Source organism: Mesocricetus auratus, unplaced genomic scaffold (assembly GCF_017639785.1).
Source record: "Mesocricetus auratus isolate SY011 unplaced genomic scaffold, BCM_Maur_2.0 Super-Scaffold_100028, whole genome shotgun sequence".
NCBI lineage: Eukaryota > Metazoa > Chordata > Mammalia > Rodentia > Cricetidae > Mesocricetus > Mesocricetus auratus.
This window is the reverse complement of record NW_024429209.1, coordinates 10,611,526-10,683,360: the sequence shown is the minus strand read 5'-3', so window position 1 is coordinate 10,683,360 and position 71,835 is coordinate 10,611,526. Positions and strand designations below refer to the sequence as shown.

The 71,835-nt window shown below is 40.9% G+C and overlaps 3 protein-coding genes and 2 long non-coding RNA genes across 5 annotated transcripts; 4 read left to right on the top strand and 1 right to left on the bottom strand.

Moving 5' to 3' along the window:
• Positions 1-1,836: 1,836 nt before the first annotated feature.
• On the top strand, positions 1,837-4,142 carry LOC121134510 (antileukoproteinase-like). Its single transcript, XM_040732937.1, has 4 exons — positions 1,837-2,067; positions 2,665-2,826; positions 3,238-3,387; positions 3,920-4,142. Exons 1-3 carry the CDS (start codon positions 1,884-1,886, stop codon positions 3,384-3,386), a joined length of 495 nt encoding a protein of 164 aa, XP_040588871.1. The 5' UTR covers positions 1,837-1,883; the 3' UTR covers position 3,387; positions 3,920-4,142.
• A 17,961-nt stretch (positions 4,143-22,103) lies between these two features.
• On the top strand, positions 22,104-23,586 carry LOC121134491. The gene is made up of 2 exons (XR_005871584.1): positions 22,104-22,755; positions 23,286-23,586. It is a non-coding gene; the product is annotated as an uncharacterized LOC121134491 (long non-coding RNA).
• Positions 23,587-24,604: 1,018 nt separating this feature from the next.
• On the top strand, positions 24,605-27,533 carry LOC121134556. Its single transcript, XR_005871647.1, has 2 exons — positions 24,605-25,635; positions 26,665-27,533. It is a non-coding gene; the product is annotated as an uncharacterized LOC121134556 (long non-coding RNA).
• Positions 27,534-38,498: 10,965 nt separating this feature from the next.
• Positions 38,499-38,760, bottom strand: LOC101836159 (60S ribosomal protein L39-like; the record flags this gene model as incomplete). Its single annotated transcript, XM_040733116.1, has 1 exon — positions 38,499-38,760. A coding segment is annotated over one exon (225 nt), but the record flags the coding sequence as incomplete, so codon positions are not given.
• Positions 38,761-46,236: 7,476 nt separating this feature from the next.
• Positions 46,237-51,288, top strand: LOC121134530 (antileukoproteinase-like). Its single transcript, XM_040733012.1, has 4 exons — positions 46,237-48,935; positions 49,535-49,696; positions 50,135-50,284; positions 51,075-51,288. The coding sequence occupies exons 1-4, from the start codon at positions 48,752-48,754 to the stop codon at positions 51,077-51,079; spliced, it is 501 nt and encodes a 166-aa protein (XP_040588946.1). The 5' UTR covers positions 46,237-48,751; the 3' UTR covers positions 51,080-51,288.
• The last annotated feature ends 20,547 nt before the right edge of the window (positions 51,289-71,835 follow it).

Genomic DNA, 71,835 nt, shown 5'->3' with positions numbered 1-71,835 from the left:
GTCCTCTAGATAGCTTCAGAGTTTTTTTTAAAAACATAAAGTTGTATTATTTAAAGGTTTAAAATTCATTATGTTGAAAATAAGAATTGTCATGCATCATGCAAGAACAAACCCCCAACCAGCTGTAAGAGTGTCCACTGCTGGAAGTCAGGTCTTCCATTTCTCTCTTACAGTCTTTCCAATTTCCTAGTTAGGAGTTAACTCATTACTGTAGTTACTCAGTGCATGGTAACTTTCTCCTCTTTTCTTTGGCACCAAACTTTAACCCACTAGATAATTTCTGCATAAAAGGATCTGCTAACAGTTGACTCCTGGATTAGAGAATATTTTGTGGAACCCAGCACTTCATGTACAGCCTTTTCATGTTTCTTTGATTTTCTACAAACTTCCTTGGAAAATGAATTGGAAAACTCCAGGGACCATGAAATATGAAGAGTATGGCTGCCTAAATAAGGCCGGAACAATGAAAATACCAGTTGACATGCCACTGTGGAAGGGGGAAAATCTTACAGGGATCCTATCCAGATGATGAGATACAGGCAATTAATGGGAGATGAAGTCGTCCTCATGCGTGAGCCACCTAATTGGCTATCCAATATCAAGCAGTTACCCATAAAATGTGTGCACATGAACAATACTAAATGTACTTGGCAGGTTGTGTTAATATATCTATTCATATACACACAGAACACTAATAATTACATAAAAGAGGCCAATACCAGATATTGGTTGTACACAACCTAGCACTCAAGAAGCAGAGGCAGACAGATCTCTGGGCGTTCAAGGCCAGCCTGGTTTACAGAGTGAGTTCCAGGACAGCTGGAGCTAGCTGTTTTGATCCCCTACTTCTATATAGAAAAAGAGAACAAGTTTGAGAGGGAGTTCAGGGTAGGGGAAATATTGGAGGAAATTGAGGGAGGAGGTAAACTATGTATATCAAACCAACATGCATGACATTTAAAAAGAACTTTGCAGGTAGGGAAGTTTGGGTTGAATTGTAGGGAGAATGATGACTCTCTTAATAATTAGAAGCAATTTGTACACACTGGGCATTACACACAATGGGCTGAACACACAATAGCCATAGTTTTTGCTGAAATTTGATGCCCATAGAGGATTTAGAGGTAGAAAGAATTCCTTTAACAACTGAAATGATACTGTAACTCAGTGCTGATTACAGTGACAAGTGAGAGATTTTATCCCTTTATTCCAATCCATCTCAGTGGTCACTTGTAGCCAGGGATGCAGTTCATTAATTATTTTAAGGGTGATTTCAAACTCTTAATCTCAGGACCAGTCCAAAGTCATTTCATGCCTAGGAAACTGATCTTCAAAGAGATTTGCTGAAGGCAATGTCCTTCCACCTCCAACTTTCATTTATTTAGGGATTGTGTTCCATGTTTCAGTCATGAAATAGGCACTGGGAAAACAGCGGTGCAAATAATTTGGCAGAGATAAACGTCAGCTGGCTGAGCCATGTGTCATCTGTATTTTGAGAAGAAATTTGCATTGAGCAATAGCTTAGAATTTCAAAATCCCAGAAAGTCCAGGAACTTGAGAAATAGAGGTGCATTGCACAGTCTCAGCTGAGAGTCCACGTCCTGTGTTTCAGCATCAGGTCCTGGTGGCCCTTTTGTGACTGACCCTTTCTGCTCTTCTCTACCAGTAAGGGCAACAGGCTTTCAGATTTCACAATGCTCAGGACTCAGGTGGTCACCTGGACTGTCCCTCTGAGGACAATGTCCCAAACTACTTTCCTTTTCAGCTCTCTAACAGTTGCTCTCCTGGCCTCAAGGTCCCATCTGAAACAGAAAGTCTACCGTCTACCTCTGTAGTATCAAGACTTCTGTTCTCTGGCTAAAACTTCCTGACTATGCAATAGCATGTGGGAGGGGCAAATACACTCCACTGCAGCCACACCCTCTGGTAAAGATACAAATAGTGATGCTTGGGACTGGTCTTCAGAGCACTCTGCCTTCACCATGAAGTCCAGCGGCTTCTTCCCTTTCATGGTGCTCCTTGCTCTGGGGATCCTGGCATTCTGGACTGTGGAAGGAGGCAAAAATGGTGAGTGGGAGTTACTTTGGTCTACAGTGTCAGAGGTGAGGGCTCCTGGTGGCTTTGGGAGTGTTCCTTTCTCTAGGCTGTTCCCCAGCTTACTCTGAACCTCCTGAAGGCATCCATGTCTTGCTGGGGACTGAGGTTCAATGAGGCTTCAAGGCATGGAAAAATGTTTCCTTTATTACTAAATCACCCTGTCAACTCAGGTCTCACTCTATCTCTGTTCCTGTCCTTTCTGTTTCTGCCTCTGGCTTTAGTTCTCAACATCTCACATGTTTGTTGCCTTCCTATTTATTTCTCTTGGTCTCCATTATTCCTACTCTCCCCTTCTGTCTTTGTGCAATCTAGCTTAGCCCTGAGGTGGAAAAACTTGACTGGGAACCCTGTGTCTTTTGTCCTTAGTCTGTGATTGTTTTCCTGTTTACCTGTTTTGCTTGACCAAACCTGTCATATTTGTTTGCTTTTTTCTCCTGGGGCCAGCAGGTAATTCCCTTTGAAGTTGTGGACTACTGGGATGAGGATCTATACTCTGGAAAGTGGTCCTTTGTCTAGGAATTATGATAGATGTTCCATATTCTCCTAACATCTTCACATTCTCTTTAGATTCTATCAAAATTGGAGCCTGTCCTTCCAGAAAACCTGGCAATTGTCTTAGAAAGGAGAAACAAGAGTGCAATTCTGACTGGCAATGCCCGGGAAATCTGAGGTGTTGCCAGAGTCATTGTGGTAACAGATGCGTTTCTCCTATTCCCATCAGCAGACGAGGTGAGCCAGCAGAGGAACCAGGAGAGGAATGAACTGAAGGGGAAGGGTTGAGTGAAGGGGTCCTCCTAGGAATGCTTACTTCTAAGGGCTGTTGAATCCAACATGTCAGTGAGGCAAGGCATCATGCTGTCATCAGCAAGAAGATCCTCTTGTCTGAGGAGCCACTCTGTAATGGTTTTGAAAATAATCATCTGGGTGTTCAGACAGCTTGATGGAAGCCATCAACCTTTTCATTGTCTGGAGGCCAGATGTTAGAGAGGAACCAGGTGCTGTTTCAGGGGACAGATCTGGGAGTAGGTGAGGGGTAAATGGGGTGATTTTCCTTGCTCAGGCTGGAGAGGGTGGGTTAAAGAAGCAGCGATGTGGTGCCTGACCTTTAAGCCACCTGACCTGTGATTCTTCTGTCTCCAGCCAGGAGGAAGCCTGGCAAGTGCCCAGTGGTTAAAGGACAATGTATGATGCTGAATCCCCCCAACAAGTGCGACAGGGATTCCCAGTGTGAAGGCAACTATAAGTGTTGTCTGGGCATGTGTGGGAAACTCTGCGTTCTCCCACAGTAAGGTAAGGAGTGGGCTGGGGTGGACAGACCTCATCGCTTTTCAGACCTTTTCAACTTCAAGTCTCTGGGGATCAGGGCTTATGGCAGGGAGACTGTAACCAAGAGCCTCTGTCTGGCTTGTCCTTTAAGGGCACTGTCCCCTTTTTCTTAGGGCAAAGACATAGGATTGTCGGTGGCTTTGAATCTACAGCAGTGTGTCTGGGTAAGGGCTATGGGTGAATGACTTTCTGAGTCTCTCTATTTACAGAATGGAAATGCTGAAGTTGAAAGTGATTTTCAAGGCACTGTATGCATTATTTGCTATCCAAGTTATTTGCTTCATGGTGTCTAGGGTCAAAGCACAAAGGATAGATATAGTTAGAACATCTAGTTCAATAAGACTTGAACTTATTCTCCTGAAATCCAAATACTCCCATCTACAACACCACTTTGTTGCTTGATCTCTCTCTCTCAACTGACCTCCAGATGGAGGACCAGATGGAAATGATTTGTTTGGCTCCAATGTTAAAGGTTTTATCTTATTTTCTCTTGTAGCCTGATTCCTGACATTTGAAGATGGCTCTGAACTCGTGCTCTGTGTGGTCTGGAAGCTTCTTCTTTGCTCCCAGGTCCCCAACTCCCAGGCTAGGATCCAGTGGAGAGGGCTTGCTTCTGCCACCAACAGCTCCTTTGGTACATGCTAAGCTTTCAGGAGGCTTTAAGGAAATACCATTGGAGAGCAAAAAATAAAAATAAAAAATACTGTTTATTTCTCTGAGCACACCCTGCCTCTGTGAATCACTGAGGGGAAGGTTGTGGCAAGGATCACCAATAAGGGAAATCTTGGGCATGAGCCTTCCTTCTACACTCATAGAGGAGAAGGGCGAGGATTCCAGATTTGGGAAGTCTTGAATTTACACCATGAATCTAACATTATTGACTCTAAGACATTTGGAAAAGTGATTTTACCTTCTAAATATCATGTTTTTGTTTTTTGTTTTTGTTTTTCAAGGCAGGGTTTCTCTCTACTGTTTTGGAGGCTGTCCTGGAACTCACTCTGTAGACCAGGCTGGCCTTGAACTCACAGAGATCACTTGCCTCTGCCTCCCAAGTGCTGGGATTAAAGGTGTGCGCCACCAACGCCCAGCCAATATCATGTTTTTAATCTGTGAAGTGGCAACACAAACCACTTACTTATAATGTATAGGACATCAGACGGTGCATTGGGGTGTAAAGTGTGTGTAATATGCAGAGTGTGCAGAGAGGTGCGATGTGTGCAGAGGGTGCAATGTGTGAGTAATTAGCATCAGTTCTTGACCAGAATACATTTACACATCACAGTCACTTGTTGACTCCTGGTGTTATTAATATTATAATGTGGTAATGTGTGTGTACATGTGTGCAGGTGTGCTCACCTGTGTGTGCATTTGGAGGACAGAGTAGTTCACCTGGTGTCTTCCTCTGTCACTTTTTGCTAATCACCTTTATCAGAATCTCCCTTTTTCTGTCTAAATGAAAAGGAAGGTTTTATTTTTGACATAGTAAAATCATATATAATAAAACAGTTATCAAGCAAAAACTATAATTAACAATGTTTAGTCCACTAACATTTGGCAAAATTTACAGAAAATATTTTATCATCTATCCTATCTTTGTGAGTCTGAAGTTTTATGTGTAACTTATCTTTTACCATAACTATAACTGTTACTGTCTTCAACTCCATCAAAGATCCCAGAAGGATAGTATATAAACTCTAGAATTTACAGAGACATGTTGATGCCTGGACAGTTACTCAAAGTTCTTCTGTAACATTTGGGGCATCCATCTTCAGCCTATAGACCCAGCATGCCTGGCAGACTTTTTGATGAAGCAGGGACCTTGAAGGACCATCCTGACCCTTGGCAAGTTCAGCAGTCCTTTTTCTTTGTAACCTGTGTATGCAGTTTGGACAGGATGCTGTCAAGTAGTTCAGGGAAGAGCAATTTCTTGTCCCTGCCATGTTGAAAGCAAACTCAATAACACATTTCTTTGATGCCCATCTTCCTTTCTGACGTAATTGGTGTTGCCAGGAGCAGTTGTGTCTCATTGTCATGAAAAACCCTAATAAACCATTGTAAATGCCATATTCTGTAGGCCTTTGAAAGGTTTTGAAGAGTACTTTTCCATTTGAAATATATCTCTGTATATCTAGAAAGCCTAACTAATAGAACTATAAGTTTTGACCATTATAGATGACTATCTAAATTTTGTTTTAAATTGTACATTACACTTTAAAAGAGCTGTATAAACACAATACCTAAAGAAGAACAGAAATACGCACAGAACATTGACCTTAAATTTGTATCAAAAAACCAAAATCCATACCAAATGCAAAGTATTCACTTCTATATCATATTCCTCCTTTTCTTTAGAAAGAGATAGACTGTGATTATTAACCATTTATAACCAACCCCATTTAAATGAAAACAAAATCTATAAACAATATTTGGGAATGTGGGCAGAGTTCCCTCCAAACCACTCCTGCTGTTTGGGGGTGCTGTCAATCCCATAGGGATCCTGAGAAAACCCAGAACCCTGGCCAAGTTATGACTATAGTGGTCTGTGAGGCTGCCTGGTCTCAGTTGTTTTGGATGTTGGATCACCTGTGCCACAGCTTTTCATCTTCTGTGTAAACAAAATCAGAACCTGTAGGCATATGGACAGATCGGATAAGACAGGTATTCTGGCATTTTGGAGTCACAGAATACTGAGTGTTACACAGCTCAGATGGAAAGGTATCATGGAGCCAAGGACTACCACAGGCCACAGTAAGCATAGCAGCTTACAGCCCTGCCTCAGGGAAAGGCTTCCCCAGTGTATCCACTCTGCTCCAGCAGGAGAAGTTCTTCTAGCTAGGGATGTTTGTCCAGTGTAGCAGTTTTGCTTTGGAAGGAGAGGGTTTTCCTGGCAATGTTGCTACAGTTCTGCTTTGTTCCCAGGAGAGTGGAGAGCCGAGTGTAACAACTCTGCTCTGCTAGGGGAAGGTTTCCCTAGCAAAAGTGTTACAGCCCTGCTCGCTCTGTCCTAGAATTAGAGCCAAAAGGATACACTGGAGAAGCCTTTCCCGGGAATCCCCCCTGTATAAACCCTGTGTTTGTTCAGCTTGTGGCTTCCAGGGTGGGGATTGGTCAGATTTAATGCTGAGCTCACATTGGCTAGAGCTCCTGCTCGAGGATTGGTTAGTTTTCTGCACAGGGTTAGGGTCAGATTTGGCTCTAGAATTCTCTATGAGGAACAGGTTAGCCTAAAACTCATACATGATCCTGACTTGTGGGGTTCAGACCCAAAGGCAGCACCAGGGTAATAAAGAGAAATCCTTAGAGTCTTTGGGAAGATTGTTCTCTGAGGATTACTAGATTTTTCTATCTGAGGTGAAAAATAAATGAGCACACTTTTTCTGCTGGTAACCTAAGGAAAAAGGAACAAGCACACATTTTCCTAATGGGGACCTTCTCTTTTACTTCAACGTAAATGGTCTGTCTAGCTCAACAGACCCAGTTACATATTTCTGTGTTCAGTTGCAGCTACATACAGTTCTCTATGTCACACCAGCTCTCTCATACAGCTCTCTATCTCACATCTCACACATCTCTAGATCATTCATTCATTCTTTGCTCACTCACTCTCATTCATTCTCTCACACTTCTCTCACTCTTCTTCATCTCTCATGCTTCTCTCTCACACAGCTGGCCTCTCTCAATGCCTCTGCTCCTCCTCTGCTGCCTCCCCTTGTCTGTCTGCCTACATTACTGCAGCCTGGGCTGCCTCTGCTTCTCCCTCTGCTCTCTGCTTCCTCCCCTCTGCCTCTCTCTGCTTCTCTCACCTCTCACAGCCAAACTTCCGGACAATAATCAGCTATTTTTCAGGGCAAGAAAAGTCACATAGGTTCTCTCAGGCTAGGAATGTCATAACGACCAGCCAGTTAGCAAGTGCCCTTGCATATAGCTCTAAGTTGCAGGGGTTTCCTTGGCAGCAATCAATTGGCAGACCTTGAGGTTGGGAAGTATGTGCGGACTAAGGTTCCTTCAAACTGTGGCCTTGAATTCAGCAAAACACTTGTGAAAATGACCTTGTGTATTTGTCTCTAGGGGCAACCAGATATCATCTCCAGGGGCAACCAGCCTGCTTTGAATTTGCTCTGAAGTCTAAAGTTAGATCGTTTTTCTGAAAGGCTGTCTTTGCGACTAAGAATCTCATGTCAGTCTGAGCAAGGTAAAGCATCCTAGTATTATTCATGTTAATCAATATTATACAACTTAAGCAGAAAAACATCTTCTGGCCATCCACAATTATATTTGTGTCCAACAGATGTAAAACACACTGCCAAAGGCTGCTGAAAGACCCTCACAGCTATTATTATCAGGGAGGCATAACAGTGGTACCAAAGAAAGTTACAGACAGAAAACAACCAGTCACATACAGTCAATAACCCCATGGCTTTGTCTAGTGAGGGTCCCCAATAATGTCTGGTGAGTGGCTTTACCAAGTAGGACTCTCCAACAATGTCTAGTGGGTTGATTTCTCAAATACCAGTTGTCACTGCTGTACAGTCCCATGGTCTTCTGCACATAGAGATGTATATGTCTTTGCCTTCCAAGTGCTGGAATTTAAGGGATGTTCAACCATACCTTGCTTTTTATTTATCTTTGACTTTTGGAGAACCCTTTACACAATTTTCCAAAATTGTGGGAACACCAGACCTTGAGCAGAGACCCACTTCCCCTTCTGCCTGGGAGTAGGCAGCTGTAAGACAATGTTTAGTAAAAACATGTTTACTAAAAATGATACAATAAGTTCCTGGGAAAGGCCTTCCCACGGAAACCGCCCTGACCTCGACCTTGTCCAGAGACTAACCGCACCTTCAAAAACCCACACACATCCACCTCTGGTGTCAGAGCAGAACCAGCCAGGGTAGAGGAGAGAGCAGAAGCTTCTCTGGTGGGAGCCTTTCTTAGGAAGTTTTTCTTGAACCTTTTTGGAGCCTGTTTAAAATTCTCTTTATATCATTGAACGAGTCTCTGTGTTGTGAGTCCCCGACACCCTCCGCACGTTCTCGGACACAGGCCGCGCAGCAGACGTGACAATTAATAATGTCCCCAGCCCCCACATGACTCATCAAATAATACACTCCTCATTTTAAAATTTTATAATGTAAATGCCAGTAAGCTTCAAACAGATTCTAACATGATGGAACTTGAGCAACCATTGCTCAGGTCAAATGGAGACATCCATACACTAGACAGTGGAGAAGACCCTAATTTGGGGTCGAGGGCATGTTTGTGTTTTCTTGCAGGAAAAGAATAAAGCTTTAGCAGCTGTCAGACCATTTAGTGAGATACATAGAGCAAAAAAAAAAACTGGACCTGATACCATGGGAGCCTACCTAAGCCAGTTTGAGTGAGATCTCCTAAATCAGTGTTCCTGACCCTTGATGTCATCGAATCTACAGCCCAAGAAAGAAAAAAAACAGTTGGTTCGAGATTTCCAGTTTCTCAACAGACCTACTGCATCAACCTTCCAGACCCATGAGTTTTCATCGTGAAGCCAACAGAGAAAAAAGAACCCATTTAAAGCATTTGGACATTGGTATGGACTATGAGTGGCAAAAGCCTCTTTTCAGTATTTAAACAGGACATGGTCACTTATAATATCAAACTTGGTAGTTCCTGTTTCTGAAATCGCGCCTAGGCCAGTGTATTTTTCTGGAGAAATGCAACTTGTCCTAATGTGACAACTATTGTTCATATTTTTCATAATGCTACATGTATAACATCAATGATTGTGCCCAATGTATCTGTGCAAGTGCACTTTCTAAATGCTTTCCTGAGCAGATCTTAAAACGATTGAAAACTTTATCAAATTGTAAATGTAAATCACATGCGGGTTACCCTTGTAACAGACGAAGGCTGGTAGAATGTTATGGCCCAGATCTGGTGATGGGTATGGTAATGGAGAGGCGCTATGTCAATGGGGGTCCTGGAAATGGTGGCAGTGGCGGTAGGCATTCTGGCTTTATGCCAAGCTCAAACGTGCCTTGTTCCAGAGACAAGAGATCCGTAACCAAGTATTGCTTAGCTTAGCCCATGACAATCCCGATAGCCATGAAGGTTGGTTACAGATGATTTAAGGTTGGGGTATCTCCGATGACGGGCAACCTGTGGGGAAGACCCCTCCCACCTAAAACAGGGGTTCAAGGTCCCCCAAAGACGGGAAAGGGAGGGTGACCCTACTTGACCTAAGCCAGGAGTGCCTCATTTAAAAATAAAAAGGGGTAAATTGTGGGAACACCAGACCTTGAGCAGAGACCCACTTCCCCTTCTGCCTGGGAGTAGGCAGCTGTAAGACAATGTTTAGTAAAAACATGTTTACTAAAAATGATACAATAAGTTCCTGGGAAAGGCCTTCCCACGGAAACCGCCCTGACCTCGACCTTGTCCAGAGACTAACCGCACCTTCAAAAACCCACACACATCCACCTCTGGTGTCAGAGCAGAACCAGCCAGGGTAGAGGAGAGAGCAGAAGCTTCTCTGGTGGGAGCCTTTCTTAGGAAGTTTTTCTTGAACCTTTTTGGAGCCTGTTTAAAGTTCTCTTTATATCATTGAACGAGTCTCTGTGTTGTCAGTCCCCGACACCCTCCGCACGTTCTCGGACACAGGCCGCGCAGCAGACGTGACACAAAATGACTGTAGTAATTGACATCTTTGCCAGGACTATGCACATGGATGCTCCATTTTCTATATCCTTACCGATGCTTGATTCATCCCTTAGCTAGTAGTCACACCATTGGACATGCAGTGGGATTTGTATTTTATTTCGCATTTTTATAATCGTTAGTGATGGGGGTACTTTCTTCATATATCTGTTGACCATTCATATATAATTCTTGGAGGAGCACATAATCAGATATTTTGCTTATCTTTAATGTTTTGAGGGAGGGGAGCAAAAGTTTGCATTTTTGTTTTGTTTTTTGATCTACATGTCCTGGCTCACAGTCCATCACTAAGGGAAGACAGGATAGAAACTCAAGGTAGTAACACTGGATCTCAGAGGCCATGAGGGACTGCAGCTTGCCAGCTTGCTCTCAATGACTTGCTCAGCTTGTCTTCTTCTACAACCGAGGACCACTTGCCTAGGAGTGGCAACTCCCACAGAGTGCTGGGCCGTCCCACATCAATCATTAATCATGAAAATACCCCACAGACTTGCCAGTATGAAACAGGTGCGGCGCCAGCACCACAAGCAACTCCAAGGTATCAGGGCCACAAGCAACTCCAGGGTATCAGGAAAAGAGAGACCAGACGTCCAGCTGTTTGTACTAAGAGAACGCATGTGTAGCCTTTATTACCAGGAGAGAGACAGAGTGTAAGTCTTCATTGCAAGTGCCAAGAGGTCTCTCCCTTGTAGGAGGGAGGAGCTTTTTATACAAGTTTACAGCACAGTGGAAAAAACCCCAGGTAGAAGAGATCGTTGTTTTCCTCCTGTTGGATGTTGATGTCAGAGGGTCAAGGCCAGGGCAGTAAGCCAGGACTAGAAAACAGAAAGCACTTGGACTGGAAAACAAGTTGCCCTCGTAGGCTGACCAGCAACTCACAGAGACCCCATGGGGCTGGGGCCCAACATCAGGCATCCTCACAACTCAAGTTCCCTCTCCCCATGTAACTCTATGTTGTATAAAGTTAATAAAAAATGAATCCTTGTCAACTTGATGTGTAAATACATCGCTATTAAACCATAACCTTTCCTTTCTTGTTTATGCCCAAGCTCTCATGTTAATAGTATTATTACATTGTAAATTGTTAAATATAGTCCCAAATCAGCATTTTCCTTGCTGTTGAGTCATTTAAATTGCTTATGTGATTGAGCATCATCCTGTCATTACATATATGGCTTACCAATATCTTCTCCTTGTTGCTGAACATGTCAAAGATCACAAATTTAAGTGTGGCCAGCAGAGGTCTCCAGTGTGCAAAGAAGGAACAGTCCTAGTGTGAAGAAGGCTCTGGTAAAATTCAGACTCTTGCCCTGTACAAACTCAGCAACCTCCCAGAAGGAATTTTCTTTTTATGATATGTTTTTAACTGAACTAGAATTGTATTACTTCCTTTCCCTTTACTTGAACCCTTCCCATGCTGTCCACTTTCAAACTGATAGTTTCTTTATCTTTGATTATGTTTCTTGCACACACACATGTATATGCACAAATATTTAAGTCAGGTGGTCATTCATGGATTCCAGTCAAATCAGGAATTGTGCTGAGCCATTTTTGTTGTTGTTGTTTATTGCATGCATATGGCTTCAGGCTGACCACTCTGTGTTGGACAAAAATTAAGAGGGCTTTCCCCTTGGAGATGCTAATTCTTCTTTCTCAGCAGACACTAGTTGCTTGTAGTTCTTTCTTTAGGGATGGACTCCACAAAATGTTTCTCCTACTACATTAACATGTCTACTGATATTGCTGTTGTTCTGCTCTTGTTTATGCAGCCAATTTCTAGGAGAGACTATATCATTGCAGAATTCCTGGTGTTGTGGCTCTTAACAATTTTTGCACTCTTCCTTCCTGGTATTCCATGAACTGTAGATGGAGGGATATATCTGTTGGGGCTGAATTCCCAGATCTGTAGATCTCTGCTTTGTGCCCAGTTGTGGTTTTCTGTGATGGTCTCTATTTCTTGTAGAAAGAAATTCCTTTGGTGAGGAGTGGTAGCTACAGTTGAAGGGGTTGGTGTTGGCTCAGGACACCCAAGAACAAGTTCTCAGTACAAAGACAATTTATTTGTCCAAGGGACAGAGGGCAGGGAATAATTGACAAAGAGGTTGGGTCTCTGGATGTCTTCAAGTGTTTGTCCAACTCAAAGCTTCAAAAGGAAATAAGTCTCTGGCCAAAGTTAGACACAGCACAGTAGAACTGCAATTCAACATAGAGTTAGTTGTTCAGTGTCGTAGATGAGCTGCCATCACAACCATTTAGAGAGATTTAGCAGATAAGCCACAGCAGGAGATGTCCAGTCATTTGTGGGTCTCCATTCTGTAAGTACTGCTCTTCTTCCTGGGCTAGGATACAGCTCCAGGAGTCACAGCAGCTCATACAGTAGCCAGTTTTCTCAAAGGAAGATGGCACAGGCCCTGTAGCACTTGTGTTTGTTACTGGCTGTATTGATGCAAGTGCAATTCATTTTTCCCAAGGAGCCAGAACAGCAACCACCTTTGTATCTCCTGTCCACCTCACTTCATAGCACACAAACCACTCAGCTTCCATTTCTCCACCACCCATTGGCTCACTTCTGATGGGGGAAATCCTTCAGTGTATATGTTGTCCTATTAGTTGATAAATAAAGCACTGTTGGTCAATATAGAAGTAAGATAGATGGGACTAGGAATTGAGGAGGAGTCTGGGAAATGTAGTCAAGAGTAGAGAGTCACCATGTGATCCCGGAGAGGACACATGAGGTTGCATCCTCAGTAAGATAAGACCTTATAAAAATATATATTAGTAATTATGGGTTAATAATTAAGTCAGAGCTAGCCATTAGGAAACCATAGCAAACGGCTAACAGCTTTATAGTTAATATAGTGTCTTGTGTGTCATTTGGGGGAAGAGACAGTGGTGGGACGCAGGCAGCTGGTGGGAAGAGTACGTGTTACACACTTCCTTCTCTTCCATCACGCCGCCATGTACTTACTCATTTCCCACTGTACCCAATGGAGCACAGGACCACAGTGTCCTGGTCAGGCTGTGGCTCTTCCCAGCATCCATGACCTGTTCCTTTTTTTTTTTTTTTAAAGTTTTTTCCCTTTTTAAAAATTTCATTTTATATTCCAACCACAGTTCTCCCTCCCCCCTCCTCCCAATCCCCTTTGCCTCTTCCCACCCCTACATCTCCCCCCTATCTAGCTCATGTAGCAGGATTATATTGTGGTCCTACTATGACTGAGCATGGCATCTTACACTAAGCAATGGGCTTCAACAAGCTAGCTCATGTACCAGTTTTGTATCATGATTCTACTGCCAGAGGCCCCTCTGATAGTCAAAGCTTCACAAACTATCTCCCACATTTGGAGGGCCTAGTTTGGTCCCCTGGAGTCTCCACAGTTGCAGGTTTAGAGTTTATGAGTTTCTACGACCTTGATTCAGCTGTCTCTGTAAATTTCTCCATCATGATCTTGACCTCTCTTGCTCATATGTTCCCTCCTCCCTCTCTTTGCCTGAATTCCCAGTGCTTGGTCTGGTTCTTCGTTGTTGATCTCTGTGTCTGGTTCCATCAGTTACTGGATGAAGCCTCTATGATGATAATTGGGGTATTCATCCTTCTGACTACAGGGGTTCAGGAATCCTTCCTACTATTGCTAGGAGTCTTAGTTGTGGTCCTCCTTGTGGATTCCTGTGAGTTACCCTAGCACCAGGTTTCTCCCTAAGCACATAGTGGCTCCCTCTATTAAGACAACTTTTTCATTGCTCTTCCACTGCATCCCTGTCCACCTAGGCCATCTCATTCCCTCCTGTTCTCATCTCCCCTCCCCTCCCCTTGCCACCCCCTGCTACCACTTTGCCCTGTAGATGTCATCTAATTTTTGTTCCCAGGGTGATCCCTCTAAAGGGCTGAGAAAGAAATCAGAGAAACATCACCCTTCACAATAGCCACAAATATAAAATATCTTGGGGTAACACTCACCAAAGAAGTGAAAGATCTGTACAACAAGAACTTTAAGTTCCTAAAGAAAGAAATTGAAGAGCATATCAGAAAATGGAAAGATTCCCCATGTTCTTGGATAGCTAGGATCAACATAGTAAAACAGCAATCCTACGTAAAGCAATCTAAAGATTCAGTGCAATCACCATCAAAATACCAACACAATTCCTCAAAGAGCTTGAAAAAAGAATATTCAAGTTCATATGGGAAAACAAAACCAAGAATAGCTAAAACAATCCTGTACAATAAAGGAACTTCTAGAGGCATCACCATCCCTGACTTCAAAATCTACTATAGAGCTATATAATAAAAACAGCCTGGCATTGGTATAAACACAGAAAGGTGGAATCCAGTGTAAGACCCTGATACTAATCCATATACCTATAAACAACTGATTTTTGACAAAGAAGCCAAAATGGTACAATGGAAAAAGGAAAACCTCTTTAATAAATGGTGCTGGCATAACTGGATATTAACATGCAGAAGATTACAAAAAGACCCATATCTATCACCATGCATAAAACTCAAATCCAAGTGGATTAAGGACCTCGACACGAATCCATTTTCACTGAACCTGATAGAAGAGAAAGTGGGAAGTAGCCTGGAACACATAAGCACAGGAGACTACTTCCTAAATATAGCATCAGTAGCACAGATACTGAAAGCAGCAATCAATAAATGGGACCTCCTGAAACTGAAACTCTTCTGTAAGGCAAAGGACACTGTCAATAAGACAACACATCAGCCTATAGAATGGGAAAAGATCTTCACCAACCCTACATGTGACAGAGGGCTGATCTCCAAAATATATAAAGAATTCAAAATACAAAATAATCCAATTGAAAAATGGGGTACTGAGATAAACAGAGATTTCTTACCAGAACAACCTCAAATGGCCAAAAGACATTTAAGGAAGTGCTCAACATCATTAATCATCAGGGAATTACAAATCAAAATGACTCTGAGATACCATCTTACACCTGCCAGAATGGCTAAGATGAAAAATACTGAGGACAGTTTATGTTGGAGAGGATGTGGAGTCAGGGAGACACTCCTTCACTGCTGGTGAGAGTGCAGACTTGTACAGACATTTTGGAAACCAGTATGGCGGTTTATAAGAAAATTCTCAGTCAGTCTACCTCAAGACCCAATGATACCACTTTTGGGCATTTATCCAAAGGATGCTCAATCATACCACAAGGACATTTTCTGAACAATACTCATACTAGCACTATTTGTAATAGCCAGAACCTGGAAACAACCTAGATGCCCCTCAGCTGAAGACTGGATAAGGAAAATGTGGTACATTTATGCAAGCAAGTACTAATTAGTGGTTAAAAAATGATGACTGTTGCACCCTTCCTCCATGGGGGTTCTGCTGACTGCTTGTACTAGGGGCTTTTAGCTAAACATTTCTCATCCCCTCCTCCCAGTAAGGCCTGCAGCAAGTTCCTGTTTTCTGTCCATCCTTTGTCTAAATGCTGATTCCTGTTTTTGGCCCACCCTTTACTGGAGGGCCCTGGGAACATAGGCTTCTACCTTGGGGATTTTCCACCATGCCTGCCTTTGGTATTTAAGGCTCTACCCTTGTAATAACAAACGCCATTCTCCTTGTAAGAATGAGCCGCTGTCTTTGTCTTCATTTTACATCCTTAGCCCTGAGCCTCAGATCATTGTAAAGTGTGGTAGCCACACCGGCGGCTCGCTACAGATGACTTTGTGAAATTTTCAGTCAAATGGATGGAACTAGAAAAAAAATCATCCTGAGTGAGGTAACACAGACTCAGAAAGACAAATACAGCATGTATTCACTCATAAGTGGATATTACATGACTTGTTTCTTGATGATGCCAGTTATGGTGCTTGCCAAGTATGAGCTCCATTTCCCACAGTCCCTCTCTTTGAGGAGGTCCTCTCTGGGCCATGTATCACTAGAGTAGAGGCGATACTGTTGGCAAAGATCAAGACCCTGACCAAGGCTTCTGCTGCCATAGCTGCCAAGAGCCCTGAGCATGATGTTCAGTCTGCCGCAGCCACCAGCACGATCCTCATTCTCTAGGTGTTCAGTTTTGCTTGGGCTTGTTAATTAGGACCATCAAAGGGGGGTTTTGATTGCTGGACTTTAATACTTTGATAGCTCAGCCCCAGGAGGAGGAAGTGACCAAATAAGGGAATAGAGCTTGGTGGCTATCTTTAGGAATGCAATGTAGTTTCTTTTTAGCAAGACAGAAGAGATGGTGGAGAAGGGCAATGCCTGCTAGAGCCATGTTGGCCATGCTTGGACTGGCTGGAGTCCCTTCAACACTTATCTGTGGATACAGGATTAGATTTAGAGAAATTATGCTGGTCTTGCAAAGTGATGGGAATATATCCTTTTTCTAAGTCCATGACCTCATTAGTGCCAGGAGACTGGCTAGGCTTCTGGTACTAGACTGTAGTATTAATTCTAGTTGGTATTAATACTAGAAACCCAGAGACATATATTGGGGTTAAAGCTAAAGACCAGCTAAGCAAAGTGGCCAGCCACTAGAGAGTTCTCTCTTCTATCAATGCTCAGAGCAAAGGGGCGATCCCATCCTCAGACTGCACTGCTCTCTCCAGTCAGACTGCACCGAGCTCCGGTCCCCTGCCACATATTCCTCTTTAGTGCTGGGATTAAAATTGTGGGATGCCAAGTGCTGACATCACCTTTGTGTGAGCTCTGTTTCTCCTTTAGGCGGGTTCAATTTTTTTTCCATTCCAGGGTGGCCTTGAACTAAGAGAAATCCATCTGCCTCTGTTTCCTGAGTGCTGGGATTAAAGGTGTGTACTGATGGGAGAAGTCCTTCTGTGTTTGTGTTTTTATTATTGGTTGATAAATAAAGCAATGTTGACCTATAGGGAAACAAGATAGGTGGGACTAGGAGTCAAGGAGGATTATGGGAAATGTAGTAAAGGGTAGAGGGTTGCCATGTGATCCCGGGAAGAGAGGACACATGAGGCTGGTGTCCTCGGTAAGATAAGTCCTTGTAAAAATATATAGATTAGTAGTTATGGGTTAATAATTAAGTCAGAGATAGCCAGTAAGAAACCATAGTCAAAGGTCAACAGCTTTATAATTAATATAGTGTATGGTGTGTTATTTGGGTTGATGCAACATTGGGACCAGGATGGCGGGAAGAGTTATTGTAAGAGTTATAGTGTACCACTATAGCCTGGCCTCTATGGCTAACTAGTGTAGCCAGCTTTGAATTCTGATCTTCAGGAAGCTTTATTTGTTTGATCATAAACAAAATATCACCACACCAGACACACCAGACATGATTCCCCTCCCTCAAGTTGAGTGGTCCTTATGTTCAGTTAGACTGATGTTGGTTGCCACTGACATGTAGGTGCTACTTACATGTTTGCACAGTGTTTTCTGGGATCATGAAAGCTAGGCTGCAGGAAAGGGGCTTTTGCAATAAATCCATGGTAGACAGATACAGACCATCTTGCTAATTTAAGCAATTGAGATTATAAACCCATCAGTGGGTGTACACACCTTTAATCCTGGTACTGGGGAAGCAGAGGTAAGTGGATCTTTGAGTTTGAAGCCAGCCCTCCCACATCAATCATTAATCAAGAAATGTCCCATGGACTTGTCAATATGATACAGGTATCTTCTCAGTTCAATGTTCCCTCTTCCCATGTAACTCTGTGTTGTGTCAAGTTAACAAAAAAATGAATCCTTGTCAACTTGATGTGCATACACATCACAATTAAACCATAACCTTTCCTTTCTTGTTTGTGCCCAAGCTGTCATGTTAGTAATAATATTACATTGTTAAATATAGTCCCAAATCATCAGCCTTCTTCTTGCTGTTGAGTCATTTAAATTGCTTATGTGTGTGAATATCAACCTGTCATTGAATATATATATATATACATATATATATATATATGGCTTACAGATATCTTCTTGTTGTTGCTATACAGGTCAAAGATCATCAATTTATGTGTGGGAAGGAAAGGTCACCAGTGTGCAAGGAAGGAACAGTCCTAGGGGTAAGATGACTCTGGTACACATCAGACTCTCACCTTGTACAGACTCAGCAAAAGAATTTACCCCAAGAGTGAATGGATCCACAGGTTAGTCTGACCCTTCTGCCTTCAGGGCCAAGACTGGTGGTGTTTAAGATAATACTCTAAAACTATTTCCCTTCCTTCCTTCCTTCCCTCCTTCCTTCCTTCCTTCCTCCCTTCCTTTCTTCCTTCCTTTCTCTGTCTTCCTTCCTGTCTGTCTTTCTTTCCTTTGTTCCTTCCTTCTGTCTCTCTCTTCTTTCCTTCCTTTTTTGACATTATGGTTCCATTTTTACTTCAATTTTAGCCATATTTTAAATCATATATTATTTACTATTTCCTTTCATACACTTGTCTAATTTTGTTTGCTTTTTAATTATTGAGTAATATTTTGACTTTATTGCTGTAAAAGATTTGTTTTTATTTTTTATGTCTGTGAATGTTTTGTCTTCAGGTATGTAAATGCACTGCCTGTGTTCAGTGTCTGTAGAAGTCAAAATAGGGTGCCAGAATTCTTAAAACTGTAGTTAAAGGTTGCTGTGAGCTCCCTTTTGGTGTGTGTGTGTGGCAGAACCTCGATCCTCTGTAAATATAGTGAGTGCTCTTAACTGTTGAGGCATTTCTCTAGGCTACTGCCCTTTCTACTGAGAAAGATCTCACTGTATAGCTCTGACTGTCCTGAAACTCACTGTGTAGACCACATGGCCTTGAACTCACAGAGACCTACCTGCTTCTGCCTCCTTAGTGCTGGGATAAAAGCTGTGCACCACCACTTCCTGGCTGGGACTTTCTTTTTATTATATGTTTTTTTATTGAAATAGAATTATATTGCTTTCCTCCCCTTTCCTTGAACTGTTCCTGTGCTACTCACTTTCAAATTGATAGCATCTGTATCTTTGTATTTCTTACACACACACACACACACACACACACACACACACACACACACACACACACACACACACACGAGACCATAAACGAGCAGCAGATGCCACAGTTTTTAGATTCCTCATTAGTCTGGTCTAGCCACTTTGAACATTGGCTCAACATGCAGAACCTGAGTACTTTAGTGTTGTACCTGCTCCACCTGCTGGTCAAACCTTGTCACAACATCTGAATATCTTGGCATGACCCAGCCATCTGTATGTCCCTTCCACCTGCTGGTCAAATATCATCACTACATCTACACAGCCCAATTCTCTGAGGATCAAAAGTCTGGTAAGTCCCTTGGGAAACTTTAAACGGTAAGCTAAGCTAAAAAAAATAAAAAAGAAAAGACAATCTTAAAACCTTTCCCAGGTCAATGATTGGGAATATCACAATGCAGGGAATTAGGACCCTGCTCACAATATGAGAGATTGGCTGAAAAGATACAGACTTTAGAAAAATCTACTGCTGGTTGTATTTAAGCCATACAAATAATTACTAAGGAGAATAATACAGTTTAGACTTACAAGATAAAGGCTTTAGAAATCTTTATCAGTGAAGAGAACAAGAAGGTGACTGGTAATATGCAAGCCTTACAAATGGTTGCTAAGGAGAATAATATAATCTTGACTGACAAGATAAAAGCTTTAGAAATATTGACTGGTGAAGAGAGGAGGAGGTTGATAGATGAGATCCAAACCATGGAGTAGATTACTATTCAAAATGAAGAAGTCTTAGAAAAAGCTTTTACTGATAAATTACAAGCCTTGGAAAAATTTATATAAAAGTGATAATAAAAGCATTCAGGCACAGACAGAAGAATTCAGAGGAGAACCAACCTCATTACCTCATGGAATTAGAAAGGAGTGGCCCAAGGTTATACAAAAAACAACCTTTATTTAGTTACAATTTAATAAATACCACCAGACAATAGCCATCCCCAAGGTCATACAGAAATTAATTGGGATCCTATAGAAATGTTAGATTTAAGGAAATTTAGGGAAGCAATAGTTTCCTATAGTAGGCATTCACCTTATGTGAGGCAGATGTTGAGTACATGGTCCATTCAGAATAAAATTACTCCAAAAGACTGGAAAGAGTTAGTTACAGCAGTATTGGAATATGGTCCTCAGGTGGAATGGAACAGTTGGTAGAGAGAAGATGTGAAGGCCCTCCAACAGCAAGGTAGGGTTAGAGGTTATAAGATTTGTCAAGATAAAATCCTTGGTGAGAGTAGTTATGCTGATGTGAATAGTCAAGACATATTTGATGATCATAACTTGTCCCTATGCTATACAGCAGCCTTAAAGGCCTGAGACACAATGCAAGAATCAGGAAAGAGGATTGAACATTTATTACAGCTATACAAGGCCCCAAAGAAGCCTTCACTAAATTTTTGCAAAGATTGACTTCAGCTATAAATAGAATGACATCAGTTTCAGAAGTCTAATCAATATTAACTGAATCGTTGGCTTTTGAAAATGCTAATTCACAGTGCAGAAGGGTGTTTATGCCCTTAAGGATAAGATCAATACCCATAGAGGAATGGATCCCACACACAGTCAATATTGAGTGTTATAACCATGATGATGCTTAGATAGGAGAGGTGATTTCCAAAGGCTTAAGGAAAAATCAAAATGTCAAATGTTTTAATTGTGGTAAACAAGGTCAATGAAAAAGGAGTTGTAGGCAGGCCATTCCTAGAAACAATGTCTCTCCCAGAGATAACCCAGACAGAAGGTCCCAAACTTCTGGAGTATGCAGAAGGTGTGTCGAAGGCTGACACAGGACATCTGAATGCAGATCAACAAAGGACAGGTGAGACAACCTTTTATCACTGGGAAACACCTTGGTGGCCTCTCACAGGCTCCCATGTTAAATTTGGTTCATTCATTCCCCGTCACCATGAGGGAAACTCCCCCTTCCCCCAGAGCAATTAAAGGACATAGTGCCATTTGCATTTGATAAATTCAGAGAAAATATCTGGCCCATTTACAAGTTCAGAGAAAATATCTAGTCCATTTGCATTTAACAATTCAGAGAAGCTACTTTATTATCTATCCTAAATTGGAGCATCCGATGTTTTGTTCTTGATTTATTTCCTATTCTAATCTGCATTATCAAATTATCTTTTAATGTCTCTCAAACCATTACAGGTTACACATCTTTAGTGAGTGTCTTTTCTGAGTCTGGTAAACAATGAAAACTATAACTATACTATCTAGTCTTTAACTCCCTCAGAGACCTAAGAAGGAAATATATATTTCTTTTTTGGGTTTTTTTGAAACAGGATTTCTCTGTATTGTTTTGGAGGCTGTCCTGGAACTTTCTCTGTAGACCAGGCTGGCCTCGAACTCACAGAGATCTTCCTGCCTCTGCCTCCCGAGTGCTGGGATTAAAGGCGTGAACCACCAACGCCCGGCAGGAAATAATATTAACTGAGTAAACAGGAAGAGCAATGAAGCAACTTCCAAAAAAATGAGAGAAATGACAAAATAGCTGGTTGCCTGGACAGTCACCCATTTCTCTGCAACACTGGGGCATCAATCTTTGGTCTATAGGCTTACTTAGCATCTCTGACAGACTTTTCTGTGAAGTAGAATTTTGAAGGACTGCCCTGTTTTGTCTTGGCAAGGTTTTGCACTCACTCTCTTTGGTGTTTTATTGGTCCATTTTGGACAGCATGCTGTCAACAGTTGATGCAAGGGCACTTTTTTACCCAGTGGCTTACCTTTGCCACAAAGAAAGTAAACTCCATGTGGGTTCCTTTAATGTCCACCATCTTCCTCTTAAGTAGTTTGGTGCTGTCAAGAGCAGACATATCTCATTGTCATAAAAAATAACCTATGTTATTAAAACATTTTGAATGCCATATTCTGTAGATCTCTGAAGTGTTTGAAGACAACCTATGTATCTAAAATATATCTGTTTGACCTTGAAAACATGTCTAATATGATTACAAGTTCAATTGTAGTAGGTGACTAATTACTAACCTACATTTTTGCATTATCTTTTACAGTTGGTAATAATAACTTTCAAGGACTAGAAATTTACATTATATTGACAAATGAGCTGAATAAGTACAATACCTTGAACATTACCTTAGAAACATACAAAATGTCTTAACAAATTAATCTTAAACTTGTGTCAATATACAATATTTGTATACTGAAAGGGTTAAAAATCAGCAACTTTTTCAGCATAGAGCAACTCCACCTTGACCTCCAAGTTACCCAGTTCCACCATGTTCCAAGGAATTTAGAAAAAAACACTTTTGGGAAAAGTGAAAAGGTCACAATGTGACCCCCAAACCAAAGAATGTTCCCTCCTCATGACAACCAACAAAAATATGAATTCCCCGAGCCCCCACGTCAATGAATCCAAAGGTCATCTACTCTTATCCAATCCTGAACAGCCAAGGCTGTACCACCCTTCTTGCGTTTTTTTCCCTTTAAAAGCCCCTTGCAATTGAGGCTGGGCAACCTTTTGCTGCAACTGCTGTGCCAGTGTGCTCAACACGTCCCTGCCGAGGCTTGTAACTTAACATTAAAGCTTATTCATTTGCATCAGTGAGTCAGCTGTTTGGTGGTGTTTTTGGGTTCTCACGAACTTGGCATAACATACGGCGTCTTGCCTGGGATTCCCAAGAACCCCAAGGACCTCGGACCCTGAAGGTTTAATTCCCCACCGGTCGAGTAAGTGTTCTGTGTTTGTCATGTTTCTGTGATTTTGTTCTTTTCTGTTTTTGGTTTGCTAGCAGGCAATTTAAACTGTAAGAAACAGATCAAGAAGACCTTGGCAGACCTGCCTAGAAGGTCAGATATGGAGGAAGGGTCAGAAGATGTTCCCCTTCCTCATTTGGACGGGAGCCTGCTGGGGGCTATCCTGTCAGGCTAAATTTGGGTGGAAATCCGGCTAAAGCTCAGATTAATCCACCATTTGAATTTAAATAACTACTGGGGAGTTTGCCTCCCGTTTGTAAATTTAAAACTTGTAAGCCTTTGAGATGGGCCCTCCCTTTTGTCTAAATTCTGTGTTTGTTTGTTTGTCTGTCTTGTCTTGTTGGTACTGACAGTACTGACATTGATCGGACTCAACCTAACATGGAACAGACACCTTCCTCCCCGATGCCTTCCAATGGGCTCTGCCTGACTCATTGGAAGGACATGAAACAGACAGTCTGGGGTTGTGGCTGGAGAAGTTAAAAACATTTTTTTTCTTTCAGAAACACTGGCAGCCAAGGACACTCTATGCCAAGCAGCGATGCTCACCCGCCCTTCCCTCCCAAGGCCAAACTATTCTTCACCGTGGTAACAGCCAAGGTCTCCTCTGCTGGCCAGCAACTCCCCACCTTAACTCTTCTCTGCCCTGATTCTGCTTAGAAAACAAAAATGTTAAATCATGCCAGACTGTATACTGTGGGAAGCTTTGACTTTAGAATAGAAGTCAAAGATACATTATGTTTGGAAAAAATTATGCTTTTGTTTCCACAAGAAAAGAAAAATATATGGACTTTAGTCATTTAAATCTAATAGGTTACATTTACTTGTCATCATTTAAGATGCTTCATGCAGGTATAGGTTTTAATATGTAAATACAAATTTAAGTTATTAAAACCACAATAAGGACTTTGGTAAAAGTTTTTTTGTGTTTATTTATTTATTTTAAAATTAGAAACAAGCTTGCTTAACATGTCAGTCCCAACTCCCTATTCCTTCCCCAACCCCCCTACCTCCCCCCTCCCATGGGGGAATCTTCAAATTCTGTCATATCATCCAGGGCAGGATCTAGGTCCTCCAACTTGTGTCCAGTCTGAGAAAGCATCCCTTCATGTGGAATGTGCTACCCAAGTCTATTTGTACATCAGGGATAAATACTGATCTACTACCTGAGGCCCCATAAATTGCCGAGGCCTCCTCACTGACACCCACGTTCAGGGGTCTGGATCAGTCCCATGCTGGTCTCTCAGCCATAAGTCTGGGGTCCATGAGCTCTCCTTGTTCAGGTCAGCTGTCTCTGTGGGTTTCACCAGCCAGGTCTTGACCCCTTTGCTTATCACTCCTCCTCTCTGCAACTGGTTTCCAGGAGTTCAGTTCAGTGTTTAGCTGTGGGTGTCTGCCTCTGCTTCCATCAGCCACTCAGGCTCTAGGATGACATATAAGGTAGTCGTCAATCTCATCATTGGGGAAGGGCATTTAAGGTAGTCTCCCCACTATTGCTTAGATTGCCAGTTGGTGTTACCCTTGTAGATCTCTGGAAATCTCACTAGTGCCAGATAGCTCCTTAAATCTATAATGGCTCCCTCTATTAAGGTATCTCTAAAAGTTTTTATGTTGACTAAAAGAAAAAAAAAAGGCAGGAGACTAAAATAATAAAGAAAAAAATTTGTCTAAAGTAAGAATGTCTAAGGAAATCAAAGAAATAAACTAAAGATATGTAAAAAGTTATAAAAGGTTAGAGGGAAATATAAACTATGTTTACTGTTTTCTCATTTCTATAAATACTAAATTTTAAAAATTAGAAATATAAAGTTAATTCTGGTTAAAAAGTTTTGTTTATTTATTAAAATTGAGTATTCTTGTTAGAAAGTTTTGTCTTTTTTCTGGTATAGTCGTAAGTTTTATGATTTAACAGTCACTCAGGTAATAATGGTTTTAAAGACATAAAGGGTACTTTAGTTTTGATATTACAGAAAGACACTGAGAGATTTTAAATTAAACTTATAAGGTTATGGGATATTTGTGCTTATAAAATGTTTTTATTGCTAATATTTACATTTAAAAAGCCAAAAATTAAGATCATAGCAATAAGCACCATATGCTAACCAGAAATTGGAATGTTTATTTCTTTGATGCAGTAAGGCAATGACTTAAGTCTGGAAAAGGACTTGCAGTAGCTTCTAAGCCCATGAGTCTCAACCCTTTGGGGGTTAAAAAGCATTTTTATAAGAGTAGCCTAGGACCACCTGCACGTCAGATGTTTACATTGGTAACAACAGGAAAACAGGGATCACCACAACATGGGAAACTCCTTTAAAAGTCAAAGCATTAAAGCTAACCCTGACAGTGTGAAGTCCTAGTCTTATAAAAGCTGCTAAACTACTATATTGTAAAATGTTAATAAATAGAAGTTTATAGTCATCCTTATAAATGATCAAGTTTGTTAATTGTAGTCATGCTAAGTACTTATGTAATTAATTACAGGAATAAACCTTATTTAGTCCCCTGTATATGTTTTCAAAAATTAAGGTCAAAACAAGTAACTGGAAATAAAGTTGTCTATTCAGATTTACCTAGGCAGCACTCTTAATACTACAGAGATCTACAGAATATGGCATTCAAAATGTTAACTTAAAAGCCTATAATATCAGACAGATACTCCCAGATCCTGAAAGTGACTCACGGTCTCCAAAGAAGATTATGGGGCACCACAATGCCTACACCTGGATTATGATGATGCTGACCAGTGGGCAATATGCCCCAATACAACACTTGCTGCCAGGACCCGGCCTAGATTGTGGACAAGCTGCAGGACACTGGAAAATTGATTGCACCACTTTTGCCTGACAAAATAAGGTCAGTCTTTCCCATGTGCCCCTTCCACAAAGAAATAGAAACCTCTCACTTTATGTGCCTGGAGAAGATACATGCTGTTCTCCTGATACTTGTGCCTCCAGCACTAAGGAGACTTGGGTATGACTAACTCGATGTGGACTGGTCCCTGTCATTTTTTAATAGATTCAAAAACTGCATAAAATGTATAAAATTTATCCTTCTCATATCTCTGATAATATTGATGGTTGGGATAGCTATGACTTTGTCAGTTTGGCAGCATCAGACAGCCAGATTCTTCTGCAAGCCTATAGCCAGCTTGGTAGCTCATTTTATATATATATTAAAATCAAGCCTTGATATGGCTCATAAATAAAAACCTAAGGATGTAAGAACATATAAGTTTTAAAGATATAAAAATAATTTAAGATATAAACATGGTTTTAAATTGTTTTTCCTTTTATAATGTAAAAGTTCAGAGCTTAACATTTAATAAATTTCTGATAAGTTGACAGAGCAGGGACTACCTGCTGTCCAGTCACAAGCTCAAGAATTTGGATTAATTTTGGTTGCCATCTAAGTATAAGCTTAAAGGGCTTTTCATCAGGCCAAGGGCATCTCTGTCCAATATATACCTGGACTTCTCTAAACAGAAGAAAAAATGTGCAAATCTATAGTTTTTGCTAGGACTCAAAGGTATGAGTCTATTCCTGCTGTTTTACAGATACCCAATATTCTCTCTTTCTAAAATATGGATTTTAGTACAGATTGGTAATGCTAATATATCTAAAATTTTTATATCCTTTTGTATAATAAAGTTCATATTGGCTTCAGAGGATCAAAAGTCATAAAGCATGGATCCTCTTCTCACAGGTCAAAGGACCTCAGATAAGTATAGCCTATGTTGTCTCACCTGTCTGTTCCTGAGGACGGAATGTTCTCTCCTGGTCTTGGGACTCCTGTCCTTCTTGATTACTGAAACTATGGGCCTAATAGTTCTGATTGAGTATGTAAGTTTTAACTTCTCTTCCTGGTTTGAACATGTCTCAATAGGTTTCTGCTTCTGACAGACATATCCAAGCATCAGCTGCTGATTACAGCCAGCTCCAAAAGACTGTGAACTCTGGACTTGCTGCAGATGTAGTCCAGTCCAGCTGATGTCAACACTCCCTGTCTCTTCAATAGTCTGTGAGCTAGATGCTTCTGATAAATACCCCTTTGCGTAAATCCCCTTTTTGCTTTTGACTAGCATTTCAGCAGGAAGCAGTCATAGAAAAGAATACAGCGTCCCTTTTCCCTGGTCGAAATGCTAAGTCAAAAGAAAACTTTTGGCCCCTGTATTTTAAATAAATTGGTCCAATTTATAAAAGATCCATTAGGTACTATTCAACTTACGGTACAAAGGTCACAGAACTGTAGACAAGACTATAAATTAAATTTCTGTAGCCCATGATTGGGTTATGCGTATAAAAGAGGAGTGAATGAAAGAGTTAAAAATCAAATAAACCTCAGCAACTTTTTCAGAGTAGAGCAACTCCACCTTGACCTCCGAGATACCTAGTTCCACCATGTTCCAAGGAATATAGAACCCAGACCACTTTTGGGAAGTGAAAAGGTCACAGTACAACCCCGAAACCATAGAATGTTCCCTCCCAATGACCACCAATGAAAATATGTAAGATCACAGGTTGTACTGCCAAAATATGAATTCCCCTAGCCCTCACGTCAATGAGTCCAGGTCACCTACTCTTATCTAATCCTGAACAGTCAAGGCACTACCACCCTGCTTATGGTTTTTTTCCTTTAAAAAACCCTTGCAACTGAGGCTAGGCACCGTTTTCCTGCAACTGCTGTGCCAGTTTGCTGGGCAGGGTCCCTGCTGAGGCTTATAACTTAACATTAAAGCTTATGCATTTGCATCAGTGAGTTGGTTCCTTGGTGGTCTTTTTGGGGGTCTCACAAACTTGGCATAACATATACAATATACAGAAGTCCAATCCAATGTAAAACATTTAAAACTAGCAGTTGCTTTTTAAAAACATAGATTCAATAACCCACATTTGTATCTCATCATATCTGTTCTTTTAGAAATAGATTCAATTATCTACCTTCTTATCACATCTATATCTTCCCTTTTTTCTTTTCAGAGTAGATTCAATACTCTATCCTTTTATCCTATAATATCTGCATCCCCTTTCTTTTTCAAAAACCTTGAATCTAATGCCTTTGTTCAACTTTCTTCTTGACCTTAACCACCAACATTTTGTAACCAGTCTCCCTAAACGATAACAAATACCCGTAACCCATTGAATGACAAAACAAACAAACAAACAAACAAACAAACAAACAAACCCAACAAACAGCCAAAAACCCATCCCACCTCTTGGGAAATGTGGGAGTAATGTTCTTAAAGTTACTTCCTGCTGTCTTGGGGTGACGGCATCATTATGGGATCCTCAAAAGAAGATGTTGGGTTAACTGTCAAACTGTTATTTGTAGTGCAGTCTCTGCATCATGGGAAAGTGCAGGACTTGTCTCAAGTCCTGGCTAGAGTAGTCTGTGAGGCTGGATCGTCTCAGTTAATCACCTCTAAATTGTTCTGAGCAGTGTCTGTGAGGCTGGATCATCAGTTGACCTCCTCAAAATAGTTCTGAGCAGTTTGTAGTCCAAAGCTGATCTTTAGTTGTTATTATTCAGCTTAACAGTGTTGTCATAGTCCTGGTGAAATTGTTGTGGGGTCCCATCTTCTTTTCTTTGTTTTGTTTTTGAGACAGAGGTTTTCTGTGTTAAAAGTCCTGGCTGTCTTGAAACTCACTTTTAGATCAGGCTGGTCTCAAACTCACTGAGATCCACCTTCCTCTTTCTCCCAAGTGGTGGGATTAAAGGTGTGTGTAACCTCCAACCCAGCTTGGATTCAATCTTCTTTTGGGGGATTTAAGAGATCACATTAGGTCATATTATTTCTTTTCTTGGTAATTTTTTTCTGGGTAATTCTCCCTTCTTCTTTGGATGCTTATTTGTCCAAAGGTCTATAATTCTTTAAGTTGGTTGTTTTTATTTTCCTGGAAAGAAAACGAAAACAAAACCCTTCTCCAACACTAACTTTGGGGAGGTTCCCAATCTAATCCTTATCAATTTCGATCTATCTATGACTTCTAAATTTTTTATTTGAGCTTCTAAAACTCTTTTTTAATTCAGAACAATATGCTTTCTTTCAATACACATTAGGTTATTTATTGTTCTGGGAAGGAGCTTCATCTACAGTTGCAGGAAATGAATGAACCTGTTTTGATATAGGAACTTTTGAAATGTCCCTCAAAGCATTTCCTGAAGGCAAAGGATTACCTTGATAATCCCTTGTCAACCTACATTCCTTTGTCCAATGTCTTCCTTTGCCACATCTTTTACATAATCCTGAATGGAGCGGCATTCTGTTTGAATTATATTTATAAAAAAATTGATTCTTGAAACACTTTGTTTACAATGCCTTTTCAGGTGACCTTATGTACCACAATTAAAGCATTTGACATTTTGATTTTTCTTTAAACCTTTTGAAATCACTTCTCCTATCCATTCCTCATCATTATGAGTTTCAACATTAATTGTATCTCGGATCCAATCCTCCAAAGGTGCTGATTTTGCCTTTAAAGGCCTAACTGTCCTTTTGCATTGGGCATTAGCATCTTCAAAAGCCAATTATTATTTTTCTAGCATTGAGTCTGTTATTTGATTTATCGCTAATGACAATCTTTATAGGAAGTTCATGAATGCTTCCTTTGGGCTCTGTGTGACATTTGTAAATGACTCAATTTTCTTTCCTGCTTCTCCAATCTGTCCCAAGCATTCAAAGCTGTTGCATGGATTAAACCCATGAGATGATCGTCATATTGATATTGCCTTTCTAAAGCAGCATAATTTCCTTCTCCAAGAATTTGATCTTGGGAGATATCTATGGGTCTAGACTTAGACTTTTGTTCAATATTCTTAGCCATTGTAATTGTGGTCCAGGCTCTAGGACAGCTTTAATCAAATCTGTCCAATCTATAGGGATAACCCTTTTACAAACAGACCACCTGTTTATCATCTGCTTCTCAAATGGTGAATGGATGCCACATGAGACTACAGCTTTCTCGATTTCCCTATATATATAACATTGTCACAGGCTTCCAAGTAGTTATTATAGAATCTCCTTCATTTGGCACTTTCTGTAAGGTTACTGGATATATTAAAGGTGGCTCTCTTAAGACCTTAGAGTGTTCACTTTTAACCTTAAAATGCAATGCTGAATTTGTTTCCCCATTTAATTTCTCAGTCTGGGTTTGAATATTTCTATAATCTCCTTTAATAAGTTTTGCTAAGGCATGCATTTTAGCAATCATATCAACCAACATTTTTAGAGATAAACCAAGAATTATCAAACAGCAACAAAGATTATCACAAGGACAATAGTATCTCAATCCCAGTTAAGTTCACTATCCCTTCATGTTCCATTATTAAGCTGTACATTGTGTAATCATGTGCATGATGGGAGATGTTATTCTGTATATGATCTCTTATTGGTTGTTGGATAAAACACTGATTGGGCAGGCAGGAAGATAGGCAGGACTAGGAGGAGAGGAGAATTCTGGGACATGTAGGCAGACAGGAGTCGTCATGTGAGCCTGGGAAGAAGGGACAAGAGTCAGGCGTTCTCTGGCAAGATAAGACCACCTTAGTAGTTATGGGTTAGTAATAAAGACAGAGCTAGCCAATAAGAAGCCGAAGCCGCGGTGGTGGCGCAGCCGGGCGGTGGTGGCGCACGCCTTTAATCCCAGCACTCGGGAGGCAGAGGCAGGCAGATCTTTGTGCGTTCGAGGCCAGGCTGGACTGATAGCCTCCGAAACAATACAGAGAAACCCTGTCTCGTAAAAACCAAAAACCAAAAAAAAAAAAAAAAAAGAAGCCGAAGCCACCATCCAACAGTGTTATAATTAATATAGCATCTACAAGTTTATTTGGGACTGACATGGTTGTAGGACCAGGCTGGTGGGAAATCCCATAACATATGCAGACCTAATTTTCTTCATTTTAATAATGTTTTCCATTTTTTAGTGTTGAGGAAAAATTCTCTTTTTTAAACTAATCCTTTCAATTGAGGAATTCTTAATTAACTTACCAAACCTGCTGACAATGTCAGTGAACTGTGAGGTGTAGCATGTCTGAATCGAAAAACTAGCTCGTGGCAGTGAGCTGAGAGTTTCTGCCCAAGGAGAAGGGCTATAGGAAAAGCCTGAAAGCCTCCTGAGTTTGGGTGGCAGTTGAAGACTGTTCAGAAATGTTACAACCAAAATAATCCCACACTTGCTCAAAGATTTGAAGAGAAAAGAAAACCTAGCTGGTTGGTCAGGGACTCATGTAGAGTGTAGTCTTCCCTGCCATCTGCCTGGGCCCTGCTGCGTTGTCTGAACCCCCAAATAACACACAAGACACTATATTAATTATTAAGCTGTTGGCCGTTTGCTTGGTTTCTTACTGGATAGCTCTGACTTAAGTATTTAACCCATAATTGTTAATCTAAGTATTTCTCTTACCAGAGAAAAGGGTCCAGACCTCTTACTCTGGTGGCCTACATGGTGTCTGCTTGTGTCTCTCTTTCCCAGAATCCTCCTTGACTCCTAGTCCCACCTAGCTTGCTTCCCTATTGGCCAACAGGACTTCCCCATCAGACTCAGGCTTGGGCTGGGTCCTTGACCTCAAAAGAAGCTTTTTCATGAATTTGTACTTTCATATTGGACACTGATATGTAATGTGAATTAATAAATGGCCCAGAAACTGATATTCGGGTTCAAACTTCAATCTGAATATCAGAAAAGAAAAAGAGCTAACCACTAGCTCTCACCTCTAGCTCAGGCTGAAAGGACTGATCCACACATGAGCTCTTCACCAATCTGAAACTGCTGCCTCTCCTCAGTGTGGATAGAGAACAAATGCTCCTATTTTCAGTGTGATTGGAGAATGAATGCCTCTACTGAGAGCCTGCTTCTGTCTTATATACTTCCCTACTGTTGGGATTAAAGGTGTGGGATATAATTCTCTTTTAGACTGATTCACTCTTGTGTAGATCTGGGTGGCCTTGGACTCACAGAGATAAATTCTGAGGCAGTATGTACCACCTCCTCCTAGTTTATTGCTGCTGGGATTAAAGGTGTTGCCTAGCTTCTATGGCTTGTGGCTGACTTTGCTTGAGTCCTCAGTCAAGCTACAATAAATCATAAGTAATATATCACTACAATTCTCATGATATTAACGAATTTCATGGACCTGGTAACATAGTTATCAATTCCCAATATATAGAAAGAGTTGTTTTGTGTATTGAAACTGCTGAATGTATGAAAGATTATACAGGATTGACTTTATTATTTGTTCACCTACAAGACCTGATTAGGAACAGGAATCATCCCATATACATACATCTGATCCCATACTGGTCTGCCAGTCCCTGTAGCACAGGCAATGAAGAAATTGATCAACTATTGATAGGAAATGTGTTACAGGCCTTACAATTCCATAAAAAAACAAACAACCCCCCCACCATGTCAATACCAAATGTAAAGGGAGTTCCTAATGGATCTAAATAAAAACTCAAAGTCAGATATAGAGGAAAATGCTGAGACATCAGAGAGAAGGAGCAAGCCACAGCCACACCTTATCTCCCTAGCATCTCAGCAGACAAGAGTGGGAGTTCCTGTTTCTGCCCATTTATATCCCCTCTCTGTGCAGCCATCCTCTTCTTGTCTGTCTGTACAGACCTCCAGATCTCTATGGTTAGCTAGTGGCAAGTTCCATTCTCTGACTTCAGACAGACTTTATTTATACAAGCAAGGTATCACCCCAAGCAAAGGTTTAAAAAAAGATTTTTCCATCACTTGGCAACAAACCAAGGAAATTATAAGGAAATGTCCTACTTGTTCTTCATACAACCGAACTCTGACATCTGCAGGAAGTACCCAAAAGGTACTTAAATGAATAAAATATGACAGATGGATGTGTTTCATTTTGTAGAATTTGGAAAACTAAAATATGTACACCATACTTACTCAGGATTTCAATGGGCAACTGCTTTGAGTTTGGAAAAGGCTGATTTGCTAGAAATCATGGATATAATTGTACAAATTAAGGCTGATGATGCTCCAGCATGTGTCTCTAAGAAAATGAAACAATTTTTTTCTTATTGCAATATAAAGCATATTACAGGTATAACACATAATCAATCATACAGGGCAAGGAGTTATAGAAAGATCAGATTGAATTCTAAAAGATATGTTAAATAAGCAGAAAGGGGCAATAAAGACCCTCAGAAGTAGATTGCATAATGCTTTATTAACTTTGAATTTTCTAAATGCTAATGAAAAAGGAAGCCAGCTGCAGAGAGACATTGGATAATAACAAACACTACAGAATTCAATCAGCCTGTACACATTAAAGATTAGCTGACCCCAGAATGGAAACCAGGATGTGTTACATTGGGGAAGGGGTTTTGCTTTTGTTTCCACAGGAAAAGAAAAGCCATGGATACAATCAAAATCAGTAAAGATTAGATTTGAATGATATAGACTTCCTTTTTAAAATATATTTTAATACATTTTAATTAATTTATTAATTGTTTTTTACATTCCAATCCAAGTTCCTCCTCCCTCCTCTCCTCCTGCTCTCACCACTTCCCCTGCCACCTCCCATCTGCTTCTCAGAGAGGGTAAGGCCTCCCATAAGAAGTCTACTAAGTCTGTCCCATCATCTAGTTGAGGCAGAACCAAGGCACCTTTCCACTCCCACAACCCTGTGTCTAGGCTGGGCAAGGTATCTCTTCATATAGAATGGGCTCCACTAAGTCAGTTTGTGCATTAGTGTTAGATCTTGGACCCACTGCCAGTGGCCTCACATATTGTCCCAGTCACACCATTGTCACCTATATTAAGGGAGTCTAGTTCAATCTTATGCAGGTTCCCCATTTTTCAGACCTGAACCAGTGATCTCTCACTAGTTCGGGTCAGCTGACTCTGTGGGTTTCCCTATTATGGTCTTAACTCCTTTGTTAATGTTATTGCTCCTCCCTCACTTTGATTGTACTCCAGAAGTTCATTCCAATTGTTAGTTGTGGATTCCTGCATCTTCTTTCATCTGTTTATGGAAGAGGGTTATAGCTTCTCTGGGGTTGTGGATTGTAGGGTGGGTATTTTTTGCTTTATGTCTGGTGTCCACTTATGAGTGAGTACATACATATTTGTCTTTCTGGTTTTGGATTACCTCACTTAGGATGGTTTGTTCTAGTTCTGTACATTTGCCTGTGAATTTTAGGATGTCATTGTTTCTTACCACTGAGTAGTACTCCATTGTGTAAATGTGTCACATTTTCTTTATCTGTTTTTCAGTTGAGGGGCATCTAGGTTGTTTCCAAGATCTGGATATTACAGATAATGTTGCTATGTTGAACAAATGTTGCATAGTTGAACAAATGTCCTTGTGGTGTGAATGTGCCTCTCTTAGTTGTATGCCCAACAGTGGTATTGCAGGGTTTTGAGGTAGGTTGATACCTAATTTTCTGAGAAATCACCACACTGATTTCCACAGTGACTGTACAAGTTTGCACTCCCATCAGCAATGGAAGAGTGTTCCTCTTTCTCCACTTCTTCTCCAGCACAAGATGTCATTGGTGTTTTTGATCTTAGCCATTCTGATTGGTGTAAGATGGAATCTCCCAGTGATTTTGATTTGCATTTCTCTGATGACTAAGGATGTTGAACATTTCCTTAAGCATCTTTCCACCATTTGAGATGTTCTGTTGAGAAAAATGGTTTAGACACCATTTTTTAATTGGAATATTTGGTAGTTTGAATTCTAGTTTCTTGAGTTCTTTGTATATTTTGGAGATCATCCCTCTGTCAGATGTGGGGTTGGTGAAGATCTTTTCCCACTCTTTAGGGAGCCATTTTGTCTTGTTTCTCAGTTTCAGGAGGTTCCATTTATTAATTGTTGCTCTCAGTGTCTGTGCTATTGGTATTCTATTTAGGAAGTGGTCTCCTGTGCCTATGCATTCAAATGTATTTCCCACTTTCTCTTCCATGAGGTTCAGTCTAGATGGATTTATATTGATGTCTTTGATCCATTTGGACTTGAGTTTTGTGAATGGTGATAGATATGCATCTACTTACATTCTTCTATATGTCAACAGCCAATTATAAAAGCACCATTTGTTGAATACTCTTTGTTTTTCCATTTTATATTTTTTAGTTTCTTTGTCAAAAAATAGGTGTTCATAGGTGTGTGGATTTATATAAGGGTCTTCAATTCAATTCCATTGGTCCACCTGTCTGTTTTTATGCCAATACCAAGCTGTTTTCATTACTATAGCTCTATAGTAGAGCTTGAAGTCAGGGATGGTGATGCCCCTAGATGATCTTTTCTCATACAGGATTGTTTTGGCTATCTTGGGCTTTTTGTTTTTCCATATGAGTATTGTTCTTTCAAGGTCTGTGAAGAATTGTGCTGGGATTTTGATGGGAATTGCATTGACTCTTTTTATTGTTGAATGTGTTCTTATTTTGTTATCTATGCATCTCTTCCTATAATGGGTATGGATGGAGCTTGTGTTTCAGGGGTTCTTTCTTTCTCCAATTGGTATAGTTGGGGGGCTGTGGCTCCATTGATCACTCCTTCAGGCCCTAGTAGAGCAGAGCTTCAGGTGAACACTCTTCCCGGTGGAAGTGGGCCCAATGCCCATTCACACCATGTCAGATACCAGAGAAAAATGGCATTAGCAAAGATAGAAAGACACAACAGTACTAGAGGCATTCTTGAACAGAAACTTTCTGGGCCTTGCCTATCTGGATTTTATCCATCAATGCCTTGCATGCTGGTAGGCACATCTCCTGAAGTCAATTGCCACCTGGTACTACTCTGACATGGCCATTGGCAGAGAACCATGTTGTTAGGATAAAGGGTGAGGGGAACCTTGGCGAGGGACAAACATGCCAGGCAGACAGAACTTATGTGAGAAGTTTTATTAGAAAGGACAAGGTGGAGGTGGGGGAGGAAAGAGAAAAGAGGTAAAGAGACACAGAGACAGAGAGAGGACAGAAGAGAAGGAGACAGGAACATGGGAACAGCGGGGAAGAGAGAAGGAAAGAGAGGAGCGGGAAAGAGAGAGGGAGAAGAGAGGAGCGGGAAAGAGAGCATAAGTGGGCGGGGATCTTTCTTTTAATGGGGTCCTTTGCACCTGGGCTGACCAGGGCACTGCCTGAGTGCATTCATCCAGGTGACAGGGGCAGGTCAGCATAATGCCTGAATTCTTACACATGCAACAACTCATAGAGAAGCTAATTAACAAGGAGGGCTCAAGAGGAGGTTATATGAATCTCACTGTGAAGGGGAAATAGAATGGACATTATCAGTGGAAGCAGGGAGCAGACTGGAAAGGGAGAATTCGGAAGGGAACAGGAGGTATCAGGTGGGGGAGAGAATGGGTGGAGGAAGAATTGGGAGAGACAACTGGAATCTTGGCTACATCTGGGGTGAGCTAGAAACCTAGAGCAATGGAAACTCCAGGAATCTATGAAGGTGACCATTACTAAGACTCCTAGCAACAGGGGCCATCTCCTGTAGCCAGTCAATAATTCCAGTGGAGGGAATGGGACACCAACCAAGCCACAAACTCTTTGTCTTACAATTTGTCTGTCTACAAAATGTAGACGGGGTAAAGATGGCACAGAAATTGTGAGAATTAACAACTAGTGACTGGCACCGCTGGCAGAGAGCTCACGCCTGAGGGCTAGGACCCAGAGGCAGAATACAGCAGAGAACTAGGACAGAAGCAAACATGACTGGCAGAAGAGTCAATGAAATGATTTCTCGTGATATTCTACGTTCCTAGATCAGTGCCTAACCCGACTGTCATTAGAGAGGCTTCAACCAGCAACTCTTGGAAACAGATGGAGAGACCCACAGCAAACATAGGTGGATCTTGGGGAATTCTGTTGAAGGGGGCAGGGAGAAAGGATTTTAAGAGCCAGTGGGGTCAAGGGCACCACAGGAAAACCCACAGAACCGACTAACCTGGCCTCATAGGGGCACATGGAGCCTGCATGGGATTGACCTATGTGATCTGGGATGCATCTCTGTATGCTGTGGATATGTTTTATTACCATTGATTTGGCCAATGGTCAGCAGAATACAGCCAGGTGGGAAATCCAAACAGACATACGGAGAGAAAGAAGGCAGAGTCAGAGAGATAACATATAGCTGCCAGAGGAGTAGGTTGCCAGAGCCTTCCTAGTAAGCCCAACCACGTGATGATACACAGATTAGTAGAAATGGATTCATACAACTGTGAGAGCTAGTCAGTAATATGCCTGGGCAATTTGCCACACAATTATAATTAATATTAAGCCTCAAAGTGGTTACTGGGAACTGGCATGTGGGAGAGAAACCCCCATTTACATACGATGTCAACACAGGGTGCGTACATCTACATAAAACCTGAGAAAACTTTAAAAAAGGATTCTAGACACACTAAAACAGAGTCAGAAATGGCTTCTTGGTTGCAGTATTGTTTCAGATAGGCTTTGTTTGCTGGCGGCCAGCAGATGTGTGACTCCTTTAAGAGACAGCTTTCTGGTTCATGCTGGCCACACAGATAGCACTTTTGGGTGGTCCTGCTATGGAGTACCTGAACAGGGGCTTGTGGACAGCATGCTGCAAGTTACTTGGTGGCAGTGTGGACCTACTGCTTCCCAGCATTGGAGGGGGATATTTGTGACTCTTTCTGGCACCCCTATCGTGTTGGAAAGCTGAGTGAGATGGAACCAACAGCCAAAGTGGCCTCTCTGGTCCTAGTGATGCCCACTTAAAAATGTAAAGCAATAGTCACAAAGTGATTACCGACGCACAGTAAAGACAGATTCAGACAAAAAGGCCCCTAAATGGGTCATAAGTATGCATAGGACTGGGAGAGAGAGGATAGAGGATAGACAGGGTCATAGTTAAAAATAAAAAACAATTTAAGGATAATAAACTGAGGTCCTTAAAGGAAAAATAGAATAATAAAAAGGTATAATGGGGCATGTGTTTTCTTTGAACTTTTTGGATGCTAAAGAGCTCTAACTACAGAGAGATATTTGATTGTGGGTACTGCTAAGCTAAACCATCATAAAGGCATCTTCACTTTAAAATTTGGGTCTAAGGATATGTTGCTTTGGAAAAGAGTTTTCACTTTTGTTTCTACATAAGATGAGAAGCTGTGGATTCCACCCAGGCTAATATGGGTTGATCAGGTAAAACTCCCCGAGAGGAGTTAGGCTTTCTAGATATACAGAGATATATTTCAGATGGATAGGCAATCTTAAAACACTTCAAAGACCTACAGAACATGACATTTAAAATGTTTTAAGAGCTTAGAATTTTTTAAAACTAATTTTTATTTAAATAAAAAACAATCTTATTTTACATACCAATCCCAGTTCCCTCTGCCCCCCATCCTCCCATTCCCCCTACAAATCCCCATCCCACTTCCCCATCCACTCCTCAGGGAGGATGAGGCCTCCCATTGGGGATCATCAAAGTCTGTCATATCAGTTGGGGCAGGACCTAGGCCCATCTCCACATATCTAGGTTGAGAGAAGTATACCTCCATAGAGAATGGGCTCCCAAAGCCCATTTGTGCACTAGGGTTAAATACTGATTCCACTGCTAGAGGCCCATTTGAAAATTCTCTATTTAGATCTGTACCTAATTTTTGAAAGGCTCTATATTTTTTATTACTGGACAAACTATTCCCAACTTAAATATGACCAAATCTCTAGGTTAAAAATGTTGAACTCCATCTGGTAGCATAGCTTACACTGACCATAATTCAGGCAAACTCTCAAGTCTTGCCATTGATTGTGTGAATCCTTACAGGCCCAGCTTGGTTCTCCTCCAGTGTCTTCTCTTGGAGTTGTACCTGATTTTGTTACCAGTTTTCATCTGAATCCACTGAGGAATAGGATGATTTTGCTTTTGTTTCTTTGCCAGGAATCGTCTGATTCTGAGAGTCTTGTAAGAAGACAGGGCGAGAAGCCGACTCAGGTGTACAACACATGATGGCAGAGAGAAGGCGAAGAGAAGTGTATCCAATTTTTAAAATTGGATTATTTGGTGTTTTGGTGACTGCCTTCCAGTTCTTTGTACATTTTGGAGATCAGCCCTCTGTCAGATTTGGGGTTGGTGAAGATCTTTTCCCATGCTGTGGGCTGCCGTTTGACAGTGAGACACATCTGCTCCTGGCAGTAGCAATAATGTTAAGAGGATAATGGGCTTTGAAGAAACTCCTTATGGATTTTGCTTTGAAAGTGGCAAGGCTAGCCATCAGCAAGAAACTGCTTTTGCCTGGACTGCTTTACTGTACGCTGTATAAATTGGACATGCAGGACCCACAGGAAAGAGCCTGATAAACTACCAATATAGGTGGGACTGCTTCAAATTTCCTGCTTCTCTGAGAAGTCTGCCAGACACGTTAGGCCTATAGGCTGAAGACGGATGCCCCAATGTTACAAAAGAACTTTGTGTGACTGTCTAGGTGTTGGGCCCCAGCCCCCACGGAGTCTCTGTGAGTGGCCGGTCAGCCAACAAGTGCATCCTGTTTTCCAGTCCTGGCTTACAGCGTCAGCCTTGCCCCATTGACAACATCTAGCAGGAGAAAAACATGATCTCTTCTACCTGGGACTTTTCCACTGTGCTGTAAGCCCGTATATAAGGCTGCTCACCATCTACAAGCACAAATGACCAGACCTCTTGTCTTTCAGTTCAATCTCCAGGTTTTTGCCTGATTATTAGACTTGGTTGTGGCATGGGCACCACAATTGGAGGTTCCATCGAGATCTGGAAAGAAAGAAGACCCTGAGAGATTGCTTTCAAAGAATTTATGAAGGTGAATTGAAAACAGGTTCATTTAAATCTCCAGGCTTTCACCTGACACCAAGGTCAGGAAAGGAAAGGGAACCTGAGAGATCACCCTCTGAGGCTGGCCAGCAAGTAAGGATTTTAGAAGGTGTAGGGAAATGGGTACCTCAGCTTCTAAGGCTGTATTGATGGAACAGTTAGTAGAATTGTTGAAGAGACAAGGTACCATCATTGAGTGAGAAACAACTAAATTTTCTTTTAACTTTGGAAAAGACAAGTCCATGGTTTTTAAACTCTGGAGGGCTAGGAACAAGTTAAAAATGTCCTTCAAAAGGCTCTTCAGAAAGAGGGACCGGAAAGTTTTCCTATTGCCACTTTTCCCCTTTGGAGATTAGTGAAAGATGCCCTATTGAGTGACAGTGCTAAGATGAAGGAACAAATGACTGATCTTGAAAAAACATTTAAAAATGCCCAGGAGGAGCAGTTAGTAAATTACTGCCCATGTTTAGCCTTAAACTGTACTCCTAGTGATTGGCTACAACTGTGCTGTGCTATATGACAAGGAGTGGGCAAGGCTGTAGCTCCTGAGTGTAGCTCAGAACTTCTTGAATGGAGAGATGATGAGGGGCACACAGGACTTTTTTACCACTCAACCAGTTGCTTTAAGAAATTCTGTTACTCGTAAGTCAGAAGACTAGACAGGACTGGGACATTTTTAGCTGGGGCCATTGTGACTAAGCCGCCACCCATATAGCCTATTCCAATCATATGGAAGTCAGAGCAATCCACATGGGTAGACCAATGGCCCCTACCTAAAACAAAATTGGAGGCTGATCATCAGTTGGTGCAAGAGCAATTGGTGGCTGAACATATTGAACCTTCTACCTCCCCTTGGAATACACCTATTTTGTTATAAAGAAAAAAAATTAGGAAAATGGAGACTGCTACAGGATTGGAGAGAGGTCAATAAAACTGTGATGGTCATGGGTGCCACACAACTGGATTTGCTCACTCTGGTAGGAATTCTGAAAGATTGATTTTTATTGGTCATTGGTTTACATCCTAATGATTGTACAATTTGCCTTTAGTATGCCTTCCATTAGTTTTAAAAAATTACTTTAATGTTAGACAAATTAAAATTTTTGAAATTTCTTTTAAATGATACAGCAAGCCTTAGATAGATCACATCGTACAGGTCACTATTATGGCATATAAGATAAGTTTGAAAATCTTTGGCAAAGGACCTGATGTTATTGTTACTCCTTGAAACTCCTCTCAAATTGCCTGGCTGCAACAGAATATTTATGGTTGGAAATGAAAAGATGGTGAAGGCCATGAGGGCCTTTTTCAATCTTTTGTTTTAATTCAAGGATTGGCTGGAGTTGTTCTGTCAACAGAGATTTCAATTAAGGAAGATTCATTTCAACAAGCTAATATGACCTAGGGAAAAAGGATGACTAAAAGATGTATGTGTGCTCTGTGTATATGGTGTGACCACACCAGTATGTATGAGATGTGCTTGTGAATGCGTGAATGTTGACAAAAGGAGCTGTTTGAATTGCTTTGGATATGATTAAAAGGATACTTAAATTGCTTTGAATATAGTTTAAAAACTACCTAAATTGCTTTGAATATAGTAAAAAAGAACATCCAGTCAATGTCCTAACAGGAAAGGTTGATGATTTGAGTCCTCAGAGCCCATCAGTGGAAAAATAACAGAAGTCTACAACATGGCCTGAGAGCCAAAGAAATATGTATGGATGATTCTATAGAGTTTAGCAGAGGGGAAGACACAGAAAGTCATCTAAATTTTTATGGTTGGAAAAAAATCTAGAGAAAGAAAAGTTTTTGAGAAGAAGCCTCAGGGAAACTGCTGCCTTGTTAGACTCCACCTACAAAGGAGTCAATATAGATACAAATTAGGCCATATCAACTAAGATACAAATGAGGCCTTGTCAGCTAGTGAGAGCTTTACAAATTGGATTAGAAAAAGAGTACTCACAAACTTCAAGGAATTTTCAAAAGTTATTTGGGACATATGTTATAACCTAAAGAAATTAAGCCTCAAAAATTAGAAAGGATAGTTTGTAACCTTTGAGTGATTTTCAGAAGTTATTGGGAAATGTTCAAAGGTTGCATCCTTTTTAAGGGCATCTACTGGTGCTATAAAACCTCTAAATGAGATTCTAAAAGGAGATAGTGATCCCAATTCACCTAGACAGTTAACTAAAGAGGGTAGACAAGTTCTTCTACTATTAGAGTGTAGTCCAGCATCAACAGATGTTACAAAACCATGGGAAATTTATGCTGTCTCCCCAGACAAAATGTTAAATTATTATTTTAAAGCAGTAGCGTTTATAATATAAAAATGCCGTATGGAATCTAGGAGATATTTTGGCAGAGAACCAAGTATGATACATGTTCCTTATACCAAACAACAAGCTGGATTGGTTGTTTCAGAACAGTGATTCATGGGAAAATACTTTTACTCACTTTTCAGAGAGAATTGATAATTAGTTTCCAGCTCATCAACTGTTGCAATTTGCACTAACATATCCTTTTTTATTCTCAAAATTGTAGAGAGCAGTTCTGTAAAAAAATGCTATATCAGTTTTTACTGATGGTTCCTCTAATGGAAGAGCAGCTTATGTTAAAATACATGGAGCAAACAACTCCGGCTTCAGCTCAGATAGTTGAGTTACAGACTGTAAGATGGTTTTTCAACTTCTAGTAAATGATTCACTTAATTTGTGTACTGATAATCATTATGTTTTTAAAGCTCTTCAATGAATAGAGACAGTTCAATGCATAGGAACTGGCAATGATCAGGTTAGAATACTGTTTGAGCAAATTCAAAATACAGTTCATCTAAGAAAATTGCCACGTCTTGTGGGTGACATGAGAGCCCATTCAAACCTTCCCAGACCACTGGCTAAAGGGAATGAGTCAACAAACGGATTAACAAAACTTGTCACTTTATCTCAGGTAGAGAGAGCTCTGTAGTTTCATAATTTTCATCATCAGAATAATGGGATTCTAAGAAAGCAATTTGGTTTAACTAGAGAGACTTCTCACCAAAATTGTCAAGAAATGAGGTGTGCCCACAAACTAATTTAAAATGATGGCAAATAGTTGTTAGTTTTATTACAGAATTTGGCAAGTTAAAATGTGTACACATAGTAGTTGATAGGTATTTAGATTTCTTGATGGCCACTACACAAACTAGAAAAGCCACCAAACATGTGATAAGTCATTGTTTAAAAAATGTTTTGCTTACATGGGAGTTCCAAAAATGATAAAAACAGACAATGGGTCTAGATACTCAATGGAAAATTGATCAAAACATAACTTCAAAAGATAAATAAAGGGGAGGGAGCAATGTCCCCAGTCTCCACATGATGCAAATTTTTTAAATGTGCATGCCAATGAGCAATCTGCTGCAGACAGACTCTGGCATGATTGAACTTGAGCAACTTTTGCTCAGGTCAAATGGAGACATCCATGCACTAGACAGTGGAGAAAACCCAATTCTGCCCTAATTTGGGGCCGAGGGTGTGTTTGTGTTTTCTTGCAGGAAAAGAATAAAGCTCGGCGACTGCCAGAACATTTGGTGAGATGCATGAAGCAGAGAAAAACCTGACCTGAGACCATGGGAGCCTGCCCATGCCAGTTCGAGCTAGATCCCCTGAACCAGTCTTCCTGACCCTTAATGTCATCGAATCTACAGTCTGAGAAAGAAAGGAAAAACCAGTTGGATCAAGATTTCCAGTTCCTCAGCAGGCCTGCTGCATCAACTTCCCAGACCTGTGACTTTTCATCCTGGAGCTGACAAAAAGCGGGATGACTAGAAGTTTGCCTTTGACACACCTTGAGACACAGAATTCATTTTGCCAGCTTTTCCTTTTGGGGAAAAATGGATCCATTTAAAACACTGGTATGGACTGTGATCAGTGACAAAAGCCACTTTTCAGTATTTGAACAGGACATGGCCGCTTAAAAAAGCTGTTGAAGTGGTGAAATATCAGCCTTGGTGGTTCTTGTTCCTGGAATCGTGCCTATGCCAGTATATTTCTCCAGAGAAATGCAACTTGCCCTAATGCGGCAAAAAAGAGATTTTTGGTGCCACTGCTGGGGTGATTGTAGCTATTGCTGTTGCTGCTCCAGCAGCCATTGCATCTGGGACTGGAATCTCACAGTCTGTAACTACAGCCAGCACAGTGGATAAACTGGCAGGGAAAGTAGCAGAGGCTCTCAGCACTCAGAGCTTCTTAAATAACGGTCCAGGTAGGAATTAAACCTGTTTGCCTAGCCTGGTGCACATTTGTGTTACCCCTGCCAAAGTTAATACTTATCAATTGACCAATCAAATTATTAGGATGAACAAGACCCAGGTTCCTTCGTCCCCTAGAGAAATACTCCTTGGGGGATTATAGATGGCAGGCTGTTTAATCAAAGAATGGACTGGGTCCCTATCTCTGGGCCTTGTAACCATAGGACTTATCATATGCTTCATTTGGCTAAGGCACCTTATCACTAGACAAGCCCAGGCTTGATTTGTCACTCAAGGACCACAGAGAATCCTTCAGCTTGACTATGGTTGACCCTACAGAAAAATTAGATAGCCAATGACAGGTGAGACTAAGGGGATGCCAGCCAACCTAAGACAAGGAGGGTCATACAGCCTGGGTGATTTCTCCATTGACAGGTAAGGTTGGCATTAACGTCCTAGTCATCAGAGACAGGCCCTAATTTATATATAAAGAAGTGGGAGATGTTGGGCCCCAGCCCCCACGGGGTCTCTGTGAGTGGCTGGTCAGTCAACAAGCACATCCTGTTTTCTAATACTGGCTTACCGCCCCAGCCTTGCCCCACTGACATCAACGTCTAGCATGAGGCAAACACGATCTCTTCCACCTGGGGATTTTCCACTGCACCGTAAACCTGTATATAAGACTGCTTCTTCTCTACAAGAAAGAAGAGACCTCTTAGCACAAACAACCTCACCTCTTGTCTTTCAGTTCAATCTCCAGACTTGCTTGTGGTGTGGGCACCACATCTAGGCAGTTAGATGTCTCTGTCATCTCTAGAGTTTAGGAACTTGCTTACAATGCATATCCTGTTTACTTAGGTAATATATCCTTCTGGGGTCTTGGATGGAGTTGAAGACTAGATAGCTCTAATTATAGTTTTCCTTAGTTATGATAAAAGTAAATTAGATATGAAACTTTAGACTAACAAAAATAGGACAGATAAGAGTATTTTCTTTAATTTTGCCAAGTACAAATAGACTAAGTATCATAGCTGTAATTCTTACTTGATAACTCTTTTGTTATAGGTAATTTTACAAAGTTAAATTAAAACCTTCCTTTTTGATTAGCTAGAAAAGAGGAGATAATGTGGAGCACCCCTCTGTATGCTGTGAATGTGTTTTATTACCATTGGTTTATCAAGAAACTGATTTGGCCAGTGGCCAGACAGAATAGAGGCAGGTGGGAAATCCAAGCAGAGATACAGAGAGAAAAAAGGCAGAGTCAGAGAGGCACCATGTAGCCACCAGAGGAATAATATGCCAGAACTTTATCAGTAAGCCACGGCTACATGATGAATCACAGATTGGTAGAAATGGGTTAATTTAATTGTGAGAGCTAGTCATTAGTATGCCTGACCAATTGACAAAACAATTATGATTAATATTAAGCTTCAGAGCAGTTATTCAGGAACTGGACAGTGGGAGAGAAAACCACAGTTCTAGACCGAGACCATCTGCATTTATGTTACAGTCATGTAACTACTTGTGGGACTCCTAACACTGAGAGCAGTGGTTGTCTCTGATGGTGTTGCCAGCTTTTGGGACCCATTCCTCCTCCTGGATTGCCTTATCCAGTCTTAATAGGAGAGAAGGTGCCTGCAGCTTGATATATTATGGTTTGACTGATATCCATGGGATGCCTGCCTGTATCTGTAAAGAAATAATTTAGGGGGAGTGGATGGAGTGGAGTGAAGGGAGATGGAGAGAGAGAGGGAAAACTTTGAAAGAGCAAATGAGTAAATAAATAAACAGGTACAGAGGCTAAAAGAAAGAAGACATGCACATTCACAGCTGCAGAGAATGAGTTACAGAAAGCTGACTCAGCACAGTGTCAGAGATGTGGCTGCTAGCTCATGCTCTACTTGAATTAAGTTGACTAGGATCCAAGTAAACAAGCAATTCAAGCTTCACCACCAGCAGCCACTGATTGCTTTCACCATTTTCCAGGTCCTACTCATCTGTATGGAGTGAGTTCCTGAAAAGGTGAACCCTTGCCTGCCTCCCTCAAGGAACTCCCAACTGGGCTTTCCAGATTACCAGGACAACGAAGTCCCCTATCACCAGAGAGGGAGTGCTCACATCCATGGCTTACTAGGAAATGATACGTTCCAAGGTTTGGTGACCGCATGCGCATCGCCTTTCATGTTTCTTTTTAGTTTTGATTTCAGTTACCCTGTTGACATTCCACACTTCACAGTGGGCACGCTGGAAGCGGGTAAGCTTCTGAGGTGTATTGTAGTGATGCTTTGTGTATGCTTTAACAAATGAAGCTTGACTGAACATCAGAGTCAAAGCTAGTCAACATTAGTTAGCCTTAGAGGCTAGGTAGTGGTGGTACGCACCTTTAATCCCAGCACTTGGGAGACAGAGGCCAATGGATCTCTGTTAGTTCAAGGCCACTCTTAGCTACACAAAATTGATGCAGTCTAAAAGAGAAACAGAGCTCACACAAAGGTGGTCTCAGCACTTGGGATCCCATATCTTTAATCCAGCATTAGAGAGAAACATAAGGCAGGAGGAAACAGGAACTGAGTGCAGTCTGAGGTTTGGTGGAGAGCAGTGCAGTCTGGAGATGCAATCTGAGGCCAGAATCGCCCCTTCAGTGTGAGCATTGGTAGACCGAGAACCCTCACGTGGTTGGCTGTTTTGCTTCCCTGCTCTTCAACCTTAACCCCAATATTTGTCTCTGGGTTTTTATTATTAATACCATCTAGAATTTGTGCTACATTCAAAAGGCACCATTGATGCTATAACATGGGCATTTCTTAGTTTTGTTAATATCTTAAATATATCTTTTCAAACTTGAGATTATGGGGGCAAGATTCCTTAAGATTGTTCTTATGTGGTTGAAAATAAATAAACATATTTCACATTGTTAAAAAAGAATTTGTGCTGCAGTGTAACTTCATCTATAAAGATAAGTCAGTTTATCTGGATTTAACTGAGAGAACTAACATCCAGTTCCTTAAAACTTCATGTTCCCTTCCAGTGTCTGAAATCAGCCAGGACTGCCAGTGCCTTTGGGGCAGAACTTGCTTTGAGATCTGCCTGAGCCCAGTGCAGCTTTTATCCTACTCTCTACTGTGTCTCCATCTCTGGCATCCTGTGCTGGCACCAGGGTGGTCACCCCTTCAACAACTTCCTTGTGGGTGGGTGTGGCTACTTCTACTGCTTACTGAGGGCTTCCCAAACCACCATAGCACTTCAGCTCAGAGGCATTTCTAGTTGTCCTATTTTAAAACTTACACACACACACACACACACACATACACACACGCGCGCGCGCCTCTCCCTCTGCCCCCCTTATATTCATTGACAGATAACATTCTGGGATCCAGGTTAAAGGTTGTGGATTATAGTTATTTGGGTAGATGATTCTGCAGGAGGCTTCTAGTTTGTTCCAGAGTTTAATCATTCAGTTTTTATTTTCCCTGTTTTCTCTCAGTGATAGGCATATGTTTTGTCTCTGATTGATATGTCAGGGTCAGTCTTGAGCCGTGGTGGATAAGGCATGGACATTTCTTATGAGAGTGAAATGCATTTCTTACTTTATCATAAGCCCTAGCACTGTCTTCATAATTTGCAACAGCAACACCCAGTATAAAATGAAAATGTTACATCCTCTGTTCAAAATAAAAAAGTGTTACTGAAAGTATTGAAATTAAATTTTCTTCTTTAGTTTTCTATTTAGGTTTATGTATTTATATTGAAACAGTTTCACCATGTAGTCCTAACCTAAAACAAACCTGATTATGTAGCTAGCTGGTGACTGGTCAAATTGTAGTGATCCTCTTGTCTCAGGCTCCTAAATGTTGAGACTACAGCTGTGAGCAATCTAGATTATTTATTTTCTGGGATCCAGAGTCTCATTGTAAAACCCAGGCTGACCTCCAAACACGTGTCACCCTCCCTGAGTGCTGTGATTGCAGGTTGTGTCACCATCCCTAGCTCTACCAAGGAGTTTTAAAACCACACTTAAGGCTGCTCCCCAAAAGGCACGTGGGCACTCAGAGAAGATGGGAGGAACCACAGTGACCTCTTACTGCTCTAGGCACCACATCCTTCCGAGTTCCTCTTCCTGTCTTGGCAGTGGTGGACCACGAGGAAGAACCAAACTATTGACCATGGCAATATTCTTTTGAGGCCAGTGTCCTGAGGCCCAAAGGATAATGTGCCTCATGAGGAATGACAGATACATAAACGGCACTGAAGAAATGCTACTAGGAAATGTATGTTCTCCAGAGAGTCAGAACCAGAGCATTGATGGACCCAGATGTGATCAAGCATCTAATGGTTAGAGCAAGACAGACTACAGCCACAAAGTCCACTCCTGAGTATTGCATCTCTACATAGAAACTGATAGCTCCCTGTGCATCTAGTGTCTGCAGACTCCCAAAGAGATTTGCTGAATGCAAAAACCTTTGGAGTATAACTTTCTTTTGTTTAGGGTTTGCTTTCCATGTTTCAGTCATGAAATAGGCATGGGGAAAACAGTGGTGCAAATAATTTGGCAGAGATAAATGTCAGTTGGTTGAGTCATACATAATCTGTTGAGAAGAAATTTGACTGAGCAGTAGCTTAGAATTTCAAAATCCCAGAAAGTCCAGGAACTTGAGAAATAGAGGTGCATTGCACAGTCTCAGCTGAGAGTCCACGTCCTGGTGGCCCTTTTGTGACTGACCTTTTCTGCTCTTCTCTACCAGTAAGGGCAACAGGCTTTCAGATTTCACAATTCTCAGGACTCAGGTGGTCACCTGGAATGTCCCTCTGAGGACAACGTCCCAAACTACTTTCCTTTTCAGCTCTCTAACAGTTGCTCTGCTGGCCTCACGGTCCCATCTGAAACAGAAAGTCTACCGTCTACCTCTGTAGTATGAAGACTTCTGTTCTCTGGCTAAAGCTTCCTGACTATGTAATAGCATGTGGGAGGGGCAAATACACTCCACTGCAGCCACACCCTCTGGCAAAGATACAAATAGTGATGCTTGGGACTGGTCTTCAGAGCACTCTGCCTTCACCATGAAGTCCAGCGGCTTCTTCCCTTTCATGGTGCTCCTTGCTCTGGGGATCTTGACATCCTGGGCTTTGCATGGACCATTAAGATGTGAGTGGGAGTTATTTTGATCTCAAACTGCCTAGAGTGTCAGAGGTGAGGGCCCCTTCTCTAGGCTGTTCCCCAGATTACTCTGGACCTCCCAGAGGATCCATGTGTTACTGGGGTCAGAGGTTCCTATGACACTTCAAGGCATGGAAAAATGTTTCCTTTATTACTAAACCACCCTGCCAATTCAGGTCTCACTCTATCTCTGTTCCTGTCCTTTCTGTTTCTGCCTCTGGCTTTAGTTCTCAACATCTCACATGTTTGTTGCCTTCCTATTTATTTCTCTTGGCCTCCATTATTCCTACTCTCCCCCTTCTGTCTTTGTGTAATATAGCTTAGCCCTGAGGTGGAAAAACTTGACTGGGAACCCTATGTCCTTTGTCTGCAGTTTATGATTGTTTTTTTTCCTGTTTACCTGTGTTGCTTGACCAGGGCCTTCATTTTTTGTTAGATTTGTTTTGTTTTCTCCTGGGGTTAGCAGGTAATTCCACTTTGAAGTTGTGGGCTACTGGGATGAGGAGCTATACTCTGGAAAGTGGTCTGTTGTCTAGGAATTATGATAGATGTTCCATACTCTCCTAACATCTTCACATTCTCTTTAGATGCTATCAAACCTGGAGCTTGCTATTCAAGAGTAGCGCCGATATGCTCATATACTCAAATATCAACCTGTGAGTTTGACTGGGAATGTCCAGAAAATCTGAGGTGCTGCAAGTTTTTCTGTGGTCGCAAATGTATTGAACCTTTTACCATCAACAATCTAGGTGAGCCAGCAGAGGAACTGGGAGAGGAATGAATCTCAAGACCTATCACTGAAGGGGAGGGGTGGAGTGAAGGGGTCCTCCTAGGTGTGCTTGCTCCTAAGAGCTGTTGAATCCAACATGTCAGTCAGACAAAGCATCATTCTGCCATGGGCAGGAAGAGCCTCTTGTCTGAGAAGCCACTCTGTAATGGTTTTGAAAACAATCATCTGGGTGTTCAGACAGCCTGATGGAAGTCATCAACCCTTTCAGTACCAGACAGCTGGCCACCTGCATTGTCTGGAGGCCAGATGTTAGAGAGGAACCAGGTGCTGTTTCAGGGTAGGTGAGGGGGTAAATGGGGGTGATTTTCCTTGCTCTGGCTCAATAGGGTGGGTTAAAGTAGCAGCGATGTGGTGCCTGATGTTTAAGCCACCTGACCTGTGATTCTTCTGTCTCCAGTCAGGAAGAAGCCTGGCAAGTGCCCAGAGCTTAAAATGGAATGTTTGATGTTACGTCCTTTCAAAACCTGTGAGTGGGATGGGCAGTGTGAAGCTGAGTATAAGTGCTGCCAAAGTGTGTGTGGGAAACTCTGTTTTCCCCCACAGAAAGGTAAGGAGTGGGCTGGGGTGGATAGACCTCATTCTCTTTAACCCTTTTCAGCTTGAGGTCTCTGGAATTCAAGGCTTATGGCAGGGAGATTCTAACTAATAACCTTTCTCTGGTAGTACTTTAAGGAAGCTGTCCCTATTCTTAGGGCAAACGACATAGGATTGTCTGTGGCTTTGATTCTGTTGCAGCCTGTCTGGATAAGGGCCATGGGTGGATGACTTTCTGATGTCTATATCTACAGAATGGAAATGCTGACGTTGAAAATGTTTTGCAAGGCACTATATGCATTATTTGTTATCCCAGTTATTTACTTCATGGTGTCTAGAGCTTCCACTAGCTCTGTTTTAACTTCCTTTAATCTATATATTTCCATGTGGTCTTGTCTCACTGGAGAATGCCTGGTGCATCTTTCTTCCTTGGCTCTACATGATGACTCCAAGTGCCTATGTTTCCCAGAATTCTCATCTCCTATCCCTATCTACACTTCCTGCCTGGCCAATCAGCCAATCAGTGTTTTATTCATCAACAAATAAGAGAAACATATATACAGAAGGACATCTCCCATCAAGAGTCAAAGAACAAAGGATAGATGTAATTAGAGGGATGTCTAGTTCAATGCTCCGAGTTTAGAATCTTACAATGAGAACTCACTCTCCTGAAATCCACAATCCTCTCAGCTACAGTCCCCCTTTGTTGTTTGACTTCTCTCAGCTGGCTTCCTCATGGAGGACAGATGGAAATGATTTGTTTGGCTCCTGTGCTGAAAGTCTTATCTTATTTTCTCTTGTAGCCTGATTCCTGACATTTGCAGATGGCTTTGAACTCCTGCCCTGTGTGGTCTGGAAATTCCTTCTCTGCTCCCAGGTCCCCAACTCCCAGGCTTCGATCTAGTGGAGAGGGCTTGTTCTGCCACAAACAGCTCCTTTTGGCACGTGCTCAGCATTCAGGAGTCTTTAAGGAAATATCATTGAAGAGCAATTTAATAAACATGTTTATGTCTCTAAGCATACCTTGTTTATGCGAATCACTGAGGGGAAGGGTGTGATAAGAATCAATAAGAGAAGTCTTGGATATAAGACTGCCTTCCGCCTTCATGAAAGAGAAGTGGGAGGGTTCAAGGTTTGGGAAGTCTTAAATTTGCATTGTTAATCTATCAGTACTGACTCTGTGACATTGTGAAAAGCGACTTTACCTCCAAATATGTTTTAAAGTGGCAACAGAAACTACTTACTTATAATGTATAGGACATCAGAAGTTGCAGAGGAGTGCAAAGTGTGTGTAATATGCAGAGTGTGCAGAGAGTGCAAAGTGTGTGTAATATGCAGAGTGTGCAGAGGGGTGCAATGTTGTGTAATATGCAGAGTGTGCTGAGGGTGCAATGTGTGTGTAATATGCAGAGTGTGCAGAGAGTGCAAAGTGTGTGTAATATGCAGAGTATACAGAGAGTGCAAAGTGTGTGTAATATGCAGAGTGTGCAGAGGGGTGCAATGTTGTGTAATATGCAGAGTGTGCTGAGGGTGCAATGTGTGTGTAATATGCAGAGTGTGCAAAGTGTTGGTAATCAGCATCAGTTCTTGACCAAAGTCCACTCACACATGAAATCCACTTGGTATTATTAAAAACTGTAATGTGGCATATCTGCCTGTCTCTGCCCTCCAACTACTGGGGTTGTACACATGTGCACCCATGCCCAGCTTTTTATGTGCGATCTGGGGATCCAAAATGAGCTCCTATGTCTGTGCCATGGCATTTTAGTCACTGACACATTTTCCCAGTACCTTTCCCCATCTTTATATTTCTACTGAACAGAGACTGTAGAAGAAAACATAGTTATGATACAGCATCAACTCTAAGGACGGCTGTGATGACGCTTTGTAAAATGTTAAAAGTTAGAATCCACTGGAGTTTTAAGATGCCTCCAACAGTTTATTGGGAGTGTGACAGCTTTGTTAAGTTTAAGGCTAGAAATGAACACAGAGAGAAATGCACCTGAGACTATGTTTTAAAAAAGCTGTTGACAAAATCCAGCACCCCTTCATGATAAAGGTCCTAGAGAGATCAGGGATAACATGAACATACCTGAATATAATAAAAGCAATATACAGTAAATCAACAGCTAACATCAAACTAAATGGAGAGAAACTCAAAGCAATTCCTCTAGAATCAGGAACAAGACAAGGCTGTCCACTCTCTCCAAATCTCTTCAATATTGTACTTGAAGTTCTAGCTACAGCAATAAGACAACAAAAGGAGATAAAAGGGATACAAATAGGAAAAGAAGTCAGACTTTCACTATTTGCAGATGATATGATAGTTTACATAAGTGACCCAAAAAACTCCGCAAGGGAACTCCTAGAGCTGATAAACACCTTCAGCAATGTGGCAGGACACAAGGTAAACTAAAAAAAAAAAATCAGTGGCCCTATTATATACAGATGATGAAGTGACTGAGAATGAAATCAGAAAAACATCACCCTTTACAATAGCCATAAACAGCATCAAATATCTGGGGATAATGTTAACCAAGGAAGTGAAAGACCTGTATATCAAGAACTTTGAGTCTTTAAAGAAAAAAATCAAAGAGGATACCAGAAAATGGAAAGATCTCCCATGCTCTTGTATTGGTAGGATCAACATAATAAAAATGGCAATCTTGCCAAAAGCAGTCTACAGATTCAATGCAATCCCTATCAAAATTCCATCACAATTCTTCAAGGACCTGGAAAGAACAATAATCAACTTTATATGGAAAAACAAAAGGCCCAGGATAGCCAAAAACAACCCTATGCAATAAAGGAACTTCAGGAGGCATCACCATACCTGACTTCAAGCTTTATTATAGAGCTATAGTCCTGAAAACAGCTTGGTATTGGCACAAAAATAGCAGGTAGACCAATGAAACCAAATTGAAAACCCTGATTTTAACCCACACACCTATGAACACTTGATTTTTGACAAAGAAGCTAAAACTATACAGTGGAAAAAAGAAAGCATCTTCAACAAATGGTGTTGGCATAACTGGGTACTGGTATGCAGAAGACTGCAGATAGATTCATGTTTATCGCCTTGTACAAAACTTAAGTCCAAATGGATCAAAGATCTCAACATAAATCCAGCCACACTGAAACTTTTAGAAGAGAAAGTGGGAGATACTCTTCAATGAATTGGTACAGGAGACCACTTCCTGAACACCAGTGGCACAAACACTGAGATCGACAATTAACAAATGGGACCTCCTGAAACTAAAAAGCTTCTGTAAGGCAAAGGACACAGTCAGAAAGACAAAAAGGCAGGCTACAGAATGGGAAAAGATATTCACTGATCCCACATCTGACAGAGGGCTAATCTCTAAAATTTACAAGGAACTCAAGAAGTAAGTCTCCAAAACACCAAAGGATCCAATTAAAAGGTGGGGTACAGAACTAAATAGAGAATTCTCAATAGAGGAGGCTAAAATGGCCAAGAGACACTTAAGAAAGTGCTCAACATCCTTAGCCATCAGGGAAATGCAAATAAAAACAACTCTGAGATACCATCTTACTCCTGTCAGAATGGTGAAATTATCAAAAACACCAAAGACAATTTATGCTGGTGGGAGTGCCAACTCGTACAGCCACTTTGGAAATCAGTATGGAGATTCCTCAGGAAAATGGGAATCAATCTACCACAAGACCCAGCAATTCAACTCTTAGGCATATATCCAAAAGAGGCAAATTCATACAACAAGGGCATCTGCTCCACTATGTTCATAGCAGCATTATTTGTAATATAGAACCTGGAAGCAACCAAGATGCCCCTCAGCTGAAGAGTGAATAGAGAAAATGTGGTACATTTACACAATGGAGTATTACTCAGCAGAAAAAAACAATGGAATCTTCAAATTCGCAGGGAAATGGATAGCACTGGAAGAAACCATCCTGAGTGAGGTAACCCAGTCGCAAAAAGACAAACATGGTATGTACTCACTCATATATTGATGTTAGACATGGATCAGGATAGTGCTAGTCTGCACTTCCACTGATAGAGAGTCTGGGAAACAGGAAAGAACCTAAATATATGCATAGTACCCAAGAGAAGAGGAATGAGGCAAGATCCTCTGAACAGATGGGGAACACGGTGAGGGGTGGGGGGCGGAGTGGGAGCTGGGAAGAAGAGAGGGGGAGAAGAGGAAGAGAGAGTAGGTCATGGGGGAACAGGAAGGTTGAGTGGGGGGGTAGAATAGGGGGAAGAGGGAATCATAGGTTAGAAGACAGATCAGGCACCAGTGTGACCTCTAGTGATCTAAAGGGATGACACCAATTGGCAAGCTAAGCAATAGTGGAGAGACCACCTCGAATGCCCATTCCTGATAATGAACTTGATGTCTATAACTGTCTGGGAGCCTTCATCCAGTGACTGATGGAAGCAGAGGCAAACACCCACAGTTAAACACTGAACTGAACACAAGGAACCCAGTGACAGAGAGAGAGAGGAGCAATGAGCAAATTGGCAAAGAATGGGCTGGCAAAACCAGCACAGACAGCTGGTCTAAACAGGGGAGATCTCTTGGACCCCAGACCGACAGCAGGGAGGCCAGCATGGGACTGATCCTGACCCCCGAATGTGAGTGTCAGTGAGGAGGCCTGGGCAACCCATGGGGCCCTGAGCAGTGGATCAGTGTTTATCCCTGGAATACAGACATCATGTATTCATAGCACAAAGAGGGATGCTCTCTCAGCCTGGACTCTTAGGGGATTGCCTGGACCCTACCCTGAGTGAAATGACAGACTCTAGATATCCCCTATGTGGAAGGAATTGGCAAAGGGTGGGAGGCTGGGGGGGATGGGTGTGCAGGAGGAGGGGAGGGAGAGGGAACTGGGATTGACATGTAAAACAAGCTATGTAAAATTAAAATTAAAAGATTTAAAAAAAAGAAAAAAAGAAGAGAGAATCAGTTGTTGAAGAGTCATTAGAGGATATACAGTCATCAACCAAAGAAAACCTCAAAACCAACAAATCTCTAACACAAAATATCCAGGAAATATGGGACACTGTGAAGAAGCCAAACCTGAGAATAATAGGTATAGAAGGTGAAGAAATACAGCTCAAAGGTACAGAAAACACATTCAACAAAATCATAGAAGAAAATGTCCCTAACCTAAAGAAGGATATGCCTATGAAAATATAAGAATCTTACAGAAGTCCAAATAGGCTGGACCAGAAAAAGAAGCGCCCTCGCCACATAATAATCAAAATGTCAAACCTACAGAATAAAGAGAAAATACTAAGAGCTGCTAAAGCAAAAGGCCAAGTAACACATAAAGGCAGAACTATCTGAATTACACTCAACTTTTCAATTAAAACTATGAAAGCCAGAAGATCCTGGGCATATGTCCTACAAATGCTAAGGGAACAAGGATGCCAGCCCATACTACTATATTCAACAAAGCTTTTAATTACCATAGATGGAGAAAACCAAATGGAGGCCAACAGGGGACTGATCCAGACTCCATGAATGTAGTGCCAGTGAGGAGGCCACAGAAATCACTGGGGCTTTGGGTAGTAGATCAGTGTTTACCATGGTGCATGAATGATCTTTGGGAGCCCATTCCAAATAGAGGGATGCTCTCTCATCCTGGGCACATGGGGAAGGGCCTAGGTCCTCTCATGGGTGAAAAGACAGACGTTGGAGATCCCCCCAAGGAGGGCCTCACCCTCCCTGGGGAATGATGCAGGGATTGGGTGGGGGGTTGACAGGGCTGGTGGAGGGATAAGGGAGGAGGAGTGGGAGAGGGAGCTGGGATTGACATGTGAAGCATTCATGTTTCTAATTTAAATAAAAACATATATTGAGGAAAAAAACCTATATTAAGCTGAATTTCCAGTAGACTTCTCACTGATGTCAGAAACAGCAGGGTAACACATATATTTATGGATTATAATATTTTTCTGGTCTTTAATTGACAAGTTATAATTGTGTGTATTGATAGAGGATGATGTGATATGTTAACATCTGTTCACTATATAGAATAATTCAATTAAGCTAATAAGCATGCCCATTGTCAGTGTTCTCTGGTGCATCAGAAATGGTCAAATGAAAAAAAATCATCCTTAGTGAGATAACCCAGACCCAGAAAGATAAATATGGTATGTATTCACTTATATGTGGGTATTATCCATTAAATAAATAATAACCAATCTATAATCCATAGACCCAGAGAGGTTAGGTATAGAAGAAGGGACTGGGCAGGGGGATCATATGAATCTCCATTGGAGGAAGAAGAAGAATAGATTTTATGGATAGACTAGAGGTGGGCCAGATGATTAGGTGGAGAGTAGGAGGGGAGATAGGCTTCAGGGAGGGAATGTGGGGAGAGAAAGCTAGAATTGATGGACATTTAAGGGGTGCTATGGAAACCTAGTGCAGTGGAAACACTCTAAAATATATGAAGGTGTTCCTAACCAGGTCTCCTAATAATGGGGGTAAAGAGACCTAACTGGCCATCTCTTGTCACCAAATGAGCTTTCCAGTACCAGGACTGGGTTGCATTCAATTGAGTTATTGGCCAAGAAGACCAAGTAGTATTCCATTGTAAAAAATACCACATTTTCTTTATCCATTCTTCACTTTAGAGGCATGCAGGTTGCTTGTAGGTTCTGGCTATTACAAATAATGCTGCTATGAACATACTTGAACAGACGTCCTTGTGGTGTGTATGTGGATCCTTTGGGTATATGCCTAAGAGTAGAGTTGCTGGGTCTTGTGATAGACTAATTTCCATTTTCCTGAGAAACTGCCATCCATACTGATTTCCAAAGTGGCTGTACAAGTTTGCACTCCCACCAGCAATGGAAGAGTGTTCCCTTTCCTCCACATCCTCTCCAGCATAAGCTATTTGTGGTGTTTTTGATTTTAGCTATTCTGACAGGTGTAAGATGGTATCTCACAGTTGTTTTGATTTGCATTTCCCTGTTGGCTAGGGATGTTGAGCAATTTCTTAAGTGCCTTTTAGCCATTTTAGATTTCTCTATTGAGAATTCTCTATTTAGTTCTGTATTCTACCTTTTTTTTTTTTTTTTTTGGTTTTTTCGAAACAGGGTTTCTCTGTATTGTTTCGGAGGTTATCGGTCCAGCCTGGCCTCGAACTCACAGAGATCCGCCTGCCTCTGCCTCCCGAGTGCTGGGATTAAAGGCGTGTGCCACCACCGCCCGGCCCTGTATTCTACCTTTTAATTGGATTATTTGGTGTTTTGGTGAGAAGCTTCTTGTGTTCTTGGTATATTTTGGAGATCAGCCCTCTTTCAGATGGGGGGTTGGTGAAGATCTTTGACCATTCTGTGGGCTGCCATTTTGTCTTGTTGACTGCATCCCTTGTCTTACAGAAGCTTTTCAGTTTTAGGAGGACCATTTATTAATTGCTGATTTCAGTGTCTGTGCTACTGGTGTTTTGTTCAGGAAGCTGTCTCCTGTACCAATTCTTTCAAGGGTACTTCTCACTTTCTCTTCTAAGAGGCTCAGTGTGGCTGGATTTATGCCGAGGTATTTGATCCATTTGGACTTAAGTTTTGTGCATGGTAATAGATATGAAGTCTTCTACATGTCAGCATCCAGTTATGCCAGCACAATTTGTTGAAGATGCTTTCTTTTTTCTATTGTATATTTTTAGCTTCTTTGCAAAAGCACAGGTGTGAGGATTAATATCAGGGTCTTCAATTAGATTCCAATGGTCTACCTGACTGTTTTTGTGTCAATACCAAGATGTTTACATTACTGTAGCTCTGTTGTAGAGCTTGAAGTCAGGAATCATGATTGTGCTGGGATTTTGATGGGGATTGCATCAAATCTGTAGATCGCTTTTGGTAAGATAGCCATTTTTACTATGTTGATTCTACCTATCCAAGAACATTGGAGATCTTTCCATTTTCTGATATCTTCTTTAATTTCTTTCTTTAAAGACTCAAAGTTTGGTTTTCTGGGCCCGCGTTTCAGTGCCTGGGGTCTGCCACTGAGTCTCCCCTCTCAGTGGGAGGCAACACACCCCAGCTTCCTGGTCTCCTTCTATTTCCACAGAGCCAGGCAAACCAAGACCTGTATCCTGGTCCATGTTCCAGTGCCTGGGAACTTCCCCTGAGCCTCCCTTCTGGCAGTAGCCTATGCACCCCAGCTTCTTGGTCTCATCCAAACACGGGACCAGGTAAACTGGGGCTTGTTTCCAGGCCCATGTTAAAGTGCCTGGGGACTGCCACTGAGTCTACCTCTTCTGGTGGGAGCCAATGCACCCCAGCTTCCTGGTCTTCTTCTCCACCCATGGTACCAGGCAAACTGGGGCCTGTTTCCAGACCCTCATTAAAGTGCCTGGGGACTGCCACTGAGTCTACAATTCCGAGTAGGAGCCAATGCAGCCCAGCATCCTAGTCTCCTTCTCCACCCATGGGATCAGGACTAGAACCAGGAAGAGGAGAGCTACCAAAGTATTGCACTTGCTTGCACCCACTGAAAGGGAACCCTGGTCCCTTACCCACCAGGCTAGGAAGAGGCTCTTTCTGCACCCACTAGAAGAAGGGATGGGGAGAAGACAATACAAAAACACACTCAGCAACAGTAAAACAAATATGACACTGCCAGAGACTAGAGACTCTATACCAGCAAGACTCGAAAATTCCAATATAAATGAAGCAGAAGAGAATGACCTTAAAAACAACTTCATGAAAATTATAGAGGCCCTCAATGAGGATATGGGAAAAATCTCTTAAAGAGTTAGAAGAAAAAACAAAGCAAAAAATGCAAGCAATGGAAGAAAAAAACAAACTAAAAAATCCAAAAAATGCAAGAAATGGAGGAAAAGACAAAGCAAAAATTGCAATAATCAATTCAAATAGTGCAAGGGTTGAAAGCTGAAATAGAGACAATAAGAAAACACAGTCTGAAGGAATGCTGGAAATAGAAAATCTGGGCAAATGATCAGGTACCATAGATGCAAGCATAACCAACAGAATACAAAAGACAGAAGAGAGAATCTCAGGTGTTGAAGATACGCTAGGAGAAATAGATTCATCGACCAAAGAAAATCTTAAGTCCAACAAATCACTAACACAATATATCCAGGAAATATGGGATAGTGTGAAAAGACCAAACCTAAGAATAATAGGTACAGAAGAAGGTGAAGGAAACCACCTCAAGGTACAGAAAACATATTCAACAAAATCATAGAAGAAAACTTTCCCAACCTAAAGAAAGACATGCTAATGAAGGTACAAGAATCTTACAGAACAACAAATAGAGTGCACCACAAAAAAATCCCCTCGCCACATAATAATCAAGACCCCAAACATATAGAATAAAGAAAGAATATTAAGAGCAGCTAAGGAAAAAGGTCAAGTAACATATAAAGGCCAAACCTATCAGAATTACACCTGCCTTCCTAATGGAAACTCTGAAAGCCAGAAGTTCCAGGATAGATATTCTACCAACACTGAGAGATCATGGATACCAGTCCAGACTATTATATCCAGCAAAGCTTTCAATCAGTATAGATGGAGAAAATGAGATATTCCATGTAAAAACCAGATTTAAACAATACATATCCACTAACCCAGCCCTACAGAAAGTTCTGGAAGGAAAACTCCAACCCAAGGAAGTTAACTACAACCAGAAAAACATAAGAAATAGATAATCCTACTTTACCAACAGCCAAAAGAAAAAGGAGAGATGGAAATCCACATATGATTCCACCACCACCACTCATTCCAAAACAAACAAGAATGAACAATCAATGGTTATTAATATCCCTCAATATTAATGGTCTTAACTCACCCATAAAAAGACATAGGGTAACAGAATGGATTAGAAGACAGAATCCATCCTTCTGTTGCATACAAGAAACACACCTCAGCCTCAAAGACAGACATTACCTCAGAGTAAAGGGTTGGGAAAAGATTTTCCAATCAAATGGATCCAAGAAACAAGCAAGGGTAGCAATCCCAATATATAACAAATTAGACTTTAAAATAAAATCAAGCAAAAAAGATGAAGGAGGTCATTTCATACTCATCACAGGAGAAATCCACCAAGATGAAGTTTCAATTCTGAACATCTATGCCCCAAATACAAAGGCATCCATGTTCGTAAAGAAACATTACTAAAACTCAAATCACATATAAAGCCTCACACATTGTTGAAGTGGGAGACTTCAACACCCCACTCTCACCACTAGACAGGACTACCAGACAGAAATTTAACAAAGAAACAAGGGAACTAATAGAAGTTATGACCCAATTGGATTTAACAGACATCTATAGAACATTGCATCCAAACACAAAAGAATATACCTTCTTCTCAGTGCCACAGGGAACCTTCTTAAAAACAACCACATCCTTGGTAACATATCAAACCTCAACAGGTACAAAAAAGTTGGGATAACTCCATGTATCTTATCAGACCACCATGAGTTAAAATTAGAATTCAACAACAACACAAATTGCAGAAACCCTACAAACTCATGGAAATTGAATAATGCACAATTGCACCATTCCTGGGTCAAAGAAGAAATAAAGAAAAATTAAAGACTTCTTAGAATTCAATGAGAATGAAGACACAAAGTACCCAAACTGATGGGGCACTTTGAAAGCTGTGCTAAGAGGAAAGTTCATAGCACTAAGTGCCCACATGAAGAAACTGGAGAGTAGACACACTAGAGAATTAACAGCACAACTGAAAGCTCCAGAACACAAAGAAGCAAACTAGCCCCGGAGGAGTAGATGCCAGCAAATAATCAAATTGAGGGCTGAAATTAATAAAGTAGAAACTAGGAAAACAATGCAGAGAATCAATGTAACGAAGAGTTGGTTCTTTGAAAAAATCAACAAGGTAGACAAACCTTTATCCAAACTTATGAAACATCAGAGGGTGATGTGCAAATTAATCAGAAATGAAAAGGGGGACATAACAACGGACACTGAGGAAATCCAGAGAATCATCAGGTCATACTTTGAAAACCTGTACTCCACAAAATTGGAAAATTTAAAGGAAATTGACAGTTTTCTGAATAGATATCACTTGCCAAATTTAAATCAAGAACAGATAAGCAATTTAAATAGACCTATAATACCCAAAGAAATAGAATCAGTCATTAAGATTCTCCCAACCAAAAAAAAGCCCAGGTCCAGATGGCCTCAGTGCAGAATTCTACCAGAAATACAAAGAACAGCTTATACCAATTCCTCTCAAAGTATTCCATGCAATAGAAGCAGAAGGGTCTTTGTCAAACTCTTTTTACAGGCTTCAGTAACCTTGATACCCAAGCCACACAAAGACACAACTAAGAAAGAGAACTTCAGACCAATATCACTCTTGAACATTGATGCAAAAATACTCAACAAAATACTGGCAAATCAAATCAAAGACTACATCAAAACTATTATCCACTATGATCAAGTAGGTTTCATCCCAGTGATTCAGGGATGGTTCAACATACAAAAATCCATTAATTTAATCCACCATATAAACAAGCTGAGAAACAAAACTCACATGATCATCTCACTAGATGCTGAAAAAGCCTTCTACAAAATTGAACACCCCTTCATGACAAAGGTCTTAGAGAGAACAGGAACATACCTAAAAATAATAAAAGTTATATACAGCAAACCAACCACCAATATCAAACTAAATGGGCAGAAACTTAACGTGATTCCTCTAAAATCAGGAACAAGACAAGGCTGTCCACTCTCTCCATACCTCTTCAATATTGTACTTGATGTTCTAGGAAGAGCAATAAGACAACAAAAGGAGATCAAGGAGGCACAAATTGGAAAGAAAGAGGTCAAACTTTCACTATTTGCAGATGATATGATAGTTTACATAAGTGAGCCAAAAACTCTACGAGGGAACTCCTACAGCTGATAAATACTTTCAGCAAAGTGGCAGGACCAATATCAACTCAAGAAAGTCAGTAGCCCTACTATTTACAAACGATAAAAGGGCTGAGAAAGAAATCAGAAAACATCACCCTTTACAGTTGCCACAAACAACATAAAATACCTTGGGGTAACGCTAACCAAACAAGTGAAAGACCTATATCACAAGAACTTTGAGTCTTTAAAGAAAGAAATTAAATAAGACTCCAGAAAGTGGAAAGATCCCCCATGCTCTTGGATAGGTATGGATCATGTAGTAAAAATGGCAATCTTGCCAAAAGCAATCTACAGATTCAATGCAATCCCCATTAAAATCCCACCACAATTCTTCACAAACCTTGAAAGAACAATAATCAACTTTATATGGAAAAACAAAGGACCCAGGATAGCCAAAATAACCCTGTTCAACAAAGCAGTGTCCTGAGGCATCACCATCCCTGAACTCACGATCTATTATAGAGCTATAGTCCTGAAAACAGCTTGGCATTGGCACAAAAATAGACAGGTAGACCAATGGATTTGAACTGAACACCCCGATATTAACCCATACATGTATGAACACCTGATCTTGTACAAAGAAGCTAAAATTATACAATAGAAAAAGAAAGCATCTTCAACAAATGGTGCTTGCAGAACTGGATGCTGGAATGTAGAAGATTGTGGATAGATCCTTGTCTATCGCCATGCATAAAACTTCAGTCCAAATGTATCAAAGACCAAAACATAAATCAGCCACACTGAACTTGTTAGAAGAGAAAGTGGGAGGTACCTTTGAACGAATTGGTACCAGAGACCTCTTCCTGAACATAACACCAGTAGCACAGACACTGAGATTGACCATTAATACATGGGACCTCCTGAAACTGAGAAGCTTCTGTGAGGCAAAGGACATAGTCAACAAGACAAAAAGGCAGCCCACAGAATCTGAAAAGATATTCAGCAACCCCACATCTGACATAAGGCTGATCTCCAAAATTTACAAACAACTCAAGAAGCAAATCTCCAAAACACCAAAGGTTTCAGTTAAAAAGTGGGCTATAGAACTAAATAGAGAATTCTCCCTATAGGAGTCTAAAATGGCTGAGAGACACTTAAGGAAATGCTTGATATCCCTAGCCATCAGGGAAATGCAAATCAAAACAACTCTTCGATACCATCTTATTCCTGTTAGAATGACTAAAAACACCAATGACAGTTTATGCTGGAGAGGATGTTGAGAAAGGGGAACACTCCTCCACTGCTGGTGGGAGTGCCAACTAGTACAGCCACTTTGGAAATCAGTATGGAAATTCCTCAGGAAAATGGGAATCAGTCTACCATAAGACCCAGCAATTCCACTCTTAGGCATATATGGAAAGATGCACATTCATACAACAAGGACATCTGTTCCACTATGTTCATAGCAGCAATATTTGTAATAGCCAGAACCTGGAAGCAACCTAGATGCCCGACAACCAAAGAGTGGATAGAGAAAATGTGGTACATTTATACAATGGAGTACTACTCAGCAGAAAATCAATGGAATCTTGAAATTTGCAGGCAAATGGATGGCACTAGAAGAAACCATCCTGAGTGAGGAAAGACAGTCACAAAAAGCCAAACAATGTATGTACTCATTGATATATGGATTTTAGATGTGGATCAGAGGAGTGCCAGCCTACAACCCCACTGCCAGAGAGTCTGGGAAACAACACCTTTAACCACTGAGCAGAGGCAGACACCCACAGCTAAACACTGAACTGAACTCCTGGAACCCAGTTACAGAGAGGTAGCACTCATGAGCAAAGGAGTCAAGACTGGGCTTGTTTAACCCACAGAAACATCTGACCTGAACAAGGGGGAACTCTTGGACCCCAGACTGATGGCTGGGACGCCAACATGGGTCTAATCCAGATTCCCTGAATGTGGGTGTCAGTGAGGAGGTCTAGGCAATCTATGGAGCCTTCGGTAGTAGATCAGTATTTATCTCTGGTATACAAATGGACTTTGGGTACCCATCCCACAATGAAGGTTGCTCTCTCAGCCTGGACTCCTTTGGGGGACCTAGGCCCTGCCCTGAACCAAATGACAGACTCTGGATATCCCCCATGGAGGGCCTCACCCTCTTTGGGGAACGGAGTGGAGATTGGGTGGGGGGTTGGGTGGTTTGGTGGGGAGGAGTGGGAGGACGGGAGGGAGAGGGAGCTGGGATTGACATGTGAAGCAACCTTGTTTCTAATTTAAATTTAAAAAAAATTTTAAAAGACTCAAATTCTTGTCATACAGGTCTTTCACTTGTTTAGTTAGAGTGATCCCAAGATATTTTATGTTGTTTGTGACAATTGTGAAGGGTCATGTTTCTCTGATTTCTTTCTCAGCCCATTTATCATCTATATATAGGAGGACTACTGAATTTTTTGAGTTAATATTGTGTCCTGCCACTTTGCTGAAGTTGTTTATCAGCTGTAGGGGTTCCTTGGTGGAATTTTTCAGGTCACTTATGTAAGCTATCATATATATCATCTGCAAATACTAAAAATTTGACTTCTTCCTTCCCAATTTGGGTCCCCTTGATCTCCATTTGTAGTCTTATTGCTCTAGCTAGAACTTCAAGTATAAAATTGAAGAGAAATGGAGCGAGTGGACAAACTTGTTCCTGATTTCAGTGGAATTGCTTTGCGTTTCTCTCCATTTAGTTTGATGTTGACTGTCAGTTTGCTGTAATTTGGGTTTATTATGTTAAGTTTCTTATATCCTTGATCTCTCCAAGACCTTAGTTATGAAGGGGTTTTAGATTTTATTGAAGGCTTTTTCAGCATCTAATGAGGTGATCATGTGTTGTTTTCTTTCAATTTGTTTATATGGTGGATTACATTGGTGGATTTTCACATGTTGAACCATCCCTTCATCTCTGGGATGAAGCCTACTTAGTCATGGTGGATGATTTTTCTGATGTGTTCTTGGATTCATTTCCATAAATGTTCACAAGGGAAATTAGTCTGTACGTCTCTTTCTTAGTTGTGACTTTTTGTGGTTTGTATACCATGGTAATTGTAGCTTTGTAAAAAGAGTTTGGCAATGAACCTTCTGCTTTTATTGTGTGGAACAATTTGAGGAGTATTGGTATTAACTGTTCTTTGAATTTCTGGTAGAATTTTGCACTGAAACCATCTAACCCTGTGCTTTTTTTGGTTGGGAGACTTTTGATGACTGATTCTCTTTCATTAGGGGTTATAGGTCTATTTAAATTTGCTTATCTGTTCTTGAGTTAATTTTGGTAAGTGATATATATTCAGAAAACTGTCCATTTCTTTTAAATTTTCCAATTTTGTGGAGTACCTGATGATTCTCTGGATTTCCTCAGTATCTGTTGTTATGGCCCCCTTTTCATTTCTGATTTTGTTAATTTACATGTTCACACTCTGATGTTTCATAAGTTTGGATAAAGGTTTGTCTACCTTGTTGATTTTCTCAAAGAACCAACTCTTTGTTTCATTGATTCTTTATACTGTTTTTTTTTTTGTTTCTACTTTATTGATTTCAGCCCTCAATTTGATTATCCTCATCTAGGAGGAGTAGACAGAAGGGGTTTTTCCAGTTATTTTTTGAGACAGGATTTCTCTGTCGCTTTGGAGGCTGTCCTGGAACTAGCTCTTGTAGACCAGGCTAGTCTCAAACTCACAGAAACCTGCATGCCTCTGCCTCCTGAGTGTTGGTATTAAAGGTATGTGCCACAACTGCCCAGCCCATTTTTTTTTTGTATCTGTTGAAGTTTGCTTTTTTGCCATGTATGCAGTTGATTCTAGAGAAGGTTCCATGTGGTACTGAGAAGAAAGTATATTCTTTTATATTTGGATGGAATGCTTTTTAGATGTCTTTAAAACCCAGTTGGGTCATAACTTCTGTTAGTTCCTTTATTTCTTTGCTAAGTTTCTTTCTGGTAATCCTGTCTAATGGTGAGAATGGGATGAAGTCTCCCACTATAAGTGTGTGGGGTTTTATGTGTGATTTGAGTTTTAGTAATGTTTCTTTTATGAATGTGGATGCCTTTGTATTTGGAGCATAGCTACTCAGAAATGAGACTTCATTTTGATGGATTTTTCCTCTGTTGAATATGAAATGATCTTCTTCATCTCTTTTGATTAATTTAAGTTGGAAGTCTAATTTGTTAGATAGTAAGATAGCTACACTGGCTTATTTCTTAGATCCATTTGATTGGAAAATCTTTTCCCAATGCTTTACTCTGAGGTAATGTCTGTGTTCAAAGTTGAGGTGTGTTTCTTGTATGCAGCAGAAGTATGGATTCTGTCTTCAAATCCATTCTGTTAGCCTGTTTCTTTTTATGGGAAGTTAATAACATTGATATTGAGGGATATTAATGACCATTGATTGCTAATTCATGTTAATTTTGTATTTGTTGTTGTTTGTGGTATTGTGTGTGGATCCTCATCCCCCATTTTCAGGGGTTTTGGTAAAGTGGGGTTATTTATTGCCTATGTTTTTGTGAGTATAGTTTACTTCCTTGGGTTGGAGTTTTCCTTCCAGAACTTTCTATAATGCTGGGTTATTGGATATGTGTTGGGGAAGCCTTTTGTCAATAAAGCACTGTTGAGCCAATAGGAATCAAGATAGGTGGGACTAGGAGTCCAGGAGGATTCTGGGAAGGAGAAACACAGGAGAGTCAACATGTAACTGCCATGGGGTAGAAGCCTGGAACTATTCTCCGGTAAGAGACATACTTAGATTAACAATTATGGGGTAATTACTTAAGTCAGAGCTAGCCAGTAAGAAACAAGCAAGGCCAACAGCTTTATAATTAATATAGCCTCCTGTGTGTTTATTTGGGGCTGATGCGGCTCTAGAACCAGGCTGGCAGGACGGCTCCTCACAAGGAAAAAGCTTCTCCTTTACAAATGGTTGTTAGGAGCGGGATTGAATTTCCACGCAAAACAACAAAAGCTTTAATGGAATTTTAGAAACAGAAGAACAGAGAGAAGCACAGAATTTTGGTAGCAGCATTTTTCTCAGGTGAACTCTGTTTTGCTATCGACAAGCTGAGATTCATGTGGCTCGATTACCGGAGTCTTCCTGACTCGGCATAAAAAGAAAAAAAAACAGCAAGGTTGTTTTAAGAGACTCTGCTAACGATTAAAAGGTGTGTACGTACAGTTGGAAGTGGCAGCTTTTGCTGGATGTCAGCATGGACTGAGGTGGTAAGCTGGAATCATGCTTACGCCCGCCACCTTGGAAACGGCAGTTTAAAACATCCACGGTTTTACAAATAAAACACGTGGCCAGAAAAACATAAAGATTTACAGTAAAGTCAGACTTGGATGAAGAAAATCTCTAAAGGTTTACAGTGTGTTTAAAAATATACGTGAGACTGAGAGAGAAAATAAAACAACAAAGTGGTAAATAAATAGAAAAGCCAGCATTGTGGTGGCACACGCCGGTAGGATTTACTCCAGAAGCAGAGGCAGGCAGATTTCCAAAAGAGAAACCCTTTCTCAGAAAAAATAAAATAAATAAAGTAATAATAGATAAATAAATAAGCCATGTAAAGTTGAAAAATACACAGAGAGTCTGGACACTGTACGCTATTGTGTTTTTCAGTTTTTCATTGCTCAGGAAGGAACAGCTGCTAAAGTATACTTGATTATAAATGCTGCTAAATTAATCCAACTTCTATCTTTTAAAAATGCCTTAACTTCAAAATTTAAGTATAATGATATGTTACTTGGGAAAGGAGATTTTACTTATGTTTCTACAGAAAATGAAAAGCTGAGGATTCCTTCCAGGCTTCTGTGGTTTGATGAACCAAGACACCCGGAAGCAGTGGACCAGGTGTTCCAACAACTGAAACAGCTAAGATGATGGAGTTTTACAGACCACGAAAATAAGGACTTATACAGGTTTCTGAGTTTTGTCATGATCCCCATGGTATGAATAGCACCCCATTCCAGCACGAAGCAGTTTGGAATGAGCGACGTCCTAATTCCCATCTTGTTTATAAACCTTTGTTTTCATTTAAATGGGATTGTTTATAATTGGTTAATGATCACAATCAAGCTCTTTTTAATCGTAAAAAGGGGAATTATGGTATGGGTATTGTTTTTCATTTATTGATACAAATTCAAGGTCAATTTTGTGATGTGTATATTTCTCCTCTTGATTAAGAATTGTGCTTATACTGATCTTTTAAAATGTAATGCATAATTGAATACAGACTATAGATAGTTACTTATAATAGAACTCATAGTTAGGTAAGTTAGGTTTTCTAGATATACAGAAATATATTTGAGATAGATAGGCAGTCTTCAAACCTTTCAAAGACCTTCAGAAAATGGCATTTAAAATGGTTTAGGGTTTTTCTTGACAATGAGAAATGTCTGCTCCTGGCAGCACCAATTACATCTGAGAGGAAGATGGGCATCGAAGAAACTTGTTATGGAGTTTGCTTTAACATGGAAAGATTAGCCATTTGGGAAAGAAACTGCTCTCACCTAGACTGTTTGGCTGTTGCTGCATAAATGGGACATGCAGGACCCACAGGAAAGTGACTGCTGAACTCAGTCTTACAGGGTTCCTGATTCATGTAAGAGTCTACGAGACTTTCTGCAGGACACAGAAAAATGACTGACAGACTGCCAATGCAGATGGACAGTTTGAAATTTCCTGCTTTGCTGAGAAGTCTTCCAGACACATTGTGGCCTTATGGGCTGAAGATGGATGCCCCAACGTTACGGAGGAACTCCAGGTGACTGTCCAGGAAGCGAGATGTCTCTGTCAATCCTAGTGTTTACATATTATCCTTCTGAGGTCTTTGATAGAGTTGAAGACAGATAGTTATAATTATAGTTTTCCTTAGTTACGATAAAAGATAAGCTACATATAGAACTTTAGACTCACAAGAATGGGATGGATGATATTTTCTTTAAATATTGCTAAAATATTGTAACTATGTTCTTACTTGATAACTGTTCTGTCATATACAATTTGACTATGTTAAAGTTAAGACCTTTCTTTTTGTGTAAACAGAAAAGAGGAGATGTTGGGGAAGTCTTTTGTCAATAAAGCACTGTTGAGCCAATAGGAATCTAGATAGGTGGGACTAGGAGTCCAGGAGGCTTCTGGGAAGGAGAAACACAGGAGAGTCAACATGTAACCGCCATGGGGTAGGAAGCCCGGAAACTTCTCCGGTAAGAGACATACTTAGATTAACAATTATGGGGTAATTACTTAAGTCAGAGCTAGCCAGTAAGAAACAAGCAAGGCCAACAGCTTTATAATTAATATAGCCTCCTGTGTGTTTATTTGGGGCTGATGCGGCTCTAGAACCAGGCTGGCGGGACGGCTCCTCACAAGGAAAAAGCTTCTCCTTTACAGATATGTATTGTTTAAATCTATAGTAACTGAAAGCTTTTCTGGGTATAGTAGTCTGGACTTGGATCCATGGTCTCTTAGTGTTTGTAAAACACTTATCCAGGACCTTCTGGCTTCAGAGTTTCCATTAGGAAGTAGGTGTAATTATGATAGGTTTGCCTATATATGTTACATGGTCTTTTTCTTTTAATGGTCTTAATATTGTTTCCTTATTCTGTATGTTTGGTGTTTTGATTATTATGTGGTGAAGGGACTTCTTTTTGTAGTCTAGTCTATTTGGTGTTCTGTATGCTTCTTGTACCTTCATTGGCATGTCTTTCTTTAGGTTGGGAAAGTTTTCTTCTATGATTTTGTTGAATATGTTTTCTGCACCTTTGAGCAGGTTTTTTCCCCTTCTTCTATACCTATTATTCTTAGGTTTGGTCTTTTCACAGTGTGCTGTATTTCCTGGATATTTTGTGTTAGGGATTTGCTGAACTTAAGATTTTCTTTGGTCAATGAATCTATTTTTCCTAGTGTATCTTCAACACCTGAGATTCTCTCTTCTGTCTTTTGTATTCTGGTGGTTATTCTTGCATCTATAGCTCCTGATCATTTACTCAGATTTTCTATTTCCAACAGTCCCTCAGTCTGTGTTTTCTTTATTATCTCTTTCAGCTTTCAAGTCTTGAACTGTTTGAATTGTTTCCTTCACCAGTTTACTTGTTTTTTCCTGGCTTTCTTTAAGACATTTGTTTATTTCTTGCATGTTTTGATTTGTATTTTCCTCCATTTCTTGCATTTTTTGTTTGCTTTTTCTTCCATTTCTTTAAGGAATTTTCTCATTTCCTCTTTGAGGGCCTCTATCATCTTCATAAAGTTGTTTTTAAGGTCATTCTCTTCTGCTTCATCTGTGTTAGGATGTTCAGGCATTCTTGGTCTAGAATCCCTAGACTCTGGTGGTGTCATGCTAGTCTTTCTGTTGTAGAATGTGTTCTTATACTGTGGTCTTCCCATCCCTTCTCTCAGTGGGTGCAAGTAGTGTCTCTCCTTCTCCTAGTGTGTATGGCTCCAAGGCTCTGATGGCAATAGATTCTATTTGGTTTTGTCTATCCCTAGATCCTCTTCCCTGTGGGTGCAGGTATGTCCAAGACTCCAATGGAGGCAGACACTCTCCTGATGAGTGCAGGCAGGTCCAAGACTACATTGGTGGCAGACACTGGATGTTTTTGTTTGCCCCCAGGTCTGTAGGGGATTTGGTGGGTGGAAAGAGGCTACATGAAGTCTCTGGGTCAGGGAACTCCAAGGAGGGGTGGGAAGTGTGCAGGAGAAGGCCCGGTACTAACCTCTCCCAGTGGGTGCAGGTGGGTCCAAGACCCATTCCTTATATTTTATATTTCTATCCATCTCATTTTCAAATTGGGTCATTTTTCTACTTAGTTCTTTATAGTTTAAGATATTTGTATATTCTGGATATTACTCCTCTGGCAGAGGAATAGCTGGCAAAGATTCTCTCCCATCCTGTGGAATTCTTCTTCATTTGATTGCTTCCTTAGTTTTTTAGTTTTGTGAGTTTCCAGTTGTTGATTGCTGGCCTTAATTCCTTGACAAATGGAGTCCTATTCAAAAATTCCTTTCTCACACTTATATCTTGTATTGTTGCTTTTACATCTCTTGCCCTTGCTTTTCCCTTTTATAACATTTCTCCTCTACTGTTTTCTTTCCTTTCTTACTTTTATTTAAAAATTTTATCTTCTATGTCTGTATGTGTTCTTGCATGTGTCTTGGGCACCTGAGAGTGTCTTGTGGCTCTGGATCCTGGAAGTCATTGACCCCCTACACCTCGAGGTACAGAGAGTTGTGAGTTATCCACTATAGGTGCTGTGAACCAGTCTCAGCCTTCCCAAGAACAGTAAATACTCTTATCCACTGAGTAATCTTTCCCGCCTTAAGAAATGACTTCATATAAGAAAACAGGGCTAGAAAGATGTGTGGTGGTTAAGAATATTTATTGTTCCTATAAAGAGCCTAAATCTGGTGCCTAACTCAACAAAATGCAGAGGGGCTAGCTTATCTGGAAAAAAGGTCTCTTTGAGTGAGCAGTCTCAGGCTATAAATACCTAGGAGGAGGAAGCTGCAGTTGCTAGTTTCTGTGCACACTGGTCAAGCCATAGTACTTTGGAAAGCTTTGCCATCCCTCTGAGCTTCATCTGTGGATGGACTTGCTGGTCTCATGGGGCTGAGGCCATTGGAGTCCTTGGCATGGCTGTCCCATGTCAACAATACACATTCACTCAGGGCTTTACTCACTCAGGCTT

Excerpts from the sequence above, each read along its gene's own strand:
- LOC121134510 (XM_040732937.1), top strand. The coding sequence starts at position 1,884 with ATGTGGGAGGGGCAAATACACTCCACTGCAGCCACACCCTCTGGTAAA. Across the intron at positions 2,068-2,664 it reads TGTGGAAGGAGGCAAAAATG|ATTCTATCAAAATTGGAGCC; the intron begins GTGAGTGGGAGT and ends CATTCTCTTTAG. Across the intron at positions 2,827-3,237 it reads TATTCCCATCAGCAGACGAG|CCAGGAGGAAGCCTGGCAAG; the intron begins GTGAGCCAGCAG and ends TTCTGTCTCCAG.
- LOC121134530 (XM_040733012.1), top strand. The coding sequence starts at position 48,752 with ATGTGGGAGGGGCAAATACACTCCACTGCAGCCACACCCTCTGGCAAA. Across the intron at positions 48,936-49,534 it reads TTTGCATGGACCATTAAGAT|ATGCTATCAAACCTGGAGCT; the intron begins GTGAGTGGGAGT and ends CATTCTCTTTAG. Across the intron at positions 49,697-50,134 it reads TTTTACCATCAACAATCTAG|TCAGGAAGAAGCCTGGCAAG; the intron begins GTGAGCCAGCAG and ends TTCTGTCTCCAG.